General features: G+C 38.2%; 2 protein-coding genes across 2 annotated transcripts; one reads left to right on the top strand and one right to left on the bottom strand.

Moving 5' to 3' along the window:
* Nucleotides 1-15,656: 15,656 nt before the first annotated feature.
* LOC128381303 (AT-rich interactive domain-containing protein 5B-like) lies at nucleotides 15,657-41,271 on the top strand. The gene is made up of 10 exons (XM_053341281.1): nucleotides 15,657-15,695; nucleotides 15,938-16,192; nucleotides 26,952-27,171; nucleotides 32,883-33,113; nucleotides 36,662-36,804; nucleotides 36,996-37,224; nucleotides 37,359-37,411; nucleotides 37,930-38,027; nucleotides 38,840-39,050; nucleotides 39,305-41,271. The coding sequence occupies exons 1-10, from the start codon at nucleotides 15,675-15,677 to the stop codon at nucleotides 41,204-41,206; spliced, it is 3,363 nt and encodes a 1,120-aa protein (XP_053197256.1). The 5' UTR covers nucleotides 15,657-15,674; the 3' UTR covers nucleotides 41,207-41,271.
* A 6,178-nt stretch (nucleotides 41,272-47,449) lies between these two features.
* Nucleotides 47,450-51,741, bottom strand: LOC128381186 (zinc finger protein ZFP2-like). The gene is made up of 4 exons (XM_053341133.1): nucleotides 51,603-51,741; nucleotides 49,855-50,150; nucleotides 48,211-48,840; nucleotides 47,450-48,162 (listed from the first exon to the last, which is right to left on the bottom strand). Exons 2-4 carry the CDS (start codon nucleotides 50,081-50,083, stop codon nucleotides 47,450-47,452), a joined length of 1,572 nt encoding a protein of 523 aa, XP_053197108.1. The 5' UTR covers nucleotides 50,084-50,150; nucleotides 51,603-51,741.
* Nucleotides 51,742-72,089: the final 20,348 nt, after the last annotated feature.

The following is a 72,089-nucleotide window of genomic DNA, read 5'->3' as shown; positions in this document are numbered from 1 at the left end:
TATTGCAAATGGCATCGCCAAAGTGAACAGGCTCAGTTTGTCATTGTAGATCAATCTCCAGTCTTTTCTAATGCCGAACACAAATTTAACAGCAGATGAGTCAACAGAGCACTTTCACTTCTTGTCTATAGTGCTGCTGCTGTGGACTATATGATAAATAAAGAACAGCATTCTGTGTCCCGCTGTGCTTTCAGCCTTCCTTTCTGCACGATATTTTAGTGTGAGATGTGATTTTAGCCCGTCGCAGATTGGCGGTGCTGTTCCAGTGGTATTTGTGGTAATAATAATCACTGCATGTTTTATTTAGAAAGCTTTTATCAGAGCAGACTCTCAAGCTCTGCTGCATGGGGGGAAAAAGTTCAGATATGAAAGGCTCTGCTTTGTCTGAGTGAGGAGGATATTTGTGTTTGCCAAGGTTCTAACTTAGCATGTGGACTCCATCAGGCCTTATAAGGTTGTTGTTCTGCAAATTGAAGAAGAAGGTTTTGGAACAGTGTTCATTTGGAAGTGTATACAGTAGAGACACAGAGAATATAAATGAAACTGTGCTGTCAGGGTGTAGACAGTGTGGAATATATGTGTGGTTATAATTAAGATTATTTAAAAGTGGGTTGAAAGTTCATTCTTGATCTTTTGGGAGTGTGGTTACATTCATCTCAAGTCACATGAATAAATGGAGGCCAGAGCCTGGAAAGAAACATGGAAATATGACACATAATATTTTTAATGTCTTCTCAAGATATTTGAAGAGGCTACACCAAATATAATAAGTATTTTAACAGTTCCAGGGCAGCGATGTGTTTTTAATCGTTTTGGACATGAACAGAAGATACATCAGGCTTTGATGCACACATAATACTCGTTAGTAGATCAGTTCATTCTGGGTTCATGGAATTTATTGAGAACAGTATAGAAAATCAGCAGAGGTATACTTAACCTAACCCTAACCCATAACGCACATTTTATATGTAGGGCGTGTGTGTGTGTGTGTGTGTGTGTGTGTGTGTGTGTGTGTGTGTGTGGGTGTGTGGTGCTGCTAGAATGAGAATAGTAATAAAATGACTCACATGTCCTCTGTCTTACGTGTGTGTGTGTGTGTGTGTGTGTGTGTGTGTGTGTGTGTGTGTGTGTGTGTGTGCGTGTGTGTGTGTGCATGTGTTGTTCTCCTCAATCAGGTATGAAGAGAAAAAGTTCAGACCAGACCAGAGTGCCTGAAAATCAGCTCTGCCAAATATCTACAATACATCACATCTTCAATAATATTACACAGTCCTATTAAAATTCATTTGACCACAACTGTGAAAGTAAATATTCAGTTTTTATTAATAACATAGTTTGTAGAATTTATTACAAGCTGCATATTTAATATGAAATTCTCAGACATTGAGCTGTCTTGGAGGTTTATTCACATTTGGAGTGTATTTCACTGTTCTTCTCTTTAACTTCATTTGTTTGTGATATTGTGGGAAATTGTATATAATAAGAATAAATAATTCAGTAATTTATACAATCTACTGAAGTTTATTCAGCTCATATTTCTGTCTGTTTCTTTCAGAATACTAACTATTTTTAAGGGAACTGGTTAGAAAAAACTGCTGATGACTATATATGGCTTCACATTAATGCTGCCATCAACAGCACAGATTAGAGTTGACATATTTTAGTATTACAAGAAAATCCTGTTGTTGCTCATGTGAGAGGATTTTACAAGGATCAAGTCACACCAACGTCATGTTAAATCCTGACACCAACTTCAGCCTTTACTGCACTGCTTTTACTGTGTGTGTGTGTGTGTAGACTATACAGATATGTTCTATACTACTACACACATATACTATACACACATGCTATATACATATTCCAAAAAAATGAATGAATATTTATTTGAATATGTATGACATTATGACGTGTACACCTCAAAGCTTGATTTTCATGATTTGATGTGATAATTTTACTACGGGTGAATGATAAGTATTGTGAGGCTGTGTGTGTGTGTCTGTTTCACTTTTAAAACACAATAGTTCAAATTTAATGTAATCTCACTTTTGTAATTACTGTTGCAGGAAGGAAAGCAATGGCAAACAATTGTGTGCATGCGTGTGTGTGTGTGTTACCTCATTGAGACCTTTTCCGGTGCAAACACAGACCTTGAAGTCAATGCAATGTCTGTGCATGCGTGTGTCTGTGTTTATTTCAACAGTTGTGAGATACAGGCTGCCCTCTGCTGGCCAACAGTACAGTACACAGTACATATTTTTAAAATCACCCAAAGACTTCAACTATTTTCCTCCCATGAAAGGAATCCCACTGCTGACATGTAGGTTCATAAATCAATGATTTTTTTTTTTTAATCTTAACTCAGAGTCCTACTAACTTTTCCTGAGGCTGTCTACTACGTCTCATGTTCATGATCAGTGAACATCAAACTATCCCTGTGATCATTTTATTATCATTGTGTAAAGATACAATGAAATTCAGCTGTGCAGTTTTAACCGTAATCTTTTCCATCTACTACTTCAATATCTCCTCTCCCTGTTGGCTTAATGACAAATTACAGTTTAATTCCACTTTTATTTTCTTAAGTAATTGCAAAGATCAGAAAAACACAGCAACATCACTAAAAGTAAGAAACACAAGACATCAAACAGGTTGGAAGCAAACTCCCAAACTCAGTAAGTCAAACTTATTTTAAAGAGACAATAAAAGGCGAACTGTCAAATTATTACCCAAACAGCTGTAAACATCTGTAAAAGTTTAATGACAAGTCCAACATTTTTTAATGACTAGAGCTATAAAAAATAAAACCCACGCTTGTAATGAACTGCATTTTTCATTATGACTTCATGTTCATTCTTGACCTTTGGAATTGAGGTGTGACAATATAATCGTATACACATTAATGTTTAAACACTGAACGTGGTCCCAATAAACAAATGACTTGTACTAATACAAGGTTTTAAAGGTTACTCAACTTTTTTTTTCGAAGTTCAAGAATGAATTTATTCAGCCAGAGCCAAACACAGATGAAAAATGGTAAACTGCTCAGCACAGTGGAACAATCTTACTGTTCAGCATCCAGTGTGTCAGACTGTGGGATGTGGTCAAAACCATGTGGTTTCCTCTCTTTCATCGTTTTCAACTGTTTTCACTTTAAAAAGCATTTGATTTAGAGGTTCAAATACATCTTTGTATTTATATGGTCATTTTTAACTTAATGGGTTAACTCAGTGTGTACTCTTGGATGTAAAGAAGTAGAATGTAACAGTTAGACCCATCAAAGATTTAAATACACCATGGTTCTTGACTTCCTCTGGCCAGCTGACGTAACTTTATATTTTTAATGACCTCACCCAGTACTCAGTTTAAAGACAAAGCAAGAACATAGTCACAACAATACGATTAGAGAGCACAAAGCATTGAGGAGGTGTCATTTGATGTCTTGATTCCAATAAAACATATAAAAGAGTATTTGTGCTCTGACAAAGACTTCAGTATCACTCATCAACTTCAGCGGAAACATGACTCCATCCTAACAAAGATTTACTGCTTTTAATCAGCACAAAATGTTACCGCTGAGCTCGTAATCCAGATGTCCAATTACGTATTTCATAAGAACCTGGGTCTGAAGCGGCTGTTGCTCTCAGTTACTCTTACATCACTCTCCTGAGGCTGGTCGGATTTCCGCAGGAAAATCAAAACAACATGGATGAGGCTGGATTTGACTCATTTGTATCAATCGTGAAAGCAGTACAGCTGAAATTAACACTAGCGAGAGGATATATTTTACTTCATGATTATTTTAGGTGGGTCAAAGTGAACTCCTTTCAGTTCTAATTTAAGTGTTGAATGAAACTGAGAGCTAAAGCTGTAACACTTTCTGAAATGTGCTTTAAAAAAAGAATGATGGTGTTGTGTCTCTTAGCAACTGACAAGCTTAGCTGTGGTTTACAGCTGGTTAAACTGGGCTGCTTCTTTGTAATGACACAATAGGTCAGTTATCATTTCCTATCAAAATAATGCACATGAGTGGAAAGTGTTATATGCAGGAACATTTAGTGATGCTTTTCTTTATATGACAGAATCACTTTATGCCACTCATGCACTGAACAAGAACTTAATTACTTAGTTATGAAACTTTACAAGACTTTCTAAAAAGGCTGATTTCACCTGATGGAACTGATACAAACATGATCTCCATTACAAACCTGATTATGGAACAGTGTTACAACCTGAACACTGTGGTGCTTAAGGTAAGTGTAACTGGATGCATGGAGAGAAAATATTATGTAAGGATTTTACAGAATTTTGTGAGAGAATCTTATTTTTCCCATCATTAGTAGTACTTATGGAAGTACTTATGGAAGTACTTATGTGCTAATCTATTGGCATTTATGACTGCTGGCAGCACTGTAGAGCAACTGTAAAGCTACACTGTTTTTATAAGGGAGTGCACATTTTATATGTCATGCATGAGAACGTGTGATACATATTCCTTGTGATGATTTCATATTATTCCACTGATGGACAGTTGGTGGTGATAAATGTAAATGAGTAAAAGTGGATATAAAAAAATGCAGGATTCATATTTAAAATATTGGATTTGACTGAATTGGATATTTTATGAGGTTGGAAATCTATTCAACACATTTATTACACCTGAAGGATTTGTTAAGGCACTTACATTGAATGTATATATGTGTATGTGTGTGTGTGTGTGTGTGTGTGTGTGTGTGTGTGTGTGTGTTTGTGTGTGTGTGTGTGTGTGTGTGTGTGTGTGTGTGTGTGTGTGTGTTTAAAGGGACAGTTCACATAAATTAATAAATTAAATCGGTTTGACTTTGATATACATAATATGGTCTTGGTGTGAGATTTGCTACGCTGACAGTGTGTGTTAAACATATTATACTGGATCTTAGGGGAATAGATCTTTGTTGACATAAATGTGAAGAAGCCTGCGCAGAGTTGTTAGGAAAGTGATGTGAAGCAGATGATTTGATGAATGAGTACAAATAGATTTCATCAGTCCAGTTTGAACAACAAAAAAAACAAGTGTCTCAAAAAAAAATGAATACAAGCAAATTGGCTTAACTCTGGAAAATGCAAACTGAGGCATGATCACACACACACACACAAACACACAGCTACACAGTCATCCTCTAATTCAGCCCTCCTAAACATACATGTCTCTGTTTAAACAAGCCCTTTAATCTACTAAACAGAACCACAGGCACACCAAACACCTCCACAAAATAATCCTCACCACAAGCCAAACTAGGTCTGAATGATAGAGACACTAAACCAAATATTTAACTAAGTAAACCCCATACTTGATCTAACCTTGTGAAATCACTGATGATGTCACTGGCTGTATAAATACAGGAAGTGGTTAGGCCTCCTGTTTTTTTTCTGTGGAACACATGCTGTGTACGGTAAGCAGCAAAGACAGAAAATGATTAACTTGGAATGTGGAATGCAGTACTGAACCAATAAACAATAATTCAAGTGAACAATACTTATCTGTGGTGTTGCTGGTGTGTAAACTAGATATAGATTAATGATGGAACTGTGACTAAAAACAAATAAATGAATGAATGAGTATGGTTGAATTAGGTTGAAATATGGCAATGACCATATACAATTATTTCTAAGTCTCTTTATTAGAGTGCAACCAGAAAAATACAGGAAATGTGTATGAAGTATTAAAAAAACAGCTTCTATATATAGACTAAAGTGGTAAGTATTTAGTATGACTTCCCCTTACACTTGAGCAATAACAGGAACCTGGCTCTCTTCAACCTAAACAGAATGGAACCTTAATTATTATCATTGTTAACATCTGTATTTGTCTTAATGTTTCATGTCAAAATGACTGCTGTGAAAAAGGTCTGTTACACCACGTTTGAGCATTACATACACATGTTGTTTAACTCATTGAATGCTTTTACTTGTAGAAGCCATTTTATTCTGAAAATTGTGTTTGTTTTATTTATTTTGTGTACATATTTCCTGTGTTTTCTGTTTGTATCTTAATAAAGACTGTAACAAACAAATATGGATGGTCATTAATACTTTGCGTAAACAACAAAACCTAGTGTAAACCTAGACTTTCACACAGTACTGTATGTTCTATTCATTTCAATTTAACTCAACTTTGCATTTCAGAACTTATAAATACATATTCAACTCAAGTTCCCAGCATGCATTGTTTGAAAGTTAACACTCTCTTTCACGGTTAAAGGTTCAAGGTGTCTTTATTATTCCTGAGGAGCAATTTGGTTTACAGCCAGCAGTCGTACATAAACAACACACACAACAGATAAATAAATACAACAATAAAGTAAATACAAATGCAAATGTTAAGAGTCATTTAAAAGTCTGATAGCAGCAGGAATGAATGACTTCTTGAGCGTATCCGTTCTGCATCGGGGCAAATTGTGAACTCATCCCTCAGTGGAAGGCTCAGGTCAGCCAAGATCGATGGAGCTTTTTTCAGCAGCTGACCTGAAACAGGTCATGAAGGTTGTTCACTGATGTTCCTGCACACCTTCACAATAATCTACAGGTCCATTGTTTTTGTTAGGATTAGGGTGGGCAGCAGATAAAAGAGAACATAAGAACGGATTCAATAAAACATTTTCATAAAGGTGGTGCAGACACATCCTATGCCTGATATATGCCATAAACACCCAGTATTGTCTAAACTATTAAAAACACATTAGTGAGCTACACTACTGCACTACAATGTTTCTTCACCATCTAGAAAACTGTTACCACTTGAAGTTCATTTTATCAAAAAAAAAGTCTGGTCTCAATACACAGCCTGGCTCTGAGATTCAGCAGATAGATATGTGGTTCGGAGCGAGCCAACACAACAATGCTCCAACCGATCAGAGACAGGGAGCGTTCATGGTCAGACAGATGGGGGAGGTTACGTAGTGTACGCAGTCGGAGCGAGAAACGTCTGGGACAAACATAGTTGAGAAGGAGAGGTGACCAAGAAACATCCAGAGAGGAGAAAGTTAGAAGAACATTTAATATAAAAGAAGGACTGTGACCAGACAAGGACCCACGGACACAGTGTGGTTTTCTAACGGCGGAGGGACAGACGGAGACCCGGCGGAGGAGCGGAGTGAAGGCGGACGCCGATCTGCCGGACAGGTAAGTAACATCAGCACTGCTTCACATAAACTGTAACGTTACCTGCTGACATTCAGTTCACTGTCTAGTTAGTCAGGATATGTTGTTGTTGTGATGTTAGCTGTAAAGTAGAAGAGCTGTTACTACAGCTGTTTGACGCTCTGCATGTTAGCTTCGCAGCTAACGTTAGCAGCGTGCTAACATAACCTACAACGTAGCTGCTGTGTAGTTGCTCGTTGTGTATCTGGTGTTTGTTCACTGCTTTCAAAGTGTTTACAGTCACGAAGACATATAAACACAGGTTTGCTATTACAATAATCTCACATGAAATTGAGACGCGGTCTGGTGTTAGCGAGGCTAGCCACCTGTACTATCAGAGCAATAAATGCTGCTATCAAACTGAAGCTAATTCCGCAGTGGTTACTCCGATACCATGACAATGCGCGTACATGAACTTTGGGGATGGAGCATAGGAGCCCCAGAAGGATATAAATGTCCAGCCCTACCCATATCAAGTACGTAATTGTGGTGTGTTCAGGGAATGTCGGGAATTCATATACTCAAAATGTCGGATTCATGTTGTTATTCCCTCTACTACATAAACACTTACTACACGAACGCTTAAAGATAAATAGACATGTTGAATTACTTGAGATGATTATTGATATGAGGACACATTATTCCACCATGGCAACAATGTCAAGTCTACTGTTTGACATGAAAACTGTTTTCAATATTGCAATGTCTTTTTCAGAGACATGTTGCGTTTTTACTAATAATAAATAGGTTTGTTACCGTTTATAACACTAGTAACGGAAACCTGTTAAGAGAATGGTCTAGCAGAATGCTAAGGAGTGGAGAAGTGAGTGACTGTCATTTTATTTATCAGTTACAAACTATCATGTAGGCTACATCAATCAACAGATTGTAAAACAATCAGTAAAAGATCACATTATATAATTTACTTATCTTATCTTCCAATGATGTACATCAGTCTAAAAATACCAGATTGATATAATCTTTTCCAATTCTAATAATATCAGGGGGCAGCACAGAGTCAAAAGTTTATGACCACAACAAACTCAAAAACAAACATAGCAACTGTGGAGGAGATGTTGATAATGTTCCTCTTGCATAAAAGGCAAAAACGATATGTTTAAAGTTTTTACCCAACTCGCACAACCTTTCCTCAAAAAGTTCCGCCAGTTATTTCTTCTTCGTGTCTCACTGTAGCTACAGCTACAATCACAGCCCTTGCGGTCCTCGTTGCTGTGACGCGTAGTTAGGATTTTTTGAAGGTGCACGTCAGGCTACACTCATTCACTCGTAGTACACTTGAATAAACTACTTTTTGCTAAGGGTTACCAGTTCCTAGCAACTGCAAACTTCAGTACAAACTTGTTTTTTAATAGTTTTTGGACAACAACAGAAGTCTACAGCACATATATCAGGCTTCAGTTAGTAAGTAAAGCAGTTCATTGGTTGTGTGACTCTGCACATGGGATTTGTTGACAGTAAAAACAATGTAGAAAATCTTTCAGCTTTATCCTTTAAGATAAGTCATTGTGGTTTTTTAAACAGGCAAAACAATAATATTAACTGCACTTTAATGAGGTGAGAGCAGCCTTGCATGTCGTCTTTTTATTGACTCTGCTACAAAGTGGATCCAGCATTCACACAGCTGTATGCTGTTTGTGACAAATGAAACGCTGACTCTTCAAAGTGGAAGAATACTGTATGAACGGAAAGCACATTTGACTGTGATGTCATGTGTGACTGTTATCTCTGCTTGAGCTGAGCTAATGAGATGACTTGGAAGTAAATGTAAAATGTAAAAACAAAATATCATCATTTGGGTGGTGCAATTACTTAACATACAGGTCTACCACCATTATATTAGTGGATAATAATGACCTCATTGTTCTTCTTAACAAGTGATGTTCCCTTAGCTCATGTTTAATTCATTAACCGTTCCAGCAACACAACAACAACAACAACAACACAAAAAACAGTACGATGTCCTTACTGTAACACATTATAACCATAATGTCTCCCTATGGGTGCTCACACAGGCACACCCATCCTTAGTCTGATGTGTCCAGATGTTGTTGTTGGTGGTGGTGCATGTCTGCCTGCCTCTCCTGACTCCCAGCACATTCCTACATTACCATGTAATCTAAAAAGCCGGTTTTCACTGCAGAATCACCACCACATATCCCAACTTGCACCAGAATCTTACATGTTTTAGCCGTTTTGTCACTAGCATGAGTCACAGGCTCCATTTAAACTGTTTATGTCTTCCATCCAGAGGTACACTTCATTACCCCCCTGTCTTAATTTAGATTTATTCCTCATCCTCTCAGGCATTATTAATGTTGCTTACATAATGAATGAGAGATTGTATGGCTCTCTGTATTAATCATTCATTCCCCAACTACATAACATCACACTGTAGTGACTGCAGTATGTGAGCCTACTGCCTGTCAATGAGTTTTTTGTGTGCTATAATGCTTATGCTGGCTGTGGTGATGTATGAGTGAGGTGTAGAGGAAGAAAAAAACTGTCATAAAAAAAGGTCAAACTTTATTGACTACCAGCTTGTGCTGCCAAAAATCAAAAAGAATATGGGCTCTGTACAGTGAGTGTAGCAGACACACTGATGCCAGGATATGTTTGTCTTTTGAGTCAAGTCAGGTGACCCTTGAGTCATGAGTGTCTGCAATGACTTGGCTGAGAAGTGGTTGACCACACGTGGGATTCTGACCAATCAGAGCCTGCATGTTTCACAACTTGCATGACGCATGATGACCTCACTGCTCCTCCCGTCTGCATCAGGATTCATTTTTATACATGCAGTGTTTTGTGAATGAAAGTGAAGCTGAAATCATCATGAGGTGATGAAGCAACATCACACCCAGAGGTGGGATGCACAGCTCCTGACCTCACTGTAAAAAGTCATTTAGTGGTATTGTCTATATTTCACCAAATAAAATTAATTTCCTATTGTGTGTGTGTGTGTGTGTGTGTTTGTGTGTGTGTGTGTGTGTGTGTGTGTGTGTGTGTTTGTGTGTGCGCGTTTATGTGCGTGTTTGTGTGTGCGTGTGTGTGTGTGTAAGCACCCATGTAAATTTTTAAAGGTGCAGTGTATAGAAATTAGTTGCATCTGGCCGAACAGACTTAGCAGAAATTAAATAGTTTTTACAGTAGCCCAGAAAGGACAAACCAGACATTAACTCTAGTGAGGGCCTATATGTTTTTCAAAAGTTTCTCCTACACGCTTGGAAGGGGAAGGGAGGGGTGGGGGTTGGGGGAAGGGGGGGGGGGGGGGGGTGCATTGCCTCACTTCCTCTATTTGCTTTATATATATCAGTTTTGCTAACTGGGTGCCAAAAAGGCCTAAGTGTCTCAAACAAGTTATTTTTAAGCCAAATGCAGTTTCTACTTTGTGGTTTGTTTATATGTAACAAATGGCATACATCATACATTTACAAAAAAACAGGATGTGTAAAAATATGGTACACAAACATAACTAACACATATACATAATACGTATTAATAATTTATTTATACTTATTTGGCCAAGTGTAAGGTTGTATTGGAAAGCCCATATGTCTTTTATTAAGTCTGATGTACACCATCTCAAATTAGGATTGTTCTAAAATGTTCTCATTTTCAAAATAGTCTCAACAGAAGCTGTCATGAATCATGATCTGAATTAGATCATACAACTTCAGTTTATTTTGTTATGTTTTAATTACAGTGTTCTGATCTTACGTCATACAGGGGGCAGCAGAGAGCAGTGTGCACAAGGACCTTAAAATGCACAGTATGAGGATCTATGATTGTCATTAGCCAGATGCAGCTGTCATCGTCATCGTCATCATCATCATCATCATCATCATCATCATCATCATCAAGGGAATCCCTGAGTTTAACAATCTGGTACATACTGCCCCTCCTCCTTGGGGTGACCTACACCCTGAACCTCAAGTATACATCCAAACTTTCCCAAACTTTTGAAGTCTTTCCAAAGACTTTTTGTGGGCGTTGATACCCTGTGCACAAAACCAACCAAGTATGTTCACCTCAAAAAGAAGCCTCTAGCCTCCAGACAGTAAAACTGGTTACTGATGCATTTTTGTGTGTGTTCAAGAATATTTTACATTTTTCTGAGCCTGATGAGTGTAACTCTTCATTATGTACTTCTAATGTTTTATTACTAGAAGATTTTAAGACTATATACACACTAAAAGACACTTAGGTCAGAAGGTCTTCACTGCATTTTGTAAACTAAGGTCAGAAGTTTAAACATGCAGAAGTTCAGCCAACTCTTAAAAAAAGGTTGGAACATGTTGCATCATTTTTTTGTAAGCTTTAGTAAGGTAACATTTTTTAGAGTGAAGGTGAAGTTAAATTGTTACATGATCACTGAAAAGAGATCATCTTTCACCTGTCCATGTTTACAGCGGTGCACTGAAGAGCGCTCCATGCTCCTATTGGTCCCTGAACACATCTTAGACGTTATCTCTCTAGGCGAGAGAAGAACGTGTTTTTATGTCTTTATTAAACATGACAGGAAATGACAGGAGGGAAGTTCATATCCGACATGAACGTTGCAGTTGATGCTTGCTGTGTTAACCTCTAATTCACACTGCACAGGATTAAATGAGCATGTTTCTCATGTGATGTTTATTTTTATCATTATCACCTGATACCATAATAAGGCATAAGACAGCCATGCAGTAGTGGAATTACAAGTACAATTTTGAGGTACTTGTACTTTACTTTAGCATTTCCCTTTAAACTACTTTATACTTCTAGTTACTAGATACTTTACTGATCAATATTTTCTAAGTAAAACATTACATCATCGACATAATAGAATAATATTGGTATAGCTCTGAGAAGTTAACATTAGCTCTACATTGGCAACTTCAAAATGTTCCTTATGTTTACATATTAATAAATCAGTATTAATACTCCACTACAATAATATGTATGATGAATATAAACAATAAGTTTATGGGGGCAGTTTGTGTAATGAGTACTTGGGATGCATTTAGCTTGATAGTACTTATATACTATTACTTAACCTTTGTGTCGTCCTCCCGGGTCAAATTGACCCCGTCTGGTTCGACTGTTTGTTCTTTCCTCCCTTCCTCCCTCCCTCCCTCCTTTCCTTCCTTCTTCCTTCCTTCCTTCCTTCCTTCTTCCCTCCTTTCCTTCCTTCCTTCCTTCCTTCCTCCCTTCCTTCCTTCCTTCCTTCCTCCCTCCCTTCCTTCTTTCCTTCCTTCTTCCCTCCCTTCCTTCCTTCTTCCTTCTTCCACCCTCCCTTCCTCCCTTCTTTCCTCCCTCCTTTCCTTCCTTTTCCCTCCCTCCCTCCCTCCCTCTCTTCCTGTTCCCCAAGGACAACAGGAGGGTTAAGTAAATGAATGTAATATGAATGCAAGACTTTTACTTATAACGTGTGTGTGTGTGTGTGTGTGTGTGTGTGTGTGTGTGTATCCTGTAGCCTGATATACAATACCAGTCAAAAGTTTGGACACACTTTTTTTTTAAGTGAATGGAAAAGTGTGTCCAAACTTTTGACTGGTACTGTACCTCACTGGTTAACATGTTCTTGTATTACAATGAACACACACACACACTGCAATTTATTTTGAGACACACACACCATCCCGATGCCAGAAATACTCACTAGGGCGCACTATTTCTAACTGTTGGAGTAATCTGTTTTTTAAATTACTCGTTATATTTGTGAGGTCATTTTTACATGTGATTTGTTGACTGTAAGAAAATATACATTATTATCAACATTGACCATTCCATTCTGTACCTAGGACATTGTGTGTGTCTCACTTCTGGGTGCCAGTGAGGAGCTTTGCTGCTGCATTTTAGATGAGCTGCAGGCTGTCTGCCTCATAAAGACATCTAAAGTAATCAACAAGCACATAATATATTCTACTCAACCCTAGAGGATACAAAAGATTTTACTTTTAAATACACCAAACAGGAAAAAGTTCTTTATAATTGTGTCTAATTCTAAGATGATCTTTTTTAAGACAGAGCTTCAGGAACATGATCTTATGCATCCTAAAATTCTGCTTATGTGCAACCTGCTACCAGAGCAGTGATAGCTGGTGAGCCTAAAGGACCATGACACAAAGATTTGTGTAAAAGATGTGTGCAAATTTGGCCCCCCATTTCAAAATAAAAGTCAAATATAAAATTACTGGATGCAAAAACACACACACCTCTTAATGGAATTTCTGCTGATTTAATCTTAAACATTATCAACTATCAATGGCTGACTACCTAAAACTTCACAATAAGAGAAAATGTAGTTTGAAGCTCTTTTGATGAACCTGTGATTTGAGTAATCCTGGTCAGTCCTGGTCTCCTCATGCCTCTAAATCAGTCTTCACTAGATCCTGTATTGCTCAGTTACATTGGACAAGTGCGTCATAAGTGAGTTTTTTCACTTTATTGCAACAGTTTGGTCATTACTTTAGTTATGATAACTACTACTCACACATTACTGGAATATTGCTGCAACATTTCATCCAACAGGGTAAAAATAACTTTATAGTGATAAGAGTTGATCAAGTATATAGATCAGTACACAAACTTACAGTATATTAAACCTATTATCCTGGAGACCCATGTTTCTACATTGAGTGACATTGACGATATAAGTCCTAGGTAGGTGGGACTTAGTCCTAGGTAGGTGGGATTAGTCTCAACCTAAAGGCCACACCTGAAGACTCAGGCCTTTGTCTGCAGCATGCTGGATACCAGATGTATTATTTGAATAAGTTGAGGAGATTTGTTACAGTTATTGCTTCTTTGTTTAATGACCACACCATTACTTTATAAGATTACCTATGTGTACAGATTAGCTTTAAGGTTCATTAGAGTATACTCTTATTTGCTGATTATATGTATTTTTAACTATATTTTATCTCTGTTTCATGGTTTCGACTATTTTTTATGATTTGATCTTAATTGTCTATACTTTTATCAGAACTTGTATCAGTTTTGATCTTTCTATGTTTTACTTTATTTTATGGAAAGCTCTTTGTAACATTGTTTTCAAAAGTACTATATCAATAAAATTATTATAATTTTTTTTATTTTCCTTCTAGCCTTTAAAACATAAGAAAGTTGACTATATAATTAGAAATCCTGTGGACAAGGCAATACAATGTTCAACAGCTCTCATCTATGATTCTTATTCTTTAATAACCCAGCTACTACTGTCAAGTTTCTTCAAATACAGCACAGAATTATTAAAAATACCATGCATGCAGAGGTTTAACTTCTGCAGAAAACTCACACCTTAATCACCAAAGCAGCTACATCTTTAGAGGAGGCCTTGGCTCAGGAGGTAGAGCAGGTGGGCCATTGATTGGAAGATACAGAACCCCAAATTGCTTCCAATGGCGGCTTCAGTGGTGTGTGTTTGTGTGTGAGTGTGAGAGAGAGAGTGTGTGAGTATGTGCATTAGATTAAATCCTGATGAGCAGGTTTTTACCTTGCATGGCAGCCTTCTCTTAGTGTATACATGTGTGAATGTTATCTATTATAAAGGTCAGATTAGAAAGGTTTACTGCTTCAGGTTAAATTAGTAGTAATCCACTTTGTATTTTTTAGTAGCGGACTGAAAGCAGCTGCTCTTTGTTATGTCACATTTCATCTGAAAACTGTAGATTTTGCCTATATGTACTTCTTCAGTTCTGGTGTAGAGCGTGCATAACGATTACTTCTGTATTTCACTTCAAGTTACAGTATACCACAACTTCCCATAACAGCCATATCTCACTCACACACACACACACACACACACACACACACACACAGGCAACGTGCTAACTTTACTGACAGCCACTTTCACACAAAGTCCATCTAATATTTTTCTTTCTCTTTCTGTTTGTTTTGACATAACTTCAAGCAACAAACTATCACTGTTCATTTATTTTTGAAAACTTATTGCGAATTTCCGGTGTTTCTATTACCTGCTACACTGAGCTCACACACACACACACACACACACATCCTTGCTACAGGTCCTAGCAAATCCATAGAGTGTTAATACCATAAAAGGCGAAGTTAAACCCTAACTGGAGAACAATAAAACATTTAACTGTCAGATTATTAATATAAATAAACACTTTACTTCCTGTATGACGGCAGATTGCGTTCATAGCATTCGTTTTATATTTTTAAGGATTGACATTATGTAAGGAGCTGAGGGTGGAGGGGTGCACTGCGACGATTTCTGATTTTAAAATGATTTCACCGGATGAAGATCCTTAAATAAAATGAGTGTGTGTAAAGGGGGCGTCAGGGGGGAATATTGGGTGTGATTTTTGTGCATTTTAGCGGTGGTGTGTGAGAGCTGTTTCCTCTTCATATTAACGACGAGCTGTTTCCTCTCTGCTCTCATTACGCAGCCTTCCAGGACGCCGTGCGAACCCTTCAAAGCCCACAAGTTTTGGAGAAATATGTTGTGAGTTTAATCAGTTTGCGGAGACGAGATGGAGTCCGATTCACTAAAGGTTGGCTCGTTTTTAATCACGACTTCTTCATATTTTATTACGAGCTGTAATTAAGCGGTTTGTAGGCTATGTAATGTGTTGTTAATATGGGGAAATCTGAATCTTTTTTTGATGATGCTCATAAAGTGAAAGCTTATCGGGATTGAACAAACCATATTAGGTAGTCTATACGTTGGTGTTGATTTTGTTCTCGGTCTTAGTCAAAAATAACCATGTGTTAATGTGCTGTTTTTTCCCCGCAGTGGGTAGGTTCACCTTGCGGTTCACACGGTCCGTATATATTCTACAAGGCTTTTCGGTTTAACCTTGACGGTAAACGGAGGCTTGTGTCGCTGGGAGACTTCTTCTTGGTGCGCTGTGAGCCGGGGGAGCCGCTCTGCATCGCCGAGCTGCAGCTGCTCTGGGAGGAGAGGAGCAAACTCCAACTGCTGTCCAGCTCCAAACTTTATTTTCTACCAGAGGACACCCCGCAGGGGCGGAGTGCCAGTCACGGCGAGGTGATTAAACCCACTACTCTCTTTCCTGTATTATGTTATGACTGTCTGCGAACTTGTTTGGCCTATAAAGATTTAAAAAAAAAAAAAAAAAAAAAAAAAAAACCCAAACAAACATTAGTAAACATTTGCTGGACGCTTATTTTTAACCAGGCAAAGCCAATGTTGTACACTGCAATTTAACTTCATTTTTCAGTACATACACAGTGCCACTGGACATTTATGAAATATTAAAGCTTGTATATTTAGCAGACATTAGGTCCACCAACTTTTATATTACCAGAAGATAGGGTGGGTTAGGATAATATGGGACATTGACTAATGTGGGACAACTCCTGTGCATTTATCTCTTTTTCTATTCAATTATTTTAAAGCTAACTAGTATACATACTGTGTAAATTATATTGTTTAAAATGACACGTGCACACATACAGACTACAAGTTTTTTTTAACCTAAAAACTACGGTAGGCACATTTAAGGAAGTTTTGGTAGGTAAGGCTGCTTTCTATCAATCAAAGTATTTCTAAGCCTTAAAACTAGTGTCCCACATTACTAAATCTACAGTAGGAAATATTCATATTATTAATAAGTGTCATGTTCCTTTTTTAGTACAATATCTAAAAATTGTCTTCTGATTTAACAAGGAAACATATCAGGGATTTCATTATGATATTAGGTGTTGATATAATGTATATGATATGATATGTAATCTAAATAAGGACAAGTCAGAATTGCAAAAAGTGTCCCACATTACCCTAATCTACCCTACACCGTGCTGTACAATAGTGAACACAAAAATCCCATATTTACAGAATGGCATTAGGAGTAGTGTATCTGGACTATTTACTGAATATTAGTGTTGTGTATAGCGTAACTTAGTCTTGTGTATAGCCTAGCTTAGTCTTGTGAAAAGCATAGCTTAGTCTTGAAACGTATTTGGTCTGTTTAAAAACTTGATATTACTATTACTAACACATTTTTATATCAGACATTTGAACTCAGGTTTACCTTTTTATAACCTTTATATAAAATATATAGATTACAGGAACACCTGTGTGAGTGTTCAGGTTTATGTTACACTGCGAGCTGTTAGCAACACATGCTAATATTTGAAAGTCAGTAGGTGGGTTTCTTTTTTAGTAACAGTCGCTGATGATATTGAACACATAAAGCCCATATTTACTGAAGTGAATTACATTAGGCTACGTATATAGGAAAAACTGTGGTCATAGAAGTTAAACTTAGGTGAACAAGTGTTTGGCAGGCTCCTATTTAGCTTAACTGGTAAATATATTAACTTACAATGTAAACATTTTTAACTGGTCTGGACTATTTACTGTAGCCTTTTAGACCAACTGTAATGTAAACTTGCCTGTCTTGAAATGTAAGAAGTCTTAACTGCGTTTGGTCTGTTTAGAAACTTGATATTATTACTACTAACACATCTTTTATGTCAGACATTTGAAGTGTTGCCATTTTATGACCCTTATATAAAAAATATGTACTACAGGAACACCTGTGTGAGTATTAAGGTTTATTTTACCCTGCCAGCTGTTAGCGACACATGCTAACGTTGGAAAGTGACATGCTAACATTTGAAAGTGACTACATACCCAATAGGAAAGGCTGTGTTCTTAGCATAGACTGTATAAAAGAAATGGACGTAACATCCGTGACATCACCCATTGGTTTGTGGACTGCTGCTCGGAAGCCAATAGTATCGAATCTAGGCAGCGCCATCTTGAAAATTTCAGGTGCATGCTGGGAAAAAAAGAACACGGATTCTACGGATTATATGGGCATAAGCAGAGTCATGGACGGAAGTATGGGCGGAGCCAACGGCAGAGTGGGGAGGTTGTGATTGGTTGCGAGGGCTGGATCTCTAGGACATTGGTCAATCAACTTGTCAATCACGATGTAGCCACGCCCCAATGCATACCCTGCTTTATTGTCAAATATAAAATCAGGAAGGCCAAAATTTCACAAATGAACATCATACTGCATTGAAGAAGGCTTTAAACTAGCGATTGAGACCATAAACACATTGTGACTACTACTGAGGTTAGAAATCAAGTGAGAAGCTGGCGAATTCTCCATTGACTTGTATTGAGACGGAAGTCCTTTTGAACACAAAACGGTCTCCCCCTGGTGGCCTTTTGATAGAATGCAGCTCTAAGTTACTTCCGCGTTGGCCTCATTTCAGAGGACCGGAACTCCCCGCCTGGTTCATTGAAGTTAAACTTAGGTGAACAAGTGTTCAGCAGGCTCATTATTAGCTTAGCTGGTAAATATATTGCCTTACAATGTGAGAATTCTGGACTGGTCTGGACTATTTTGCCTTTTAGACCAATTGTAACATTAGCTAGCTTGTCTTGAAATGTACAAATTTTTGGTCTGTGAATTTGGTCTGTTTATAAACTTGATATTACTTCCACTAAGGCATCTTTTATGTCAGACATTTGAGCTAAGTTTTGCCTTTTTATAACCCTTATATAAAATATATTGACTAAAGGGACACCTGTATGAGGTTTTCAAGAGATTTAAAGGATTAACAATTAGAAAGATAAATGATTGCAGGACATTTATTTTAACTACTGCTTCTATGAGATAGATGGAGCATAGCCAGGACTCTTCCCAGCAGAACCCCACCCACCTAAAAAATCATAGACTACCCACCAACCAGTGTTAAGTGTTCCAAAAAGGAAATGACATTTCACATTTTGCTTGTTTTTCAGTGAAGCTACATTTTCTGTAAACTGTATTCATTAGAATGTTGTTTCCTGTTAGGATTTTAAAAAAGCCCTGAAGTTAGCTGAAAACAGTTGTTGCTTTGCCAGACTGCTTTTAGGGGAAACTGACTCACATATTAGAGATTTTGTGATTCATATCACATGTAGCAATCTGTTCCGCTTTCTGACTGTTGTGACAAAATGAGCTGATAAAATAAGCCGCATATTTCCATTTTATCTAAACCAATGTGACTACACAACAAATTAACGTGAGGCTGACTTCCTTGAACAGTTCCCTGTGTGATCCCACACAAAAAATGAAAATGATCATTTATGATATTTTATTGTTTTAGTTTTGATATTAGTTGAGGTATATGAAATATGAGCTTTTTTTTTAACACTGATTTAGCTGAATCTGTCTGTTCATGTTTTACAGGCATAGTTCAGTGAGTGATGAAATAACACATAACTATAAATCAGACGCCCTCTTTATTTTTATTGGCTGTACGATATGCATGATGAGTATGTAGGGGAGTATGTTTTTTGTGCTTTGTGTTTGGGGTGAGGGAGTGCAGCATACACAAAGTGACAGGTGAAGTCGGCAGGTTAGTGCTTGAAAATGTGTTTGGAGGTTAAGACGGAATATGAGTCGACATGTTTAGTCATCCGCTTTCAAATGAAATAAACGCTCTGCCAAAGTAAAGTGAGATAATAGCACACCACCAAATTACTTTCTCTTGTGTCTCAGGAGTGCGTTGCATGCAAGTGTCATTGCATTGAACCCATGAAAAAACATGACATGCTTACCAAGAGACTGACACTCACTGTTACAGTAATAACTCAGACTATCATGTTTGAAGATCAGTATTTGACTCTGTTGTTTTTAAAGGGATATGCAGTGTTTTCCTGTGCAGCATGTAAGTCTGCAGCCAATCAGAAATATGATAGTGCTTCACTGCTTTCAATCTTTATGAACTGATTATTAATGGTTGTGCCTTAAAAGGAGCCACTGGCATTTCTGAAGGTTACTGTGTCACAGTGCTGCAGTGGGCAGATTCATTTCACAGCATCAGTGACTGAACAAGGCTCCCTGCACTATTAATATTAATGTAAAAGCAATATTATGGAGTACCCAGCAAAGTAATTTCATATTTGAAATGCATTGGTTATAATGCAAAGCAAGGTGTTTTTTGGCTGCAGCAATGCCTTACAAGGCAAAGGAAAGGTGCAGCTCTAAGCAGTGAAACTGAAACTACTTTAAAGGTCTGGATTCAGTTAGTTATTTGTAGTTACCACGTCTGTGACCTGAAAACCTTTGACTAGCCGCAGCCAGGCTTCAAAGACATGTGTCATTTCCTATTTATGTTAGACCCAGAGTTGAATAATAATCTCATTGTGATTTTTATTTCCAATGTTCAATGTTAAATTGTGTTGCAATAACATTAGTTTTCTTTATCAAGTAATCTGCCAGTTATTTTCCTGGCATGGCCATAAAACACCAGAAAACTGTGAAAATTGTCTTTCACAATTTCCTCAAGCTGATTTTGTTGTCATGAAATTTGTTGTTCTGTCAGACCAACAGTTCAAAACCCAAATATGTTCAGTTTAATATAATGACAAACAAGGAAAAGAAGTAAAGTTTAATTTTTGTCATTCTAGTCTACATACAGGTTGTTGTAAACATAAGCTTGTACAAAAAACAATCACATATTGATCTTGTTTTTTACATAAATCACATGAATCACATGTTTACTCCACTTCCCATTTTTTCAAACATTTAAGTCACACTGAACTGTGTGTCATTTTTGACAAAACCTTCTTGGTTATAAATGTTTATCTTTTTTCCAAATTTGTATACATTTCCAACACTAGAAAGTTTTTTTTTTATTCATACAGCCCAAAACCACAAATTATAAATTTGCATCAGGAGGCTTTACCATTTGTACAGCAATACCACATCCTTTGTCCCTCAACCCTTTATAAGTACAACTGCCCAAAAATATATTATATGAGCAATATATATTATTTGATATACTGCTAATCAGACCCAAATGCCATTTCATTCCACTTGGTCTTCAAGTTAACAGCTTTCTGTTGAGGAGTGATTGGTCTATTCAGACACAATGAATACTACAGCAGTGGTTGCTAGGAGCAGTTTCAATTTCAATCAAAGACATACAACACCTCACAACCTTCTTTGGTTGAGCATAAATAGTACCAACACTGTATTCTGATAAGGTCAGACCTGGCCTGATTGGGGTAGGGTTAAGGTTGAGTTAAAGGAAGGGCTAATACTAATCAGGTCACAGAATGTGTAATATCATTGTAAAAAGAGCATATTAATAACATGTACAGTTACCATTATAACCATTGAAACAATTGACAACAACTAAACCTTTCACTTCCTACGTCACATTATGTAATGTTATTAAAATCAACACTAATCATGGGTATTGTATCTGTACAGTGGATTTTTAGCTAATTTGCCTGTCCAGAACTTTGACCATGCAAATAATGTATTTTCACCACATCTGTAATACCCACTGTGTCTGGATCATCCTCAGAGTAAACAGTTCTTTTTCCGTTCACGTAAGTAGAGTACTTAATGATAAAACGGCAATGAGGAAATTTAAAAAAGCCACAAACAACTATGGCCTCAAACATGAAACCAGTCAGCTGGTCTCTGATACAGCCTCAACAAAAAATGAACTATTAAGTTTCACATCATTAGGATATATTGCAGTGCTGTTCTGTTAGCTTGCATTACATTGTATAAGGGTAAAAACACATTTTCAACAGCATCAGAAAACATAACTTGGATTAAGTTGTTTAAAACTTGAGTGTGGGACTGTTAAATATAAATGAACATCTGTTAAATTCAAGCCCTTGCCAAATGAGTTCTCACAATGCTGATTAAGCCTGTCACCAGCAGGTAAATCTCTCTGTACTTCACAGTATATCTGAGTTCATAAATCTGGTGGTGGTGTTATTTTCATCAACCATTAATGATTGGTTTGTGACTGTCCTCAGTGCACGTCAACTGCATCACGTCACTAGAGGCAGGGACAGGCTCACGTGTAATGCGCCAGGGGTCTGCAAAGATGTTGACAGTGTTTGTGTAATTACTCTCACTGCCAGAGGAGGGAGACAAAAGTGCAGCACTGCAGGTCTGAAATAGATTGTGGACCAAGAGAGTAATGAGGAAGAACTAGTCCTGTGTTTTCAGTTGTGGTGGTTGGGCTACCATTTGACAGACTTCTCTGACAACAGTGATACCTTGGCAAGCAAGACCTAGGAACTTGGCTTGGGCCTTGAGGTGTTGTAGCATTTATTCACCGATAAACAGCCTAAACTGTACACACATTGTACTGCTACATTCACAGCTATAACGTTACAGCTAACTTTACCATCACACATGCTCTCTCTCTCTTGATTGCATACTCACTACATACACAATCCATGCACTGACCTATTCTCTGAAGTAGCTACACTACTTGTATAATACATAATTGTTTATAGTAAAGTGTTGATTAGTGCAGCTTTACCAGACAAATACAGTGTATTTTACTGATTTGATAAAGCCGAGTTATTTGTTTCTCATACTGTGGGAAGTTTGTTGACAAAGCGTAAATATTTCTTGTGGTGTACCACACGGCTTCATACTGGGCCCCTTTTTTTATGTCTACACACATAGTAGTTAATATGACTCACAATATCACACGTGGTTATTGTAAGGGACAGACACTGGCATTCTGTGTGTTGGTAGATCCTCTTTGCAGCTTTGAGAACTAAGACAATGTATCAAGAATAGTAATTGACTCACACAGGCTTCCTGTTTTGCACTTAATCCATCAGTACATTCTATCTTATTGATGCAGAGGGGCAATGATTTGTTCTGTGCCAGAACACTGAGATACTAGGTGCTGACTTGGTATCATGTCATCACTTGCATAACAAAACACTGACATGTTCATCCAGTAACTCTGTGAATTTCTTGGAAACCTTGACTCGGAAACGTATTGTGAAATGAGCTAATCTGTGTCATCTTGGTTACTGTAATTATATGAATCAACCAGTACTGAAAATATAAAACCTCTTCACTGTTTTACATTGTTTATTACTTTTGTTTTCTGGCAGCAGCAAAGGATCACATTTTCTGTTTTATTCAAAGGCATAAAAACTACCATGAAACCAATGTTTGTATGAATCCTGTGATCTTCATTTCTGCCGCTGCATTGACTATGAATGTGCTGTTTCATAGAATTTGTTGTGTTGTGATGGTTTGATTGTTTACTGCCAAGTAAGCTTGTTCTTGTACATCGTGGTCCATCCCCAACATTTACATCTGGGGTTCTGCCTCCGTGTCCACATACATGCTGAAACATGGCCGATTTGCTATTGACTTAGAGATATCTTGTTCAGCCTTTGTGTTGACGAGATTGGTATTATCACAGTCTGCTGCCTCTCTAACTGTAAATCTCAAGCATCTAGAAAAGAGTTTGTTAACTAAAAAAATTCTCATACCAAAATGACATAATAGGTTGTCATTTCCCTAATTTCCTTCCCTAAGTCAGGGAAAGATCATGGTTATGGTTAAAAGTAATTCCTGTAGATTGATGGTAGCAAGGAGACAGGATACTAACTTGAGTTTTGCAGTGCAATAACAACATTAAGTTACAATCACCAATGTTTCTGACAGAGGTCAGGCATTCTTCATATGACCACATCAGGAAGTTGGACATTGTAATCAAATTAAGACTTTGAACAAATGACTGATGCTGTAGATGTTTTGGTCAGGAGTTGATGATATCTTATTATCAAGTGTCCTTGTAGTCGGTTAACAAGACTTGTACTCCCAAGAAAAACAACAGCATTGGTCATTTTTCGAATGTCCAAAAAGAGACACGTTTAACTGACAAAGACCTCTAGAAGCTGTGTGAATTATGACAACAAAGGCAGAGGTATCGTAGCATCATGGTTTTTATTAAGCCACGAAAATGGATGGATGGGTTGTTTCATGGCAATATGTCCATGATCATTCCCTGAAAACTTCACTTTATTACAACTGTGTTTTCATGTTCATTGCTTTCATTGGTTTATCCATTCTGATAATACTGTTCTCAACAAATTCATTATGATTGAGCTCTCTGGACCTGGCGACATGGCCAAAAATAGGTTCAACATGGCAACAATCAGGAGCATTCAAGCAATCAAACGGGTTGTAAATGAGTAAAGTAAGTACAGTAGTTCAAAGTTGAATCAGGATGTCCAGCTGTAAAACTATGGTGGATGTTTATAGCAGACAGTTTGAGTAATCATTTTAAAATTTGCCTTTGTTTTCTCCTCCAAATCCCTTCGGTGTACAGTTGTCTAAATCCTTGTGTTTGTTGCCCCATCTGACCTTTCTGTAGAGATATGTTATGTTCTGAGATCTCAGTAACTTCCCTCAGTAATTTCTTGTTGTATTAAACCATAGTTTTAGTAATTTAGTAGTTCCTCTTTGAAACAAGCCAACAAAGATTACCCATCCTTTACCAAGTAGGGTTTGAAACATATACTGTGATCTTTGTTCAAATATAGCTAAACCTTAACATGAAGGGTGGCAGATCAGAAAAGACTGTTATCTATCATTTTTAGATGTTCCAACTGTATCATAGGCATGTCCAAACCACATATCCAGTTGTTTATTTTGGAGGACCTAGCCACTCTGAGTATCTGTGTGACTGGAAGTGAAACTGAGTCACATGTGATGTCACTATAGCTGGGACATTAATGCACTCAAATTAGATTCTACATGTGCATTTGTGAGCAGCGTGAATAATCCACATGATTGTAAAAGGCAGCTGATGAAGTACAATGATATGCTAATCTTAGTTATTGGGTCATTTTACGAAATAGACATCAGTGTTGTCTCACCTAATATTAGATAAAGAGTTAATTGTCTCTTTCAGTTGCCAGAAGCAGTGTTGGTTTTAATCAATGTAATATTTCAGCTCACAACAACCTACACTGTCACTAACTATGTAGGACAATGATGGTCATGTGACTGGTTAATAGTGTCTGCCAATGGAGGAAACAGCACAACACCAGAGCTCTGAATCACTGAACAATCACTGAAGAATAGAACCAGGCTAGACAATGGACCTGACTAATTAAAATCACCGTAAAAGCTTTTTTTGTGCATAATTGTGATTGATTGTAATTGTACTGCATTAATGAGGTCATGATTGACTCTCTTCACCAAAAAAATGAGATACTTTAACTTTATGTCTATTTAAACTGTCCCGTGGCTACAGTATGAGCCATCTGTCCATGTTCCCAGGAGGCTTCTCAGTTTTAATACCCAGGTGATGTCTGTTCAGGCTTCACTTTAGAGCTGAATAGAGAGAGGAGAGGAGGTGAAGCAGGTGAAATCCCAGTGAGATTCGCTGCTATTTAAAGCAGGCCTGGCCATGACAGCAGCAAAAAGCAGACTTGCACATATGACCACAAACAGCACTGAGTACAGAGATAACAAAGACAAAGAGGAATCAATACATATTTGTGTAGAATTTAATCAAAATTCTATACACTGATGACTTTAGTATTGAATAATTCTACGATAAATGTGTAATCAATCAAACTAACAAGTAATATCCCACAGAATGAACTAAATATAATGAAGTACCTCTATTAGAGACTACTAATGCTGACTGTCTGTGTGTAGAAGTACACAAACCTTACTATCTAAATTCCCTTCTCACTTCATCCTGGTAATGAATCTTTTATGTATTTGGTAAAACAGTCCAGGCACCCAGCAGGGATCAAGGCCTTGAATAATAGTGATGCATCCTAAACCAAACCCAAACAAGGTCACTCGATATCAAGACTGTTCCATTAAAAATTAAAGCTGATTTAGTCATTTGGTCTGTTAGCATCCTTGAAGAGAAACTGATGAGAGAGTAGGAAAAGGCAATTTTTATTTATATATGTGTGTGTGTGTGTGTGTGTGTGTGTGTGTGTGTGTGTGTGTCTGGTTAAAAAGTTAAGGTGCAATAATTAAATGAAAGAGTACAGTCTAGACCTGCTCTATGTGAAAAGTGACAAGTGACAAGATGTATGTTCATGTTTGTGAGTTAGATAGTAAGGAGACTTTAGCAGAAAAGCTAATGTGGGTTGTTCAATCAATAATTTTTTATTTTTATAGCACTTTTAATACACAGCAATGTAACACAAAGTGCTTTACATAGTCAGAACAAACAAAAAAGAAATCATTAAAAACAGGAAATCATTAAAAACAGGAACTCATTAAAAACAGGAACTCAGAAAACACTATTATAATTCTCAAGAACCTGCAATGAGGAAACAACAGAGGTAGGTATGATAAAATGAACAAAAGAAACAAAAGAAAGAGCTAATAAAAGATAAATGAAATATTAAAAATATATAAAAGGAAAGAATAAAATGTTGTTGAGAGGCTGTGGCTCTTGTGTTGTATAGCAGGATGCTATCAGGCTCAGTGTGACCATCTGCTTCACCTATGACAGAACGTCACATTAATGCATTATACAAAGATTTGATATGAATGGAAATAAGTCTTAAGATATGTAGATGGGGAACTAATAATATGGTGATAGTATTAAATTTAATGGGAAACAAGGGGGCACCATCATGACACCAAACCTTTTTAGAATTTTCCTTTTTAATTTTAATTTACCTCAAAGCAGAAAACAGGAAAAGTGGTTTAGAGAAGATATGTATAAAAAAGCTATTTAATTTCAACATTAACATTCAACAGACCACTTTGTTCTGTTTTGAAAACCAAAAAATAAATAAAAAAGAAAGAGTCCATCTGTTTTTCAGTGTCAGCCATTAGCTACCACGAGGAATGTGGTTAGAATTTATTATACATTTATGATCCAGCCATAAAACACTTGAAACAAAGACTCATAATCATAATAATCAGTATTAACAGGTTATACTCAGAAGCTCTATCATAGAAGTGATGCTTATCATTTCCCACCACTGTAAACTGTTTGTATCTGTTTTGCAGGACGAGGTCATTGCAGTGTCTGAGAAGGTGATTGTTCGATTGGAGGACCTGGTCAAATGGACAGTATGGGACCCCGAAGCGTGGAACAGAGGAATGAAGGCTTTACCCCTCAATATCAGCTCAGACAGAAGCGGGCCAGATTCCTCACTCTGTTACCAGGATTCAACTCTCAACTGTGGCCTTAACTTCAAAGATGTGTTAAAAGAGAAAGCAGCACTGGGTAAGAACTAACATGTTGTCTTTCTTTGTAGAGATTTCTGTCATAGAAATTCAATCCAGCATTATTTCCACTGCAGGTGTTATAATTGTGATACCAGACTCCCATTCAGACTTCCCATGTTTTGCATAAGTCTCATCCTCCATCCATAGGCTGACCACTACAAAATATTCAGTTGCCCTTGAACGGTTAAATAGCTTATTGGTATTCTATTCCTGCATAGAGATAAGGTGGGACAGTCAATATTAGAAGCTTTGTTCTGTAAGCTGTTACATCAGGCCGCTGCTGTGAAACTCAATCAATAGTCTCAGTGGGAGTCTGAGGACAGAACATTCTTGGTGATCTGTTTCTATCATCCCTGCAAACTCATTGACTTTCTAGTTTTTCTGATTTCAAAGAGTCTGACCATAACACTAACCCTGACTACAAATGACATCATTCCTGTTGTTATTCAGTTACTGTTTAACTTAGCAACAGTAACGCTTACCTTGTCCTGGTTACCTTGTCCAAAAGCTAACTTTAGCTGTTTCTAGCCCAGTGACAGTGTTGTTTCCTATGAGGCACGAGTCTTTCTTTTCTCAAGGGACTGTAGTTGTTAGCACATCAAAACACCCATGCTTATAGTTTGCAATGTAGATCACACACACACACAACCCACAACTGGTGTGATGACTCATATCGAATCTCAATAAAACACAACTCAAATACTGTACGGATGATGTTAAGTAACCGACTGTAACTGTTAATTTAATGTTATACTGTATATATCTAATGTAAATTCCATATATTATGCTGCTCATCTCATTTTCAGTGTATGAATATTAATTATGCTGCCACTGAAAGCCAACTAAAGGTGATCTTGGTGTTATTTTAACCTTTAGTTACCTCATAAAATACAATAAGGATTCAGACTTGATGACTGAGTAGGCGTGTCACTATAACTACTACAACTTATTGGACAGAAATAATCGCAATGGACCATATTATTTTATACCACTGATATGATAATATAATATAATAATAAATCAAGGGGGTGGGGGGCTTGAGATTGTAGAGTGGGTGCTACACTTGTGTAAAAACACAGACTGTCATTATGGTTGGGGACAGAGTTATTTCCCTTTAATTCTACAGTCTCCACTCAGGATGTACACAGTGAGGAATGGAGGACATTACTTGTTTATGATGATAAGTCCATATATAGACATGATGATGTTGATAATTACGTTATTGAATGATAAGTTGACAATTATTATGACAGGCCTACTGAAGTGTATTTAATACTTGATTAGAATTCTATAGAACCCCATGCTTAAGTGCAGCAGAGGGAAGGAGTCACACACACACACTCACGTATCAAAAATAAATTGTGAAACCACAGTTTTTGCAGGCATGTTAGTGCATATTAAAGCATGTTAAAAAAAACACCAGCCATCTGTCAAGGCAATTCCACATGATGGGTGTGTTATTCTTCACTCTGAATATTTAGTTTCACTTAATAGTACTGCTGCTGGAAATGTGGTTAAAACACATGCTGATTTAAACAGTGCCTTAGTTTAAATGAGGTTGACACTTGACTCAGTAAAAGAATATAGATACCACACTGACTCATGTGCAACGGATGGAAGCCAGTAAGAGTAAAACCAAGAGACAAACTGTATGTCGTGTGTATATAAATAAGAAATGATCAGGGAAAAAACATCATTTAAAAAAAACGTATTGAAACATGCAATCCATCCATCAAGCACATGTCACCCTACGTGTGTGTGTGTGTAAAAGTGTGTAAAAATGTATAGTGTTTGGTTGGCACTGCTCCAGTAGAAGTGCTGTCAGTCAGGATTATAGGAGTCATTTGTTTCAGACAGGCGTTTTGTTTCAGCTTGTAAAAACAATTTTCATCTACAGCAGCTTGACAAAAAAAGCTGTTCTTAATGTGTCTGTATTACGCAATCACCTAGAGCCCTTTAAACATTTCTTGAAATGGTGCCCTTTAGATAAGATAAGATCTGTTTTCTTTGCTATTTTTCTGTCTTTCAGTACAGTTTTAGGTACTACTTATCCTCAGTATTTCCACTCTATGTATCATCTGTTTGACAATGATTGGTTCACTCACAGCCATGTAAATGGTAAATGGAGACTGTACTTACAAAGTGCTTTTCTAGTCTAGACCACTCAAAGCGCTTTTTACACTACGTCTCATTCACCTATTCACACTGATGGCAGGAGCTACCATGCAGGATGCCAACCTGATCATCAGAGGGAAGCTTACCATACATACACATTCATACACCGTTGGCAACGGGAGCAAGTTGGGTTTAAGAGTCACATGGATATATGGACATCCAATCATATTCATGTACAGTGTGGACATCATAACTTTACACTTAACACTCAGCTGATTCACTCATTGCAACAGTTTCCTCCACTTCCCCAATTTCCTGCTAGTGTGGTGAAGTTTTTAGAGCTGTTGCCTTTTTAAAGATCTCATGAATTAGATTCTTTGAAAACTTGAACCTCCTGCATCCTCATGTGGGAACATTACATTCTGGGTTTGCTGGACCTTATACTTCATTCTGCTTAACTTTGACCTGTTGTCCTCATTCGTACACACCTTGTTGTGCCACCTAGTGGCAGTGAAAGCACAATGTATTAAACAGTGTAAAAACAAAATGACAAGTCAATCAACAGCCGATCCCCAGACAAAAGTGGACCAGGTAGAAACCTTATCATATTTTATGGTTGAAACGTATTTATTTAATAACGTTTGTAGTTTGATGCTATACAAAGGTGACTAATTTTAGCAATAGCAACAAGCTATGACACTGCTAATCAGGAAGTACTCGTTTGAGGACGTTGGGATTAATTTCCGTTCGTGCAAAGGGAAGATGTAAATATAAGGAAATAAATAAATACCCATTATCCCCATATGACATTTGTTCAATAACTACTTCCTGTTTAAAGACAATGCTTTGTTCTTGTACTTATCAGGTCCTACTAATCTTAAATATCTAGGCAAAATTAAAAATGCATACCAAACAAAAGCTTGGGTCTCAGGAGGTTAAACAGAAGAGACCTTTTCTGTCAAATCTAACTGTGTCTCCTGTTCATACTGACCATTAGAAGATCCCTTTATAATGCACTTACAATGAATCAGAATCAGGAGGTTCAACACATAACATTAACATTTTTGATAAGGATCCCTCAAACTAAGGAAGGTTTAGAGAAATTTAAAATCAGTATACCTCATGTATGGAACTCAATTTTATGTTGCACTAAAACTACTGGAATAAAAATAAGGACATTGTGCCTGCAGCTGGCTTTGTTGTTTTGAAATGAGCTTCTCTGGTTTTGTAAGATCGAAAATCTAATTTGCCTCCTAATTATATTCAGAATAATAGCATGCAGTTTCTTTTTCTGTTTTTTTAAAAATTGTACGTATATTAACTGTAATTACACTGATGGAAGTTTGATTTAGTGACTCTGCTGGCTATAAAATTGCCCATTTAACACTAAATAAACAATAATGACTGTTTTCCTCTAATGACTGAGACAAAGTTAGAATCTAGCTGGTGAACACAGTGGAACATTTAGCAGGTAAAGAAACAGATGTTTAACCAAAACAGAGCAAAATGTGGGTTGAATATTGGACTTCTATTCATTAGAATGACACAAACACAACTCCAAACCAGTGGTAATACTGCAGCATGTCTAGTGGGTGTAAATAGGCTGTTGTTTCCTAACATGTTCTCCATATCAACAGCTTATTGTGGAGTTCTTCTGCCCCCAAGTGTTAAAAAAGCAATGAATGCAGCTTTAACCAGTCAATCTATAAAGTCAATGTGACACAGTGTGTAGTTGTGTCTCATATTTTCACCTTTTTAAACATTTGCAGTGAAAATGCACTTATGTATGCATTTGTTTCCAAGAGATGGTACAATTTAATGCAACTTGGGCACTGCTGTGGAGGTCTCTCTATGGTACAATGAACCAGTAATTGTTTGACCTTTTGAAATATTACAGTAATAAATAATTGAGTAATTTGAATTTATTATTTTATTACTTATTTTATAAGTGTGTTTCTGTACCAAAAGGTCATAGTTGCTACAGTTCTTCAATCTCAATTTATAAAAAGACGGACTGTATTTAATCTAATGAGGTCTTGTATGTGTACCTCTACTGTCACTTGCTTCATCAAATTTCATAAATAATTTACAAGTCTAACCATAAAGCAGATTCATGTCCCTCATAATCTGACACTGGCACTGACACTACAGCTGGTGTGCTGTAGAGAAGTTAAATATATGCAAGAGTACAATTTTAAATATGACCGTTCTTCAGAGCAAGCACCTTAGAGGTGGTTGTCAATGACAGAAAGTGTGAATACTTTAAGGATTTAGCTGGCAGTATTATGTGTGTATCCAAAACCTGATACATCTTATTCCTCTGTGCCATAGACCTCCGTTGTTAGCGAAAAATTGTTCAATAACACTTAGCATTCTTAGTCTATAGAAAGTAGTTCCTTGTAAGGCAAATGTCTTGACATGTCTTGACTTTGTGCTGAAGTTCTTTGAGTAAGACACAATGAAGTATAAAGTCAAGAGGCTGTAGCACAGCAAACATACAAACATAAAGCCTCTGTAAATGGACCTGCCCACACATACTCAGTGTTGTGGTGTCTACCATACAAGGAATCTTTCTCCAGAGACTGAAAATTGCTGCTTTTAGTCTTTGGAGCTGTTTCTAGACAATGTTCTTGGTTAAAATACATGTCGCCCAACAACTGTAAATTGTGTCAGTTATGGGTGTGTAGCTGTATAAATCCTGTCTTGGGGCAGCTGTGGCTCAAATTGAACAGATGATCCACTTATCAGAAGATTGGTAGTTCAATTGCCGGCTCCTCCAGTCCACATGTCCATGTGTATTTGGGCAAGATACTTAACCCCTAATTGCTCCCAATGACTGTGCCATCAGTGTATAAATGTGTGTGAATGTGACATGTAGTGTAAAAGCACTTTTTGTTGTCAAAAGACAAGAAAAGCATTATAAGTAAAGTCCATTTACTATTTATTATTTAAATAAAAGGTTCAATAAATTGTATATGTTATCATACTTATATTAGCATGTTAGCAGACTGAGAGCTAGCTTGCTATAAGGTTCAATAAATTGTATATGTTATCATACTTATATTAGCATGTTAGCAGACTGAGAGCTAGCTTGCTATAAGGTTCAATAAATTGTATATGTTATCATACTTATATTAGCATGTTAGCAGACTGAGAGCTAGCTTGCTATATGTTAAGTGTGTTAACATGCTAACTATGAAGATGTAAACATGCTGTATTAAGATGCTTTATGTTTCAAACTGAATTAAGCAACATGTGCAAAAAATATTTAGGATGAACATCTTGCTAATAGCATTTAATGTAAAATGTAAAAGCAACATAGCCAGAAACCTGAACAGATGCTAATGGGTCAGCCCTTGCTTTCAAAAGTGTTGGGCCTAACAGTACCAGGCAATGGTAGGGAAACAATGTCATGATAGCAGCAGCATATTAACACACTTGATGTCATATTTTAACCTGTTTAAGTAATGTAACTTTATTATACTTTTAGCTGAATGTAAGCATGCATGTTAAGAGTATTTACATATAAGGATGCTAGCATGGCTTTAGACTGACTCCTTTTTCTACATTGTCCCCTTATTTGCATTTCTTTAGGTGAAAGTTTGACCCAGAAGCAGGTAGTAGTCCTGTCCTACCCCCGCTACTGCAGGTACCGCTCCGTCGTGGCCCGTCTACGCAAGCAACCAAGCTCTCTGCTGAGCAACCAGGTGGTTTTGGCACTGGGGGGCATCGCAGTGTTTTCTGAAAACTTGCACATCCTGTACTGTCGAGACACGTTTGAACACCCGACACTACTGCACAACGACAGTGTGTGTGATGAATTCGGTGAGTGACATATAAGGCAACAGAGGTACTGACACACAAACATGATGTTGCGGATCTACGCACACAGTCAAACATGAAAACAGTAGAGTTTTATCATTGTTCCACTGTGACATATTTGCCAGGAACTACTGTGAAAAGAAATGCAACCAGGTATATAGAAGCATAACAATGGGATGAGATGCTACATAGAATATAAGAATATAGTTTTACAATGTTACAATTAAAACTACTACACTGAGAGGTCATTATTAAATGTACATTAAATGCTATATAGAATGGCCATTGCATTGGGGAGGTATTTAGGGGGAGATAGCAGGTCAACAGTATATGCTACATATAGTTGGTACACATAATCTGAAAACTTGAAGATTAATTTAAGATGCTGAGCATTGTGTCAAGTTTTTCTAGTCGAAAATCTGTAATAAGCATCGTGTTTTGGTTAGTCACTAATCAGATTTTGAAAGTTTAGAGTGTAAAAGGCTTAGAACATTACAATAGAAGTTTATAATGGTCATTCTTAGGCTTAATTATATGTCATAAGATGTTTGGTTTTTTTTTAAGATGATTTGATAATTATTAAAATGGACAAAACCCATGTCAAAATACCACATAAAGGCACTAAGACATTGAGAAACACCACAGAAAAATGAATGTTGTGATCTGCTATCAAGAACCTTTGACATTTGAAGATTTTGGTGAGAACTGATGGTAATCAGATGGTGAATTTACCACAAATCCTCTGAATACCCTATGTCTCTAGTTTGTGTTTTAAAGTTTAATGAGGCAGTGATAATCCTAGAGGTCAATTTATATAATGAGGTCAAGTTTCTTGCTACAATGAAATAGCTACTGTGGGAACTAACATCATCACATATTAATACAATTGGGCTCATTGAATCTAAAAGAATTCCAGCTTTCCAGTCATGCCCAATTTATTGCAACTCCAAGTCTGTTTAGGGACCCCAGTATACAGAAATATTCAAATACACCGTTCTTAGTATAGGCGAAAAATGGCATGGTTTTTGCCTAAAACTGCTTGGGATTATCATAAAGTAGGCATCTCTACAAAGTGGAGGACTTGTGAGTACCAGTAACCATTTACAATCAGATATCTTGAAGTAGGTCAAGGGACTGCTTGGAAAATGGCTTGCAGAACTGAAAGAACACTGTCAAAACTGTGTTGAGATTGTTCATTGGATAAACTGCTATATTACTGTTACTAATTGTTAGTAATTGTACTTACTTCAATGTGCTTTATTGCATGTTGTGCACATGTACCACTTATATCTGAAGACACACATAAGTCATTTTCTAGGTAATGCAGGGTACCTATCATGTGATCTCATACACTTGTCCTACATTTAAGCACTTTAATCCCAAAGAGATCAGGTGACAGATGAAGCTGTGAGATATTAGTCTCAACACAGCGAGTGAAAGCAAAGGGAAACAGTACAATCAAGTAAAAATGATGGCTTGTGACCCAGAATTTGCATCGTCTTGTTTTGGCTACGCCTCTCCTCCTCTGAGATTTATAATCTGGGTTAACAAAGAGACGGTTATGCAAGTTTTAGCAGGACATATGTTACTAGCATTTGTCATATTAAGAATTCAAAGAAACACCCAGATAAGGCATTTGCTATCTGTTTTTCTCTTATGTCTTCATTTATTGTGCCCTTAAACAGAATTAAGTAAGTTGTCAGTGGAAAGCAGCAAAGACTCCACAATAAAGTCATCAATTTCCTTTCATATTTTACCATAGTGCTGATACTACACATTTCAGCCCTGGATACTTACAAATAGCAGTTTAGCAATTTCAGGTGGGGGCAATCTGACCAAAAATCAAAGGTGAAAGATATATAAAGAAGCCAACTGTTTTACTCACTAGTAATATATATTCTAAACACTCAGAGATTGTTTAGTTGCTCCTCTTCAGAGAGGAAAACACCCATCCCCATCTTTTATTTTACATCTTTATATTGGAAAGAATGCCCTTCCTAATTGGAAGAAACCTCTTCAGCTTCTATAAATCATGTTTTTTATGACTTTGCCTCCATCTAACATATTTTCCCCCCTTCTTACAAGGCTTACGGTTGGTTGATGTAATAGTTTTCACATGCTTGCCTTAACTAATTGTTACGGGAGATTAAATTTCAGGATATATCATAGTCCTGAATCTGGGCTAATTTGACTATAACAAGACATGACATTACATGGATTGGTAATGCTGCGTCATGCCATGACCCTGAAGTAATGTGACAACATCATATAACACACCATGGAACAGAAATAGTTGAAGCACATACATGACGGCACATACATGGCTGTCACACTGTGTAAGCTGCTATGGAAACAGGAATGATGTCACTTTGAATATGGTGAACAGAGGTCTGTACTGATCCAGGTAGCCTTGACATTAGCTGTTCCATATTCAATCATCAAGTGAATGTTTTATTCAGTCTGACAGGTTCCCAGGAGAGGGGGGGGATGGGAGGGGCATTGTAGCACATCTGCTAACATTTCAGTTGCTTTCATCTTTGCACTTTTTCTTCAAATGACTCATTAACTGCTTTTAACTATGACTGACACATTACAAATACGTGCACACACCTCAACTTTCTCTAGAAATTCAACCATAATTGCTTCTATGGTTTACAGATTCAGTTGACATCGTTATTTAAATTAATCTGCTTTCACTTTTTAGGTTTCTACTGATGATTCCACTGCTTTCAGTGCTTACACGTAGGCTGCTTTCATGAAATGTCCAATGATTTAAGCTATTCTACTGTCACCTCAGTTCTAGACCTGCCACAATAATTACATGATTGACTTATGGTACAATAATATAATTATCCACATCATCATGTCTATATGTGGATACAATAAGTATGATATATAGACATGACCTTTGACCTCAGTATTGCCACACTTCAGGCTGACCTTTCAATTATCAAGTCTGAATCCATATTGAATTTTATGAGGTAACTGTCAGTAGCAGCCTAATTAATCTAATTAATATTTATACACTGAAACAAAATTAAACAGAAACACAACTGATAACGCATTGTATTAACAGCTACAGTCTACAGTACTTCACCAGCTACTTTACATCATCCATAGGACCTGATTTACTAAAGTTTTCGTGTGTAAAAATGTGTGTAAACGATTATTATATCAGTCGTATAAAATGAGTGGTAACCAAATGACAATAATATCATTTATCGCAATTATTTCTGAGACAATATATCATCCAACTAAAGTAGTAAGTAGTAAGCTCCTTTCATTTCTTACACTCCAGTTGGCAATTCCTGTGTTTGCTTCTACTAAACTCCCACACATGGCACCATCAATGTCAATCCAGCCATTTGAATTGATATATCGGAACCTTTGACCTCAATTAATAACGAATAAGAGTCAATGTAAGAACAGCTGTGTGGTTTTGTTGGATTTGTGCTAATGCAAGAGCAAAAGAATAAAGAAGAAAAAACAGTTCCTTCATTTTTCTAGCAGACATCTACAACACACTGCTGTCTTTTTTATCTGCTTCTTAGCTCCTAACCTGAAGGGTCGTCCCAGGAAAAAGAAAGTACCCAGCCCTCAGCATTGTGGTCACGGGTCAGAGGCTAATGGAAGACGTCAAACACCACCTACTTCCAAGGAGACTGAACAAAAGGGAAGAGGAACCAATGTCAAGGTGCAAATGAGTGTATTATAATAGTAACAGCATTCTTCATTCTGTGATTAAATAATGATTATGATAATGTCAATAAGCTGCATATGTAATGTAAAAGGGTCACTCACAGAGCTGAATCCATTGAGAGTTAACAGCCAGCTCTGCAGCAACTCTCTTTCATTTCTCTAATCTGTGTCCATTGTTTCTTACAGATAACAGCACACAAAGTAGGCTTATCTAAACCCAGAGGAAACAGCAGCAACGGTTATGTGAGTGACAGCAGCAAGATCACAACACTTCCACTGTCAGAGGAGAAACGAGGAAGAGGACGGGGGGTGGAGTACAGAGAGGAGGAGCAGGCCTTCCTCGTGTCTCTGTATAAATACATGAAGGAGAGGAAGACGCCGATTGACAGGATCCCCTACCTGGGCTTCAAACAGAGTATGATAACACTCTACTCAACTACTTAATCACTAATTGAAACTGGTTAATGTGAAAAGTCATTTAGATTTTAATCCTATATGGCTTGTTTATGTCTTGTCATATTGATGTGTGTTTGTGTCTCTGTGTGACAGTAAACCTTTGGATCATGTTCCAGTCTGCTCAGAAGCTAGGAGGATATGATGTGGTGAGTTTTACACTGTGCTGATGACAGCTCAGCACTATGTTGTTGCTCAAGCAGTAATAAATTATTCTGTTTGCACCGGACTTTACCACTGAGTTCAGTCTGATGTTCCAGATGTGGTTGAGTTTTAAATATTCAGCAAGTGTGTAAAAGACAGGCTCAAGTTAGTCTTAAATCAACAGTCAGGAGCCCAAATGAACATTGAAACCTGTTTTTCTTGCTGTATCATTCCTCCTGTTCATACTGACCATTAGAAGATCCCTTCATAATAAACTTACAATGACTAAATCCACAGTCCTCCTTCTGTGTAAACATGTATTTAAAAGTTGATCTGAAGCTAATATGAAGCTTCAGTGTCCAAATGAGTCAAATCTTCATCTTCATCTATGTTTTAACGTTGTTTTTAGTGGCAAAGGCCCTCTTTTGTTACTATACTTCCACCACAGCTCAACAGGGAAACACTAAGAGGGAGCACATGGATGTATGCACTGACTGTATTTTGTTTGTTTGTGTGTGTGTAGATCACAACTCGTAGACTGTGGAAACACGTTTATGATGAGCTTGGAGGAAACCCAGGCAGCACCAGCGCAGCAACCTGCACGCGTCGACATTATGAAAAGTGAGTGTGTATATGACACCCTTTTACAAATGGCACATTCACAGTGACACAGGAAATACATGAATTTACATGTCTTTTAGTTTTTGGTACTGTAAAATTGAAGTTATTTGATTTGATCAGTAGCTGGTTGGTCTAGGAGGAAGGAAGGTTGTTTTTTTCCCTCAACATAAATAAAAGCAGCTCAATACATTTTTGCAACTCCAGCTGTGTTATGTTTTCTTATACAGTTGACCCACTTTTTTGTGACAATTGTGTACTTGTATTTCCTGTACAGTGCAATCTGAACATTCCCTTTGCGCACAAGTCATCTGCACATGACAGTTATTGTTAAAATCATTATCACCATTATTGAACCTGAATTCAGTCCATTTCTTACTGTGTTTTCATTGAAAACATCTTAAAAGGTTGTTTTTTTTAAATCATACCTTTAAGTGTTTCAATAGAAACAAAAAAGATTATGAATTAAAACAACTTTCATTGTAAAAATATTACAGCCTTTACCATAAGTAGACATTTCAACTGTTTTCTGTGTGTGTGTTGTTTTTCTTAATGTGATGTCTGATTTCTTAGTATACATTTACATTATTCTGTTCAATAAATGCTGTAAAACTTTGTCAAAAAGTATGATTACCTATAACTAGTCTAGTTCAGAAAGACTTTAAGTACGATGAGAGGTGACACGACCATTAGTTGATTGATGAAGGTTTCAGCTGGCTTATTTGTCTTAAATAAAAATCCAGAAGTAAATGGGCTGTTCATTACACTGCCTGCCTGTCAACATGTGTTCATTCACCTGTCTGTCTCTCCTCCAGGCTCATCCTGCCCTATGAGAAGTTCATGAAAGGAGAAGAGGATAAACCTCTCCAGGCCAAAACCAAGGATCAGGAGGTAGAGTCAAGCACTGAATCTTCTAATAGCACCCTGAAGACCAAGCTGACCGATGAGGGGAAGCAGCAAGCCCAGAAACCTTGCCCTGAAGAGGATAACACCCTGAAAACCAAAGACCACGTCCTGAGCAGACCAGTCAGTCTCACTCTGTTAACCCTCCAGTATCCATTATTACATTGGCTAACATCTGCATGTTTGTGGTCAAAACCTGATTTTGTTCTCCTAGCTTTGTCCTTTACTAATTTTCAGTGAAATTGGAGATACATTTAGTCTACTTTTTCTGTCTACTTTAGTCATTATCTGAATTTAAACCAAAATCTTTTCTTAGCATTTCCAGCACCTTTCTGTTTCTCTCTAATTTGTTTTGTCTCCCTCTTTCCTTCTTGCAGGATTTGATGGAACAAAATCCTCAGCTGAAAATTGAACCCCAAATCTGCCTTAGCCGTGTGGATCCCTTCCAGCCTTCACGTAGTAACAGAAAAAGACAAAGCCTGACACAAAACGACAGGGAGACACAGATGATCACGCAACAAGAGGAGAAAGATGAAGTCATGAGCAAGAGGAGATATAGTGGACATGACCTCACCTACTTGGCAACTTCTCCTCTGGCCACTCCAAAGGTTTTAAACCATGCCCACTCAGTAGTGGATCTCTGGCAGCAGGAGCTAGTACCAGTAAAGGACCAGGACCATACTGGGAAACCAAGAAACTTACAGTCTCCAACAATCCCAGACCCATCGAATGAACAAGCTGAACTACCAAGGACTGACAACACTTCCTTGGATTTCACAACCCTCCTCAAGTCATCTGGAGTCAACAAGATGATAATATCTCCAGCAGCAAAGAAAAAGCTCCTGTCGCAGGTCAACAAAACTGGGTTACTCAATAATGCCCACTCTCTTCCCAACTTTGGTCAGCCCCGTCTGCTCCCTAGCTCCAATTTAAGCAACTGTAACTTTGAAGAGGCAGCGGAGCGACCAGTTGTAGCTGCTGATCCATCATTTGTGGTACTGAGTCGGCCTTCTGTGATACAGCAAGCACAGAGCTCCGAGGCACAAGTCCAGAGAGGTAGAGCGAGAAAGATTCGAGAAAGCACACGTCCTCCTTTATATTCACGTGATCATTTACATTATAGGCTGCCTTCTCACTCCCATCCAGAAGAACCACAGTGTTCCTCAATACCTTTGCTGATGCCAAAGATTCCCCATTCCAGCCAGATACTTCCTGGCTTCCCTCATGGATCTAAAGAACCCCAGACACAAGGACTTACCCCTTTAAGAGACTTGAATAGCTCTGCAAGATTCCTTCAGTCCGCTGCTCCTCGTGATTTAAACTACCCCGCCTTTACAGATCAGGGAAAATCTTCCAATCCAACAACAATGTCTGATGATCAACCCACAGATCTAAGTCTCCCAAAGTCTTCATTTAAACCACATCCACAACCCTACATCTCCTGTCCAAACACATGTTCCATAATGCATCAGGAAAGTACACCTTTCAGTGTCCAGTACTCCAGAGCTTACCAGGTGCCTCCACTTACTGGGTTGCTTCCAAACATACACAGTCCTAGACAAGATGTAGCAGTCGAACACTATTCTAGGGCCACTAACGTAGCAGTAAATGGTACGGTCTCCAATAGAGCAGTAGGAGACATCGGAAAGCGACAACAATCAGAGACTGATCTTTACAACAAAATGATTGAACCGACCCACGCTGGCAGAATTGACTCAGGATCTCAGCTTTCAGCAAACAATATCTGTCTTGTACGCCCTCTCAACCAGGGAAGGAACAAGAGAAGGACACAAGCGGTTTCTCGCAAGAATGTACCTTCCCCAACTCCTTCAAGAAGGATCAAGACACCAGAAAATTCAGTTGACAGATTTGTGGAAGGTGTACAAGGGGCAAAGGGAAGAGGACCTGCTTCCCACTCTCTCCTCTTCAACCTTGCTACTCCTCAAATCTACCCCATCACCCTTTATCCCACAGGGGCCCTCGCATTCTGTCAGGTTCAGGACATGTGCAGGGATACCTTAGCCATAGACTACCCCCATTCTTCCCCCATACTTTCCAGCCACCAAAATCAATCATTGGACGTCCTTTCCCCATTGGTCTCCCCCTTTGCCATCCATCCTTTGATGATGCAAAGGCAGCTGTTGTCTCACCCAGCTCTCTACCAACTACCAACTTCATTTGAGGACCTGGTACGTCAGAGTCTGTATTCAGTCAACCCACAGCCCACCTTCAGCAAGCCACAGATAAACTCAGTTCACCCAAGCACCAACCTCTCTTGATGTACTGGCTGTGACAATTGACATTACTCTCTCTTGGGACTCAGGTCTGATGGTTTCTAAGTACTGTGAACAGCAATACGTGTACGGAATATGATTTTTACAATTCTCATATAGATCACATAACTATATGTATCATACGGACTTGGATCCTGATTCATGTGATCACCAGACTTGTAAACTGGAATTCATTTTACCATCAATCTGCTTTTTTTTCACTTGGACAGTAGAAAAAGCACAGGTATAAATCATGAAATCGTACAGTACATAGATGGAATAAGAAGAGAGGAAATTAACTGTGATGTATGGTGATGTACATTATCAAAATATGGACACATTTTCACCTGATACTAAAGTAAACAGCAGTAATATTTTTATGGATATCCTTGTCCAATCACATCCCATTGTGACTCATTTGAAATGTCACATAAATATAAACTTGACAGACGCTGGAAACAAACACATTTATTATTAATTTTACTTCAGCATGTTGTACAATAATGTATATTTACTGCAGCAGTTGTGATTAAGAGTGTCATCATAGATAATAAATAAATGACACAGGCTTCTCAGACTTTGCATACATGTGAAAGTGAAAGTATTAAATCAGGGAGGTGTTGCAGTGCTTTGACCTCAGATTTGGAGGGGAAGTCCTGCATACTATCACATATCACTGTGCTCGCTCAGTTCAGTACCCCCCGAGCATAAACAGACAGAAAGCACCTTTGTAAGGTTTCATCAGCCTATCATTAGCTGGCTGAGACACTTGAATAGAACAGAGTCATTGTTAATGTTACTACGACAAGTCATGAATGTCTACTACTATTTTTAAAAAGGCCTTTCACCTGAGACTATAGAGGGATGTTGTTTTTTCTTATGCATCATTATCATAGAATAAACACAGATGTCATGCTTGTCCACATTAACAACTATTTCACACTCACACAAACCAGGCAGCTCAGTAATTAATCAGAAACAGTCATTAGCTGGTCTTATTCATTCTGATGATAACACATCAGACTTCAACCCAGTTCATTTCAATAGATAAAGACCTGATAACATATCTCTATTTTATTGTATGTTAACAACCTGCACACTCTGCTGTTTTGTTGTTTTAATCAAGCCATAATCAATAATATAACTGCCATGCATTTCTGCAAGTATGTTGTTGGCACGGTGAGTTTGCAAGTGCCTCCTGTAATATGTCATCTGTGTTTTATCATTGTTCAAAAATTTAAACAGGCATATTAATAAACTGTTAAAACTGCTCTGAGTTAATGTGATAAAAGTGTTATGTTTGCCTTCTGGTGGAGGAAATGGAATATTTTGTATTTGCAGATTCTGCCTTCAATAATGGTGTAAAAACTCATAAAATATAATGTAAGTGTGAGTTTTCAGCAGAGGAAGGAAACTGAATAAATGCTATGAGACACATGAGCTTGGTTTTACACTGGAACTTTTTATATATTTCATATAAAAGCACATATTTCAAACACACTTTTGCAAAATAAAATATTACTAATTACAAATCAGAATTGTGTAACCTCATAATAAATAAACATACATTGACTACAATAAGGATTCTGTGGGATTTGTAAATATTAAAACACAGGCCTTAAAAAAATACATTTCTATTCTCAACAAGTGCTGAACAGAATGGAACACTTTTATTTTTTTTGGAAACCATATTCTGTCAGCTGCTACTTATTTCACTGGGTTTGAAAGATAAAGTGACATAAGGAGAAAACAACCATGAAGGGCCCCATCTTGCAGTTGGTGGATGGCAGCGTGGCGCATGTGTCTTTGTTAGTTTCCCCTGACGCAGTTGTTATTTTCTCTTCCTGCTCCCACATTGTCTAAATAACAAATACACTTACACCAGTCTTGTGTTGGTCTCAAAATGAGGTGTGATCAGGTTCATTGGTGGCGCGTTGCTATTTTGAGGCAGAGGAAAGCGATTGCACTACTGCACTACTACTAAAGTCACTGGCACATATTTTACTGTTATTTAAGGGGCGAATTATCAAGAGTCCAATATGCTCCTATATAGGGGAGTATATAGGGGGGTATATAGAGGGTATATAGGGGGGTATATAGGGGGTATATAGGGGGTACATAGGGGGGTGTATAGGGGGGTATATAGGAGCAGACACTGTGCCTGTTACCACACGGACGCGCAGCAGCACACAAACATGCAAAACATTACAAATAAAAGGACCACAATGTGAATTCATATTATGATATACATCAACATATTAAAAATGCATGTCATATTAGTTAGTCATAATATTTATCAGATTTAATTAATTGTAAAAAATGGAGAGTGCCGCTGTGGACAGTCCTAACAACCTATGAAAGTCTGTAGCCTCTGATGCTGCACAGAGCGCAGTGCCATTACGCACAGCCACCCACTGTTTATTAAATCAGCTGATGACACCAGGCTGCTGCAGTATAACTACACACACCTCTACACTCATCATACTGGTTGGTTATAACCACACACACCTCTACACTCATCATACTGGTTGGTTATAACTACACACACCTCTACACTCATCATACTGGTTGGTTATAACTACACACACCTCTACACTCATCACACTGGTTGGTTATAACTACACACACCTCTACACTCATCATACTGGTTGGTTATAACCACACACACCTCTACACTCATCATACTGGTTGGTTATAACTACACACACCTCTACACTCATCATACTGGTTGGTTATAACTACACACACCTCTACACTCATCAGACTGGTTGGTTATAACCACACACACCTCTACACTCATCATACTGGTTGGTTATAACTACACACACCTCTAGACTCATCAGACTGGTTGGTTATAACTACACACACCTCTACACTCATCAGACTGGTTGGTTATAACTACACACACCTCTACACTCATCATACTGGTTGGTTATAACTACACACACCTCTACACTCATCAGACTGGTTGGTTATAACCACACACACCTCTACACTCATCATACTGGTTGGTTATAACTACACACACCTCTACACTCATCAGACTGGTTGGTTATAACCACACACACCTCTACACTCATCATACTGGTTGGTTATAACTACACACACCTCTACACTCATCATACTGGTTGGTTATAACTACACACACCTCTACACTCATCACACTGGTTGGTTATAACTACACACACCTCTACACTCATCAGACTGGTTGGTTATAACCACACACACCTCTACACTCATCATACTGGTTGGTTATAACTACACACACCTCTACACTCATCAGACTGGTTGGTTATAACCACACACACCTCTACACTCATCATACTGGTTGGTTATAACTACACACACCTCTACACTCATCACACTGGTTGGTTATAACTACACACACCTCTACACTCATCATACTGGTTGGTTATAACCACACACACCTCTACACTCATCATACTGGTTGGTTATAACTACACACACCTCTACACTCATCATACTGGTTGGTTATAACTACACACACCTCTACACTCATCAGACTGGTTGGTTATAACCACACACACCTCTACACTCATCATACTGGTTGGTTATAACTACACACACCTCTACACTCATCATACTGGTTGGTTATAACTACACACACCTCTACACTCATCAGACTGGTTGGTTATAACCACACACACCTCTACACTCATCATACTGGTTGGTTATAACTACACACACCTCTACACTCATCATACTGGTTGGTTATAACCACACACACCTCTACACTCATCATACTGGTTGGTTATAACTACACACACCTCTACACTCATCATACTGGTTGGTTATAACTACACACACCTCTACACTCATCACACTGGTTGGTTATAACTACACACACCTCTACACTCATCACACTGGTTGGTTATAACTACACACACCTCTACACTCATCAGACTGGTTGGTTATAACCACACACACCTCTACACTCATCATACTGGTTGGTTATAACTACACACACCTCTACACTCATCACACTGGTTGGTTATAACTACACACACCTCTACACTCATCATACTGGTTGGTTATAACTACACACACCTCTACACTCATCACACTGGTTGGTTATAACTACACACACCTCTACACTCATCACACTGGTTGGTTATAACTACACACACCTCTACACTCATCACACTGGTTGGTTATAACTACACACACCTCTACACTCATCACACTGGTTGGTTATAACTACACACACCTCTACACTCATCATACTGGTTGGTTATAACTACACACACCTCTACACTCATCACACTGGTTGGTTATAACTACACACACCTCTACACTCATCACACTGGTTGGTTATAACTACACACACCTCTACACTCATCAGACTGGTTGGTTATAACCACACACACCTCTACACTCATCACACTGGCTGGTTATAACTACACACACCTCTACACTCATCACACTGGTTGGTTATAACTACACACACCTCTACACTCATCACACTGGTTGGTTATAACTACACACACCTCTACACTCATCAGACTGGTTGGTTATAACTACACACACCTCTACACTCATCAGACTGGTTGGTTATAACCACACACACCTCTACACTCATCATACTGGTTGGTTATAACCACACACACCTCTACACTCATCATACTGGTTGGTTATAACCACACACACCTCTACACTCATCACACTGGCTGGTTATAACTACACACACCTCTACACTCATCACACTGGTTGGTTATAACTACACACACCTCTACACTCATCACACTGGTTGGTTATAACTACACACACCTCTACACTCATCAGACTGGTTGGTTATAACTACACACACCTCTACACTCATCAGACTGGTTGGTTATAACCACACACACCTCTACACTCATCATACTGGTTGGTTATAACCACACACACCTCTACACTCATCAGACTGGTTGGTTATAACTACACACACCTCTACACTCATCACACTGGTTGGTTATATCTCCATATTCTTCCTTTATATGAATTAAATGTGAGGTTAGCAGCTCATCAGCCAACTTTCCTTTCAGCATAAGTAAGTCATGTTATATTATTGAAACACATTGCTGGGTAAATGCACCGTTATAATAGCAATCCACCAATGTGACAGCGCTCCTTGATATTAAAGGGAATGGGAGATGACACTCTGATTGGTTTACCACGTGTTACACCCAAAACACACCTATGATTAATGAGCATGCGCCTTTAAAATAGCAAAAGTGGATTTGGATACACCCAAAAGGCACTTGCGTCACGCACTTCACGCCATGCGCTATAGAAAATGTGTTGTATATTGTACCCATAATGACAACAAAGCAGAGTGTTGTAGAACACCCACGTTGTATTACTTTTTGTACTTTTGTACTTTTAATTTGATATTATACTTTGAGAAATATGAACTCGTTTTTCTATAAAAACCTTTTTATTCATATCACAAAGAAGCCAAAGTTTTAAAATGTTGAATGTTGCCTAAACACAGGCAGCCTTACAAGAGCTTTGCTGCAATAACATGTCAAATTTAAACAAATACAAAAAAATAAAAACAATCCAAAATAAAACAATCTCAGCAGAATTTAGCACAATTCATTCATTTCAATTCATCAAGTTCACATTGGTGGATTTCTTGTTGGGAGGGGAAGTTACTTTGATTAGACCTGTCACAATAGATATCGACTTATTGTACAATAACATAATTATTGACATCATCATGTCTATATATGGACTTATCATATGATACATGGACATGACTTGATCATTTGTTTGACCTCAGTATTTCCACACTTCACATTAGCAGCTAAGAGGCTATTCATGTCTCATTGGTTAAACAAGTAGTGTAAATAACTCTGTCCCCAACCATAATGGAAGTCTGGATTTTTACAGAAGCGTAGTGCCCACTCTCCACTCTCTTATCATTATATCAGTGGTATAAAATAATTGTACCACCTGACAAAAATATTGCTTATTACGATTATTTCTCGATTTCGATGACGTCTCGTATACTTTGTAAATTCATTCTTCAGACATTTCAACGAGAAGTCCTTGAAATGTTCAGAAAATCCACATTTGAATATGAGCTGGTCAAACTCCATCTCCTGGTGAAGATCATGTGACTGGATCAAAAGCTCCAGAGCAGCTACTCATTATTAATCTTGTGGTGAGATGGTTTTTGCCAGCTGTTGATTTAAATAATAACATGATGAAAAAACAATATTGTGAATGTGAAAGGAGCATTTCTTAGAGTCTGTGGCTCAGCATGTGACATTCCAGAGAAGCCTTCCGACTGAAGAAGGTGCTGCACTCTTGGCACTGATAGGGTTTCTCCCCTGTGTGTTTCCTCATGTGAACCACCAGGTTTCCTTTCTGCACGAAGGTCATGTGACACTGTTTGCACTGGTAGGGTCTCTCTCCTGTATGAATCCTTGTGTGGTTGACCAGGTCCGACTTCTGACAGAAGTTGCGCCCGCAGAGCTGGCACCGATACGCTTTGTCCTCGGTGTGGATCTTGACGTGTCGTATCAGGGTTTTAGTGAGGGAGAAACTCTTGCTGCAGCACGGACACTTGTAGGGTTTCTGACCTCCCGCTTCGAACTGAACCACAAGCTCTGGAGGTTTTCTCGAAGCTCTACTCTGCAGGACGCAATTAGCTTCTTCGTCCTGAATCGTGGCTCCGCACAGGAGCAGCTGATGGTCAGTGGAGGTGGAGGTGGTGTCTGATGCTCCGCTGTCTGCTATGGCCGGCTCAGTTTTAATGTGAGGAGCTGGAACTGTTGCTGAGGAGTGTTTATCTATATCTGCAATAGTCTGGATCTGATAGACACACAGTGGCTGCAGTGACTCCTGCTCAAACTCACTTTTATCATAAGGAGCGATGGTGAGAGGAAACATCTGAACACCACCTGCCTCCTCTAGATCTTCTTCGATCTTCTTTGGAAACATCTTAACACCACCTGCCTCCTCTAGATCTTCTTCGATCTTCGGAAACATCTTAACACCACCTGCCTCCTCTAGATCTTCTTCGATCTTTCTGTCAGGTGCTGCAGAACTGTGCTGAGTTTCTGGATGAACGTTGAGCTCGGAAGTTCTAGTGAAACACTGCTGGGTTTGGTGCTCTGTGTGTTTTTGACTGTGAATAATCGGACTGTCTCTCTGGTCAAAACTTTGGTCAGGGTCTTCAGAGCTTTTGTGAATCCTGGTGTGTATGATGAAGTCAGACTTTTGGTAAAAGTAGCGCTCACAGAACTGACACTGGTAAGACAGAGAAGTATCCTCCGGGTGTCGTTTCACGTGTCGCACCATTGTCTTTTTGGAGGCGAACACACTCAAGCAGACGGGACATTTAAACGGCTTGTTGGCTTTCGGGATTTTTAAAGGCAGCTCACACTCTTGTTTAACATCATGGCCATCGTCGTCATGGCCATAGTCGTCAACGTCCATCAGCATCTCGTGATCGCTGCCAGGAGAGTGCGGGTGAGCGTGGTCGCCGTTGAAGATCTCTTCTGTCGGCTCTGTCGTTGCCGTGGACTTTCCTGCTTCCTGCCGGCACACGCTCACGTTGACGCTTTCACGTTGACGCAGCTGCTGATTTTGTGGCAACTTCACATCTGTGTCCGACATCTGTAGAGAGTCTGAGGCGAAGAGAGACACTTCATTTTACTGATGCTGATGAGTTTTTAGGGTTAAGTCAACTTAAAGGCAATATATACTGGAGGAATACCAGATGCATCATAACACCTACACACTTATATTCTATGTTAGTTCACAGACTGAAGGCATCACTGCAGGAAAACAGCTTTAAATCAATAACTACATTTAAGGCTTCTTATTATTATAATTATGTGTTAGTGACAGGACTGGTTGTATTGTGCATCAGTTTACACTTACACTTGTTTCTTCACTACTAGTGTTCTCCATGATAATTATATTGCAGTACCTTTTCTTATAAATAAACCCATCACAACATTTTATTCATTATTTCTTCTTTTTCAGACGCCTATTAAAAAAGGATACAGAGAGCACCTGCACACTGTATTCACTCGCTCAATAAAGATACTTTATAATCAATACAACAAGTTATGGTCAATGACTTTCTTCAGGTTTATGCTGACTAATGGAAATATTTTGGATATTGCCCTTTGTCTGTTGTTCCCTCCACTCTCAGACATTTTCCTATATTCTCCCCTCCTGACCTATTTATAATATTTATGAATTGATCTTTGTGACTTATGTAGATTTTTTCTATATATTTGAAGGTTTTCACATGTTCTAGTGTTTATTTATGTTGTTATTTATTATGACTGACAGATGATTATTGAGCTGATAAATGCGATTTTAATATTTTCAGTACATTTTCTGCTTATTATACTCATGTATATTTGAGTCCAACTGAGGAAGAGGAAGATGCAGCCTGTTATCACTAAATACTGCCTTTTGTATTTCAGATGTATATTTCCATTAGTCAGCATAAACCTGAGAAATAACGAAGAAATAATGAATAAAATGTTGTGATGGGTTTATTTTTAAGAAAAGCACTAGTAGTGAAGAAACAAGACATTTTTTGATGAGCACTAGCCTAAGTGCCATAGAAAACTGGCAGTTGTGTGTTTCTTCTGTGTTTCTGAGCAGACTTGTGCTGATCTGACCTTCACTGTGTGAGTTGGCAGCGTCCAGCAGTCTGCGGTGGCTGTCCACCACCCACTTGGAGCAGCACATCTCCTCCTCGTACTCTACCATCGTCCTCTCCGTGATCTTGAGGATCTCCTCAGCGGCGGCCGACAAACACTCGCTGACGAGAGCTCTCAGCAGATCCATCTTGGCCGACTTCACCATGGCAAAGTGGTCTCCACGGCGACAGGGGTGGGATGCAGACATGAGCGAGCTGGTCACTACTGACGGCTGCACAGCTCCACCGCGGCTCTCCACCTGACTGCAGCCATGACTGCAAATACAGCACAGTGATGTTATGGTTTATTAAAGTGATGAATAGAAGTATGTATAAATGAATGTTTAAAGCTTCCAGAGGTGCTTTTTGATTTAGTGTCAGTTTCTCAATTGTTTGCTGGCTCTCTTTATCTTCTGAGCTCATATATTGAACATGTTGGGCCATGTAACTCAGCCAAAAAAAAATGAAAACATACATTTTGGTTCTGTATAATTATAGATATATTTATTTGCTGCTTTTTAAAAAAATGATTTTATGTTTTTAAAAAGTGTCGTGTTTTCATGAGCCTGTTTTTAAATGCGAACACACTGCATTTCCCTTCTATGTACACTGAATGTGTATTATGGAAGTGAAAAAGCTACTCAAAGGGACAGGTTCAAAATCTTCTTGTTTCAATTAAAGAAAGTTAAGTTTAGTTTAGTTTAGTTCAGTTAACTTAATTTGTGCAGAGGTTATGATAAAATATTACATAGTAAACAAAGTTTCATTATGCAGAAGAAAACCTATAGTTCTTATTAAAAACATACCAATGCATAAAAACACAACAGCAAATAGACAAAAAAAAAAAGTAGAAAAAACAACAGTAAAGAGGTTTTCCTCTCTGTAATCATTCCTCCTGTTCATACTGACTATTAAAAGATCTCCTTCTAATGTGCTTTCAATGGAAGTGATGGAGGACTAAATCCACAGTGTGTCCACACACTCATGTCAAAGTAGATGATCAGCTTCTATTGAGCTTCAGCAGTCTGAGTTAGTCATATCAAGTGATATCTGACACATTTACTGTGTTTTTAGCATCTAATTCCCTCTTAGTGTTTCCCTGTTGAGCTGTGGTGGAAGTAGAGTAATAAGAATACTTTGGCACTAAAACACAGAAGACTTGATTTGACTCATTTGGATCCTGAAGCTTCTGATCAACTTTTAAATACATTTTTACACAGAAGGAGGACTGTGGATTTAGTCATTGTAAGTACATTATGAAGAGATCTTCTAATGGTCAGTATGAACAGGAGGAATGATAACAGCAAGAAAAACAGGTTTCAATGTTAATTTTGGCTCCTGACTGTTGATCCTTGAACATTTTCTATTGAACTTTTTGAACGTTTTATACATATTTGATTGTGTGTCTTTGAGTAGCTACCTTGAGAAGTGCTGGTATGACTCCAGCATGAATGTGTAATACTAATGAACAAGAGGCACAAACGGCTAAGCTACTGCTTGTTATTGCTAATGTAATTAGCTGTTGTATATCTGCTTTAACAGCATTATATTCATCATGTAACGTTTCTTTTAGTACAATAACTTTTAGAGAAGTTTGAGGTTATCTGCCGTTCTCTTCATCTTTATAGGTGTTCCCCCAAATAGACAAACAAATAAACATATGCTAAATCAATATTATACTGTTTTCATTTTGTGTAAAGCAGAATAACAAGTGAATGTGACGCTTACCCTGCTGACAGTAACTGTTGAGTTAGTAGAGTTAGCAGTTAGCTGTGGGTGGCTGAGCTCTCACTTCATACAAACCATACAAACAAGAACTGTTACTAACAAGCTGCTGACTGAAAACACAAACCCTAACCACTGCTACACAGGTCTGCTATATTTATATATATCATTCAAACGCACATATGGCTTGTCGTGTACTAAAAGCTACACGTCTGACCAGCTTCATGATACACAGGGCAAGGGTCACAATGCTAAAAACAGAGCTAACGCTAGTAACAGTGGAGCCAGCTTCTTCTTCTTCTTTTCGTCAGTTGTCTTGTACTTTACCAATGACATCATCGCATTACCGCCACCTACTGTTCAACTCCTGTGCCCTCAACAACAGTTAACGCTATATTTAAATTATTCATAAATAATTTAGAAAAATTCATAATTCACTAAAAAGAGTTTCAGATTAGAATAATTAACTGAGCAGCAGATTTTGTTCCTTTCTGGTGGCAGTGTTGAAAACTTACAAAAAATGCTCCCCAAATTAATCCTGAGCTCATCCATCTATCTATCTATCTATCTATCTATCTATCTATCTATCTATCTATCTATCTATCTATCATCTAATTGATTTCAAAGTGATTAATGGCGTGACATAATTTTATCAAACCCATTTTATATTGCAATGTCATCGAACAATATGACAAAAACATGAGTGCAAAAAAACAGTGAACGATGGTTGATTACAGCAGGTACACTGGGATACAGACTAGAGTCCATAATACATAACTAATCATCTCATACATGATCTCTCACATAATCTCATACATAATTAGTTTTCCATCACATCTCCTATGAATGATGATAAAATGCATGATTTATGTGGCCCATAATGTGAGAAGTCTGTTCCATGTTCATTTTTGCTGAGTAATGCGGGATTTTGTACACCAGATGGCGCCATTCACCTTCCACAGTTTTTATCCTATACAGCATGTTTCACACCTGACCACAATCATCTGAGATTACTGTGCCTTTCACTGAACCAGTTCGTTGAAGAACCCACAGGTGATTTAAGTAGCCTACATCCCAATTAAGTTAATTAATTAGTTTTCCAGCTCAAAGGTTTATAATGTGTTCAAGGATGTCCAGTAGCAGTAATTCAGAATACAAGCTGTAAATTCAGTCAGGATGGTCCATGTGCCTGTGAACATTAAACTACTGTGCAAACAGGAGTAATAAGAGTGATTTGTGAGGTGGGGAACAGTGGGCCGCTGTGGCTGGCCAGCCTGCCCGTTCCTGTTGTTGTCGGGTGGGAGTTTCCAGCTATACAGCCCAGGGGAAGCACCACAGGATGTCCTTTTCCTCATTCCTCAAGGATAGAATGACTGTATGTGCGGCTGTGTTTCTGTTAAATAGCAGAATGGGTAACATGTTTCCAATGTGTTACTATTATTCTCTGATTTCAGTCAGTTGCTCCTCTTAATGATGCATCAAATTGGCCTGCATTCAGAAATGTGACTATATCCTAAACTGATAGTTCACACTTGGTGGTGTTTATAGTAGTGGTATCCTTGTTTTTATAGACTTATTGTCTTCCATGGTTTTAATGCTACAAAGCTCCACCATGACCAGGTAAAATGTCTGCTGGTATTTAGAACATGTAACAGTCCACATTAACTTTGCCTAAACCCAATACAGAACTATTGTCTTTAAAAATATATAGTATTCATGTTTACAATTTGTGTCATACAGAATAAACTATAAAAATATAACCCAAATTATTCTTTAAGATAAGTTTTTTGATTGAGTTTTGAACCAGTTAAAACACCTTTCTTTTTTATGGCCGCTTAGAACAAGCTAACATGTTTACATGATCACTTAATGACATTGTTGTGGCTAATGTTAGCAAACAATTTAGTTAGCTAAAATTGCGTTTGTACACTTTTGGCAGACAGAGAGCAACATTAGCATTTGTTTGTTTTGTCGTGTTTCAACCTTGTGGAGTCTCTGGTTGTTTTACCTCTGTTTTATTCACCAGTAACTAACTTATAAATATCTGCTACAGTAGTTAGCTGCTAAATGCTCCACTATGTTCACCAGCTAGTCGCTACCGGCTAACTGTTAATAATTGCTAAAAGCTATTTTGTGGTGGACAGGTAACGCAGAGTGGCTTTAAAGCACTTTGAATTGCCTTATTGTTGAAATGTGTTATACAAATAAAATTGCCTTGTGTTGCCTCGCCTTACTTGCAATCTTTTGCCCAAAACATAAAGTCGCAAACAGTAAAAAAAACAAACAAAAAAAAACAGTGAGCTAAAAGACGCTAAAAAGCTCCATAGAGCTGCTGAGTTGGTGTTCATTTTCTGTGGGTTGCTAATTGCCTGTCATTTAACCCATTGTTAAAATTAAATATTGACTAGTGCAGCTAATTTTGACTGTTCTGTCATGTAATATTCACAGTATTGTTACCTCGTCAGGGTGGTTTAAATATTTTAAACAGCACTTTACTTTGAAAGAATATAACTGTTAAACCTCTTTCTTTACATAGCAGGAGGGACTCAGCTGATTGTCAGTGTCCCTGCACCATTGACAGTTTACCAACACTGGTCATCAATGGATGTCTATGAAGCTCATAGTGAAGCACTATGAAGGAATGAGTGCGACAGCTGCTGGGGGAATCCTACTACACTATCAGGTCACATGGTACACAGACACACACACACACACACACACTATATCCTTCTGATCCTCCCCCTCCTCCCCTTCACTAATGCTGTGTACAGTGAGGGAGAGAAAGAGCGGGAGGAGGGGGAGCAGCTGAGGGAGAGAGAGAGAGAGAGAGAGAGAGCAAGTGAGAGGAGGAAAAGCAGTGAGGCGGTGTGAGCCCAGATTACAACCAACCACACGCTGAAGCAGTGAAGACAGGAGTGTGGAGGGGAGAAATAAAAAGGGATACAAGCTTTCCCTGACTTATTCTCTCCTTCTGTGTCAGTTGAGAAAAGAAAAAAAAATACACACAGGTTGTGGTCAGAGAGAGGAGAGGAGGGTGAGAAGAAAAAAAAGAAAAGAAGAGGAGGAATAGGAGTACTATAAGAACAAGCGTTTCAGAGGACGGTGCTGTCAAAGAGGAGGAGGAGAAGGTGATGTGTGCGTGAGCGTGCGGGGTTGGTGACACATCAGCAATACGACAACTGAGGTGTGTGTGTGTGAAGTGAACCTCCACCCCTTCCCCACCTCCCTCCACTGGCTCACCATCAAAACCATCAACATCATCCTACACAAGAACACAAGACTGAGGTTTCCACAAGCCATGCTACGGACCAGGAGCCAGACCAAGTCCTGCTGAACACCATGTCCCAGGTGAGGAGATGCACACACACATGCACGAATGCACACACCCATCCAAAGCATGCATAGAAAGACTGTATATGAGATGCATCAGCACACACACTCAGAGTTCTGCTGAAGTTTACATCAGCTGGAACACGCCTCTTTGTCTGTCTCCTGCTGTCTTTCACTGTATTTAAAGCTGTGTATTATTTCACAGGTATTGCATTGTGTTGATGTGTTTTTAATGCAGGAGTGAACTCTGAAGAAAAAGTCAGTCACTATATTGACATATATTTGACGTATTAGGAATTTGAAGCAGCTACAACTCAGTGAGAGGAACAAGAGAGGAAGCCAAAACTACTAGGTCAGCTGATGGTGAGGAGGTCAAACTTGAGGATTGTAGTTGGCTTAATGTCTGTAGAACTATACCATGATCGCACTCTGGCAATCTCTGATAGAAGACAAACATTTGAATTTGTAACAGTTAAAAATGTGTCAATACTCAGAAATGATGTAACAATTGTTGCATGGATGACCAACTGGCTGGGGAAAGCAGGCTGGTGTCCTGAGAGTCCCAGAACCCTCAGGGGGGCCCTGATAGCCCCAGGCTGTCTGTGTAGTGTTGACTTTGTGGTAATTGGAGTAATGAAAAATTAGCTTTGACAGTATGCACCAATAAAGCTCAACAGGAAATTAAACAATAAGAGCATTAAAGTTGAACTGAAGCTAGAAATCTTACTTTTAATATAAATCTATATATATATATATATATATATAATATTTATGGACATCTCTGTGGAAACAGTGTGGGTGTTTGTCATGGTGTCTGTTGACTGACATGAGGCTGGTGTTGCTGTGAGATGTGCTTCCACCTTCTGATGTGCCCTACTGACCGGTGGATGTCATGCGGTATATAATACAAATGTTGATTCACGAGGTCAAGTGTGAGCATTTTAATCATCTGAACCTTTACAATATTAATCATTTAGGAGTTTAAGTGTGTATTTAGTCAGAATACATGTTCATTTAACACTTGTAGTCCTCATCCTGCAGTTTTAGCAGGGGGTCAAGTCCCATGACTCCAGTGGTCTGTATGCTGTGATAATCATGTAGTATCCTAGATTATCACAGAGTAAGGTGCAGCATTGTGGACTACTAACATGAGGAGTAGTGAAATCCCAGATGAAGCCTAACAATATGTAACACCATAGCGCCCCCTATGTGGTGCCAGTTATGCAGCTGGAATTGCTATAATTTGACCATTTAAGTGTCGCCCATAAATCTAATGCACCAATCAGAATGACAGCTGCTATCAAAACTTCCTACCTATTGAACATTAATGTAAGAAGTTCTGTCATTGTCATTTCTCTCAAAAAGCGTAGACATCAGAATTAACACTACAAATGTAGATTCATACTAGTTTCAGTTAGACAGCAAAGTGGCTCCTACATTTTTGTCTACTGTAGTCTTGAGGTCTTGTTGAGGGTCCAGTGTCAAAGTAATATTTTAATACCTTTTAATATTTCAGTTGATAGTCAATATTCTCCCACATGTTTTAAGACTTAGAAATTACAACATTTGTGTCTGATATGGTTTTTCAATAACATTCCATCTATTCCTTCTCACTCATAAAAACTTTGCCCTAGTTTATACCTTTTAGAGCTGTAAGAACACCCTATACATTTTATTTTACATTTTTATGTATGCAAATGTACAAGTTATAACTGTTTAAAAGAATCAATAATCAGCATTCAAACATGTTGTAATCATCATATTCTATAAAATGTTCTCCAGGATTATAAAATGGTGATTGTAAATGTCTGTTTTTCCATAAGATGAATCAAACATTTATTAATGACTGAGAGGGATGTTATGAATGTGAATTTGTGTAGAGATTATTATGAGTCAGAATATGAACAGTATGTGAGGGTTAAACTGCACATACATGACTCTGCACAGTGAAGCTCAAACATCCAAGTGAAGTAACAATAAACAACACACATTTTTAAGCAGACGTGAACTTTACATACATTTGTGTTTTAGTAAAATGATCACAAACCAAACGCACAGAAAAGCCTGATTGGTTTTCTGGGGCTCTGGGCAGAATTTGGCTGGAGGAAGTGCCTGTGTGCTGTTGGTGGGGTGGGGGGTGGGGGTGGGGTGGTTGGACACTCACTGCATTGTTGGGTCCAACTTTCTTTGGAAAGCAGCACTCCTTCCCTGCAGCGCACTGACACTTTGTGTTGCACTGTACCGTTTTGTAGAGAGGATCCTCTAACAGGCAGCATACCCAACAGTTCAATGAGGCCTGTCAGTGGAATCTATTGTGTCTCACATGAGGTTTTGAGCATTTTTACCCAAAACATTATACTAAACTACACTCAGTTTTTGGGGGAAACTTTAAGGAAAGAGTAAAATTCTTAGTTGGATAGATTAACATTTAACTGAAGGAAGGTGAAGCACAATTTTGGGACTTTTGGGTCGAGGACATGCAGTGCAACAAAACACAGTGAAATGAAGACGGGGTGTATTTTGGGCTTGTCTCTATGAGGGAGAGGACATCTCTCTGAGAGAAAGGAAGGTTGTGTATTTTTAGCCAATCAGCTCAAATGATGCAGTGTATTCTGTCTTCTGTGTTATGCATGTGTATATGAGGAGACTTTGAGAAAGAGTGTATCTTTGTGTCTTTATTCATAAACAGAGACAGACAGTAAGAAAGAGTGAGAAAGCATGGGAGGTCTTAATGATGTGTTGATATAGAGGACAAGTGTATCCTCTTAAAAAAAAAAATAGAGCGCACATTGAGTGTGGAACAAGTCATTCTGTCTGCCAGCATAATGGAGAAACTATGTAGTGAGTCTGAGTGTGAAAGGTGCGTTGTGTTTCTGGAGATTGTGTGTGTGTGTGTGTGTGTGTGTGTGTGTGTGTGTGTGTGTGTGTGTGTAAACGTCAGGATATCCTGCTCTTGCTGTTGTGGACAGACACACATTTTACTGGAACAAATAGTGAGGAGACAAGTTCACACTGAACTTTCCAACAATCTCTCAAACAATCATGGAAACATCTGATACACCAGAACAATATCAAATTTAATTTATAAATCAGATGAGGTCTAATCACTGATATGATTCACATAATGCACTTTTTGTTTCATGAAGCATTTTTTACTGGAAATAATTATCACTGCAATGGGAAGCCTGTAACCCGAACTGAACTTTTAATGACTTTCAATCTAATTACGCTTCACTTTAATCAATTATTAATATGACAAATCCACAACGGTCTCACTTTATTCTCAGCTTAGTAGTTTAGTATGAAAAAATGTATCAGAATTGCATATTGCTCTAAAAAAGACACTTAATCTAAAAACATCAATACCAGCCCTCAAAAAAGCCCATATGTGTGAACTATGGCACAGCTGAAAAGTGCCTGCATTGGTTGAAAATCCCTCCCTAGATAAAGGTTTAAAAATACATATCCTGTATTCAACGTGAAACAACGGAAAAGGGCTTTGTGAGGGTCCAGTCAACATACATGAGCTTTACTGTGTGACTCACTCAAGTGACTCAGACGGAGCTGAAATGTCCAGCACTATACCGCTCATGCTGTCTGAAGCCCGCGGGTCTCTGCTGGGACTTCTCCACATCTCTTTTATATCTATCTCTCAATTACACTGCTCGGCCTGCTTGTGCCCTAATGGGCAGAATGTGCATACATGTGGATTTCACTCAGTACATTGCCACTCACAAAGGCTCTGGGCTCTGGGCTGGCAATGGGATGGGCGCAACGACAAAGGAAACAAAGACGATAAGAGGGAAGCTGGACAGAGCAGCAGTTTTTGTACTTTTATTATTTGCAACCATGAAGAATTTCTAGAAGATTTGTTAGAATTGAGAGTGATGATAAAGATAGTCAAAGGCTTTCTGTTCTAGGCCAACATGGGAACACTGAAGTGTCAAATAAAGAATCAAATTTGATCAAAATGATATCATGAATAAAACATGCAGGTTAAAGGATTCCTATCCAAATGAAAACAGGTGAAGAACCTATTTAAATCTGCTATTAACTTGTACGTATCTGTATCTGGATGAGGAAAAACACATCTGCCCAACATGCTAAAAGGTCACCTGCTATCTAAAGCTGCTGGTCAGAAAGTTACAGATGACATGGGAGACTCTAATAGAGCCGCTGTGACATTCAAGACGAGGGTCACATGAACAACAGGGTTAGCACTAGAGCAAGCAAGCTTCTTCTGGTTAGCTTCCTAAAGTACAAGTACGGTAACCTAGCTATCTAGACTGATAAAAAGTAGCCTACATTACAACTGAGCTCACTCCTTACACACATATAGATAATATGTGTGTAATAGCTCAGGGAAACAGTCACTAATTAGTAGGGGTGAGGGAAAAAATCCATACAGCATAGTATCGCGATATTTTGCATGACAATATTGTCATGCAAAATATCAATACATGGACACCAATTATCGATCTTTTATTATAGGAATTGCAAATGAAAATTTAAGTTTTTTTTCATTTGAGGACATAATTTGCAGGTGAAAAAGGTTTTGTATTACAATATATCACAGCATATCGCAATATATTTAAAATCACAATAATATCGTATTGTGACATAAATATCGTATCGTGGAACCTCTGGTGATCCCCATTCCTACTAATTAGACTGTGACATTTCATCAAGCTACTGTTTCCAAGTCTTTATGTGAGGCTCAAAAAGTACTTTGTTATTTGTAAAGCAACAAGAAATCTTTGATAGGAACACTTAAACTTCTGTTGTTCTAAGTGTTGGAACAAATGATTAATGCTGATGCTTTTCTGGAAAGGAAAGCCTCACAATCAATCAAACAAACTGCAATGTAGCCATTTAATCTGACCAGCAGTTCTGGAGAGGATTAAGGTTTGCCATGTATTGTTTGGAGTTTGTGTTTATACTTCAACACATGTCATTTAAAGATGCTTTTATAAGATTTCGGAACACTCTTATGTAATATACAATACATCACGCAGTTATGCCCATGAATGTTTGTTATTGAGTTTGTTATTGAGTTCAAACCATATAAGCACAAACACACTCCAGAGACATTATGAAGTGAAACACAAAAGCATTGCGGGCTATTCTTACATCCGGGCTCGTAATCGACATCCCAGCGCCGGACCTGACTGTTATCAGCACTCAGCAGAGGAGAGGGAGAGGGAGAGGGGAGGAGGAGAGAGAAACAAGACGAGGGAGGAGGATGAGGAGAGGACAAAGGAGAGACGAGCCTCGGGTCGGAGCAACGCATTATAATGACAATTAACCATTACTCCACGCTTCTCCAATGTTTGCATGTCACAGACTGATCTGTGTGATTACATTTAGTAAAGGGGGTAGATGAGAAGATTTCAGCTGCTGTAGATTGAGTCTTTGTGTAGCTGTCTAACTGTATGACAGGGCGTAACAGCGCAGAGTGAAATGTATGATTGCCAGTTATTCTCATGCATTATTTTATTCAGAGAACTGCCATTGAATTTTAACTGTAGTAAAACTAAATGATTCATATTTTACCCACATACTGCAACCACTCAATTACTGTTATTGAGCAGCTTTTTGTGTACTTGAAGTCTACTTTATATTTGTATCTATACTGAAGGACGGCAGTATTGATCATTCCATAACTTCACAACATTCCACACACTGAAATATCTCAACAAATACTGGATGAATCAATGTGAACTTAGATACAATCATATTTTCTAATGATTTTGTTGGAGCCCCCACATTTTCGTCTACCACCATAAGGTGAACATTTTTTGGTGGTTTAGAGTTGGTATAGCCTTCTTCTTTCAGAATAATGATTTTTGGTGACTTTATATCTAGCACCATCATCAGGTCAAATATTTAACCTGATCAGTACTTACAAAATGAGCAATACGCCCATCAGCCTCAACTCTACTCTGTAATGGTGTGGTCTCCAACCTTGCTCCTGCAGAGCTACTACCCTGCATTTTTTGAGGTATCTCCCTACTCCAACACACCTGATTCTAAGTATTAACTTGTTATGAAGTCCTTGACAAGCTTCAGCTGCTTGATAACAAGCTAATAATTAGAATCAGGTGTGTTAGAATGAGGAGATACCTGAAACATGCAGGACAGTAGCTCTCCAGGAGCAGGGTTGGTGACCACTGCTGTACTGAAAAGTAGATATTAGCATGCTAACATGCTAAATGACAGGGTTTCCGCAGTGGTTATCGCAGCAGACATAATTTTGTCCATCGTTGTGACAATACATGGTTCAAGTTGCCAAGTAATCTACCAGGAATGTGGGCTCGCTCATCTATTTTATTGGCAACACAGACACTTGGCAGATGGCGCTGTACTCATTATTGCAAAGGTTGAGCCAGGTTCAACTTTATAGTCAGACAATGCTGGATTTTTTTCCAGAGCCATGTTTTTTCAGGAGGGCTGATTTCACACTGAACATTGCATTTGTTTCTTTGAAATCACTCAGTTCTTTTAAGGCATCTTTATGTTTGTGAAAGCATGGTTTACATTTGAAACTGCACAAAGTAGCCAGTATACCTACACACTTTTGTCACAGCAAGTTATTTTGAACTTGGGTCAGTTTGTCTAACTTGAATTGATTTAATAATAAAATTCTTTCTGCTATTTACCATATTCACTTCACTGTAAATCTCTTACCTTTAGTAGTTTTCTCTGGGCGTCAGTCTGTCCAACAGTTGTCTCAGTTTTAGCCAGAAACCTGTGATTTCTTCCTGAAATCCCCCCATTGAAGTTCCCTAGATCTAGTAAGATCGTTTCTGTCTCCAGACTCAGTCATGCATTTGCGGCTGAAATGCCATACTGTACATAACACGAGTCACAGTGGTAACTACTGTTCACTTTCATTTTTAATAATAGCACACATGGCTCAGTTGTAAAAAGCTCGGCTGCCTCCTTCTTTCTAATTACCAGTCCCTGTTTTGACCTCTGTCTTTTTGTGTATGGAAGAAGTCTCAGCTGGAACTCTTTTAACTGTTTTTTAATAGACCTTTCACATCAGAGCCTAAAAAGAGTGGCAAATTCATGAATTGTGCAGAAGGAATTTATCAATTTAACGCTATTTTAACACTGGCTATACATATGCAGCTCCTATCTATATATAGGTACTGCAAAACCCACCTAATAGAATTTCAAGATATTTCATTTCACTGCAACTTGGCTATCAACAGCCTAAATCCAAAAATATCAGCATCAGTGCAGCCTGAGAATAGAACTGTAGAAAGAGTGACATCACTCACAGTAAGTTAGAAGTTGGAGGAAGGAGAACAGAAAAAGATCTTTGAGGATTAAGCTTAAAAAATGACATTAAAAAACAGTTTTCAGAGGTGCTGCTGCTTGGGTCGCTCATTAGCTGCTCATTAGCATCAGCAATACATCTATGTCTCCCTTTGTTTGTGTGTGTGTGTGTGTGTGTGTGTGTGTGTGTCACTTTCTGTCACAAATGATATGGGAATTATGTAATGTATGTAACTACAGCTATGTGCACTATCCTCTTCAAGAGTCACTAATAGCAGAAGACAGAATAGCCTGCACACACACACACACACACTGAGAGAGTCCGTGTTTAAGCAGCTGCTCTTCATTGTTTGTATTCATGCGTTTAGACACACTGAACCAAACAATATGGTGAAATTTGCGCTGCTGATTTAATGAGCGAGGAATGTGGCGATGAAATGAAAACAATCCCTGAAACTCTCCTGCTATTGTCTCAAATACAGCCATAATGTATTTTCATCTGCCTCTCCTCGCTCTGTGGGTTTCCTCCAACATTTTCATTTTTAGCAAAACACACACACACACACACACACATACATCTAAATAGGCACACAGGAATAAACACATTATATGTTTATGAATGTATTTATTCAGAGGTGTGAGGATTCATATTTCAACATTATACTTCTTGTCATATATTAAATATAGACAAAAAATAATGTTTAATCTTACTAAACAATTTTAGAAAAACAATTAAATATATGTTTTACTAAATTTGTTAAAACTGGCTGCTAGCTTAAATGGTCTGCTATTACCACTAGCTTAAACCGTATGTTATGACTGCTAGCTTATGGTGGCTAATGGTAGCAAAGTTTAAACAGTTATGGATGTATAACTAGTATTACTGAGTCATTTTGCTGACTTTGTTACTTTTCTGTTGTGTTACTGTATCACTCACTACATTAAACCTGTTACTGATTAGTATTTTAATGGTTTTATCACATAAGTAAAACAGAGAAATGATTTTGTTTCCTGCTTTTAGCCCTCTTTCTGCTAACTCTCAGTCAGGTTGTTGAAAGATTTTTTTCTGTGTTTTGGAAATGGTGCGATAGCGGGAATATACCCCAATTAACTATGATTGTTTATGATGATGGAAACGAGGAAAAAGAGGCTAGTGATAATTCTCATTACATGTAGTGATGTGATCCGTTTTTAATATAAACATATTGATTAGCGCAGCTTTAAAGTTACTGAATCAAGAACATTATCATTTGTTATCCGCTATGTTTCTGATAAATATTTCTGTCCTTGCTGATTCTCTTTTACATTGAATCATTTTTGTAGTGCAGCCCCGGCTCATGTGTGACATCATCAGAGCACTGCAGCCCACACGTCTGACACCTACATCGGCCAATGGTACCATCTGTGCTGCGACACACACACAAACGCACAACTCCATGGGGATGGGATGTGTATGAAGTTGAGTCACGATGTGTGTGTATTTGAGAAAGTCAGAGAGAGAGAGAGCATGTATGTGTGTGTGTGTGTGTTTGTCTGTTTTCTGCTCCGCTCTAGTTCATTCAGCTTTATCTGTGCTTTAAATAGAATGATGAGAGCCTTATTTCTCTGTGTGCGTGTGTGTGCATGCACGTTTTTGTTACCTCTTGGGGACCTGATCCGCTATAAATGGGAGCAGTAGTCCTCATGGGGACCACAGCCCAGTCCTAATGAGGTAAAATGTCATTTCTGAAGTGCTGGTTAGGGTAAGGGGTAAGGTGTGAATTGAGGTTAGGTCAAGGTTTTTTTAGGCTGTGACTCAAAATCATTACTGAATTATATTACCACACTAGACAAATAATACACACCTTTTTATTGAATATTATGCTTTTTATATGAATATTTCCATGGAAAACATGGAAAATCAATCTTTTTTTTAAAGAATAGATTCCATGTCAGTAGCTGGAAGTCAATGCAAGGTCCTAACAAGGATAGCTGTGCAAACGTGTGTGTTTGCTCCTGACCTGATAATAGGTTTCCTCCAGAGAGCATCTCCCTGAGGGTCCTCCAAAGAGGACATATGACGTGTGTGTGTGTGTGTGTGTGTGTGTGTGTGTGTGTGTGTGTGTGTGTGTGTGTGTGTGTGTGTGTGATCACTCTCATGTGTTCTTTGGTTTTGCTCTCTGAAATATAAATGAAGCTTGTTCACCAGTATCCTCTTGGTGTACCATCCTCAATAAAACACATCACTGCACTGAACATTGTTAAGACATTTTTTATCATTCAAGTTCCCTTTTATATGTTATCTTCATCTTGGGTTTTAACCATTCACTGCTGTAGCACTTGCTCTTCTACAGTTGGACATGGGAAACACTTCAGCTTCCAAAATGCTATTTACAAGTTGATGATAACTCTAATATGATATGAATGTGGCGTTTAAACATCCTCACTAGTAACAGTAAGGGTCAAACAATGTTCAGCAGCTAAGCCAGTCAGCTGTCAGGGTGATAAATGGATGGCTGTTTGTTATGTGACTAAAACTAATCTGACACAGATGATTTCTTGTCATGAACTGTAGTGTAGTTGACGTTTTTCAGTTTATGAATCTATTTAGCAATTCCTCATGTCTCATTTGACATCATGCGGTAAACTAGAATTTTACAATTCATACCAAACTAGGAACTCAGACACTTTCAAGGAATAGTTCAACCCTTTTTTGGGAAATATTTGGGATTTATTTCCAAGATGTTGCATTCTGTAACTATTTCTCAATGAACCGCAGACTAGTTGTTACTGGTACTTGGCGTCACATGAGGTTGCCAGATTCGTTAACATAAACTGTTAAGGAATAGTTTTAATTCACAATTCCCCTTAAAACCACAATATTCTGACTCCCAGAAAAAGAATAAATGTATTCCCCAAAACGCTGAACCAATGCTGATCCTCTAAAGGGTGGTTTGATTTAAGGAATGTAGATTAAGTTTAAGATTAATCTCTAAGTCTACATTTACCGTTGATCAAATATTCTATTAAACTCAAGCTTTTAATCATATCCCACAGCCAGTCTAAGAAAAACAGATTTGGTTTTATTGTATTAACTATAACTATCAATTGCACAGAAAGAACAGTAAGAATAAAGATAGAAAATATAAATCCTGTTATGAGTTTATCAAAATATTACTGTATATACAAGATGTATCTAGAATAAATATATCAAGTGAGAGTAGCAAAGCAGCCATACATTTACATGCAAACACTGTGATTATCATTTTAATTAGTGTGGTTTGATCATAGCAGATGGTGCTGTGGCATATGTTCACTGCTTTTGTTTCAATTGACATCTACATTAAAGCAATCTTATGTAGTTCACAATTAGACCACTAACATAACCTCTTTATTCAGTCATTTGTCAAGTTCTGTTTGAGCCTACATATTGATAAATGTCTGAACTTGACTGATCCAGAATAAACTTGGATGAAAATATTACTCCAGCTTCCAGCTTCTATTTTGGTTAGATGGTTGGATGCCAATATTCAGATGTGTTTGAAAATGGTCTTCATTGTAATGTAATGGTACAGTCAGCCTGCTAATGATACTATCAGACTCTTGCTGCATATCTCTCATAGACTCCTTATAGTTTGTGACTGCGCTACTCAATTTTTCATTATTATTCACATCGGAACAATGACATCACATCCTTTTTTAGGGCTGAGAGAAGGATCATTTCTTTTAAAGGAAAATTCATCTGATGGCACATTAAAGGGCCACTCTGCTGATTTACACATGAAGTTTGGTTTGCTTGTCATGGTTAGAACAACGTGTTTGATGTATTCTGTGGCTCAGGAGGAGCTTTGTCTCTAAAGAAGCCAGTAATCTCATCTTGGACCTTTTTTTAAAAAACTGGAGGTCTGGTGCTTAAAAGGTACCACAAGGAATTAAACTTTTGGATATCTCTGCCTCTGCTGCTTCAATGTTGACCTTTTTTTTTTCTTTTCCTCACAAATCCCCCAACTTCTTAGAAGTGCAATATTGCTCAAGTACTCCTTTAAGACTCTGATCTGTGATCAGGTCAATGGCACTGAATACCGTTTAATCCACAGCTTCTTATTAATGTTGCCCAAACATAGTTGTTGCAGCCAACTTCCTCATGATGGCAATGAAAACAGGTTATTTCAGTTGCCTGGCTCAAAATTATTGCCAGAAAAGTTGATATTGGACAATTCTGAAAAATCCTGGATTACATTCAACTATAACTTCTTTTAAGATCTAGTACTATTGCTTAGCATACTGGTTTGTATGACTGGATTATACTGTAGCTCTCTGGTGCACCTGCCATTAATGTGCATTCAAAGTGACTAGATTCTAAGGGAAACAATTAGATGTAAATATGGCCAATGCATTGAATGCCCTATCTGCAAAATAACTTAAGTAGCTAGATCAAATTCAATCAAACATCAATCATATCAATATAAAATCTAGGTGGAGGCAAATATCTTGGACAGCTATTGTTAATACATTTAAAAGGTGGAGGCTGCATGTGTTTAATTAACTGTGACAAGATATATTGGCACCAACCAGAGCAGCAGAGTGTTTCCACATTAGCAGCAGGTTTACTTCAGGTGACTAAGCTGAGCTTGGCAGCAAACAGTCCAAGCAGGAGGCCTAGAAAGTAAATGAATCCTCATAGCGTGCACCGTCCTGGCACCAACGAAGAAGCCTTAAGTGTTTAATTGGTAGTGCAAGTGATGCGTGTGTACCAATGCACCGATGTCCGTGGGAATACATTAAGAGGTGTAAATGCAACACTCTGGATTATTGCTCTCCTGTGCTGTTTTGAATTAAGATGCAATCACTCACTTTGTTTTTGCCCCACTGTAACATTGAAGTGGTGTATGAGAGAAACTGGATGTGTGACAGGATGCAGCGCAGGCGAGATAAGACTTATGTATGTGTGTGTTTGCTTTGCGTGAGTATGCGATGTGAAGGCGTGCCCATGTGAGTGTGAGCTGAGTATGGTGACTGGTGAGTGGCGAGTGGTGGTGGTGGTGGGGTTTAAATCCAGCAGATTAAGGCTGTTGTGTAATGGTGTATAGGCCCGTGCTTTGTGAGATTGACATGTGCTCTCTGTGGGGATTAAATATATTCTTTCTATGGATGAAATGGAACAGAGAGGACATCACTGCTCCTCTGACAGGCAGGTGTCTGTGCCCCAGGATCAGGTTTGATCGTTACAGTACTTCAACACTTTAATTCCTATTTAATACTTTGAAATTAACCCAAAAAGACAGATTGCCCGGAGCAATGCCTTTTAATGTATTCAGGAGCAAGTTTCATGGCTGGAATTTGCATAATTGCTGTTCACAAAGGTCACGCTTGTTTCAGAATATTTTTTTAAGTGCTTTTTATTACTGCTCAGGTAAATCATTTTGGGGGATTGCAGCTATTTTTGAGGAATATAACTTGCTTGCAGCATACTAAACATACAAGTAATGTCAGTAATGCAGGAACACAAGACTGAATGTACGGTAATTGTAAAAAAAGCCATTTGAAAGGTATGCCAAAACCATGTATCACCAGTAGGGTGCACTGAAACACCGATGCTAAGCTCAGCAAAATGGACAATTATGCTAACACTCACTATACAAAGTCAGCTTTACAGATGGTGAAAAATGAGCTGAATTTGTCCCAAAACATCACCCAGCAGCATGGGTTAAAAACACAGAACATCTCACCAGGCACGAAATGGTAGCATGATAACAAAAAAGTAACGTTAGCATATATTATTACAGCTGTAGTAGACAAATGTTTGTAACATTTGTAGCATTAGTGCTCTGAAATACTGAAAATCCACATGCCTGTGCATCTCACTGATGACACTGCTTGGAAACCCATTTGTTTATAGGCTACTAATACAAATGAGTATGTCTGTGTCCCTGAATCAACCAATTAGAGAGCAGCCTCAGGTCATCTGCTTGCTGAAAGTTATAAGACTTACATACACAGTCATTTGGCCTGCATCCCCCACAAAGGAAGTATGTGTATTCACACCATGGATGTATTTTAAGAGCTGATGTATTATACTGCTGCTCAGCCTTGCAGCTACTTTGTCCTAGTGGTCTCTTGTGGTATTACAGCAAAAAAACCTTCTGGAGCCCAAAAAGCATTTACCCCATAGACCACCATTGTATAAGTGACGTCTGTAAGCTCTTGACAGGAAAGCTCAAACTGTAAACTATGTTGATTATGACTCTTTCTTGACTTGATGGTGATATTATTTTTGATCCAAACTTTCCTTGAGCTGAGAAAAGCAATTTAAAAATCTGTGATGTCACCACAATGTAAAGTACGTGGGCTGAGCGGGAAGTCTAATAGTGAAGTGAAAGTTTAATGGCACATATACCATTCACCTGGCACAAATAGCATGTGTATTAGACTGAACATACCAATACCGGCACAGTATCCAGCTTCTATAATATATCCATGATTCACACAAACCAAATACAACTTTTATTAAATGCTCACATTACTATGAAACACAGAGTAAGAATAAATATGTTGATTCATGATTCATATTCAGTTCAATTAATTCATAATTACTTTGTAATACATCATTAATTTATGTTGAACATGATAGCCTTTCTTCTATGGATAATTGGAACAGGGACGGTGCCTCACATAAACCAGCCATCACTGCTGGCTCATTAATAAACATACGCTGTCTTGATTAATTGTTTAAAGCACACGATCATAATTTTTTGAATCTGTATTAACTTTTAAAAAGGTGTCCACGTGAACAGTTAAAGAGGTTTTCCTCTCTAATCATTCCTCCTGTACATACTGACTATTAAAAGATGTGAAGCTTCTATTGAGCTTCAGCAGTCTGAGTTAGTCATATCAAGTGATATCTGACACTTACATTTACAGTCTCTTTGTGTTTCCTTGCACAGTGTTTCCCAAATATGAGTCCATTGTTCATTTGGCAGAATGCTTACTCACTGCTGTTTTAGAGACATTTCTTCTTTCTTTCTTCTGATATTGTATGTCATTTCCCAGCAGTGTCTGATGTAGTGAATGGGACTCTTATTTGGTTCACCCCAATTGCGATTTATAATATTTTGACAAAAAAAAAAACAGTCACAGAGGGTAACTTTATATAACTTTGCTAAAACGTGACATTTTGTTTCCAACCTCACTGAGTACATGAAGTCCGGAGATATAAGTGTGTGCTCCTGCTGTGCTTTGCAGGCGAGTGACACTGATGTGAGGTGATTGTTCTGTAAAGTAGAGCCTGTCTCCGAAGCCACAAAGCTCTAATTCAATCAGCAATTTACATGTGATCTGGCCAGGACAGCCCATCCCTGAAGAGAAGTTCAGACACCACCGGACCATAAATGCAGAAGTCACACAGTATCTGGGTGGAGATGATCACACATTCACATGTAGAGATTGTCTGCACACATGTGAAATCTGTGTTATTGTTGCTCTTCAGCTACTGCATTAACATTTCCTTGCATGTTTCAACCCACTTCCACCCTCTTTGTGAGTCAGAAGGAGTTTCTCCCGTTTATCAGCAGCTAACAGTCAGCTTGCCCTCTAGTGGCAGGCTTGCACCAATGCATGCTCTATCCATAGCTTCTCTGGTGAGGATTACATGGATTAGATATTTAGGGAAATCTCCCCATGCTGCTGTAAATAGACAGATGGGTGTGCCCCACCCTCCCCCAATATGTGCGTACGCATGCACGTACACACGCACGCACACACAAACATACACACACACATACACACACACACACACCAGCCTCTCTGTTGCCATGCCAGATTTAAACATAACAGAACATTACAGAATAGAGACAGATGTTTTATCTGATGGTCTGTTGAAGACTTTAATTCCAAAATGAAAAATCAACAGATTGTGAGATTAGTCATATCTTTTTTCCCCCCATCACTCATTTTGTTTTTATTTTATTCATAGAAAATAGTGGTATTTGTTGACATAAAACTGAATGGGTTTCACATCTTGAATCTTCAGTCAATCCCAACATAACTGATGAAAACATTTTTACCAAAAGTGTATTGCTCATTTCAATAGGAATCATATTAATTAACATATTCCTACATAATCTGTTGTCTGGCTGTACATTATTATTATTCTAGAACTGTGATTGCACTGGTATTTTGTGTCTTTTGATTATCAAATAAAAATCAGTTCTAATGGTCATTCATATCGGGGTCAGTAGGACTGTTGCCATTCACTGGTCTCTTTATTCAAGTAGTGAGGGTGGCATACAAGGCATTGTCATTACTGTATTTTTGTATGTATTTCTAATTACCTTTTGGTACAGTAGTTTTAAGTGTTAGTGATGGAGCCTGTCATTTCCACTGTGGATTCATGTAGATACACTAGCTGATCTTCTGTTATATTTCTGACCAAATAGTTGCTGTTACCACCAAGTGATCACAAGTGCCTCTAATCAGCCAGGACTGAAAATCTCTAAGGATATGTCTGGCCATTTTTATATATTTTTTTTATTTAACAAATCTTATGCACAAAGTCAAAGCAACAGTTAATTGTTCTGCTTAAAAGTATTGTATGCATATCCAAATACATCTTTTTACTCCTGTGCTATAGACATCCGTTGTTGTTCAAAATCTGTTAAAACCTCAATGATTACAGTCATTGTAGTTTGTTTAGATCAGGTTTGCAGTCTCCAGAGAGTAGTTTTGTTTAAGCCAGAGGCAAGTGAGCAATGGGAATGTGGTTCCATCTAGCTTGATGTGCTACATATCACAACCTCTTGATTTTACTTTACTATACTGCAGATTTCTAACTTCTACTACCAAATTTAGGGTACATTTCCATTTATTTGATGTGACTACATTGCAATGGGGGTAATCATTTTGTAATAATGCATGTCACAGAAACCAACCAAATCAGACTTCACTTTATTCTTAAATAATGAATCATGACTGTTTTGTTTTCACACATCCAGTTCTCCATAAGACTCCATGACGACACTAAACGTGGTTGCAGAGAGATTTATGACTGCAAAGCCTCTGTAGCAGGAGGTGGAGTGAAGATGGGGGTTAAGTGAGGGGGAGGGGGCTGGGGTAGGTCACAGGGTACATGAGGAGACCCACTGGGGGATGACGGTATAGGACGGGGATGTTGGGTCTCCACAGACCCCCTGCAGTGGGGATGAAACTCTTTTGAGAACAAGGACAGATTAGTGCCTCCAAAGCACCCACCATATGTACATATGCAATACACACACTCACACACACACACACACACACACACACACACACAAACACACACAGGTCACCCTCCTCCTTCTACATCCTGACAATCACCACTTTCCAACACAATGTCTAGATTAAATCCTCGGCAGCCTTGTTTTTATTGGAGCACAGGGGTGTTAGGATAAAGATCTAAGGGCCACTGTGTCCTGCACACTGATTTTTATTTGGACAGCAGTGTAAAAAAATGAGGAATCCTTTGTTCAAGGATGTTTTGGCATCAACCACTGCGGGCTAATCTCTTCTGATGGAAGATCAGATACTGTAATTCTACAGCTAACACAACACAGACATTCACAATCCACTGGAATAGAATACAGCTGGTGAGGCTTATCATTGAACCCATAGCATCTCTGTCTGAGATCTCCAGCATCAAATCAGAGCTGCTATCCACTGAACATAATAAACAACCTTCTCCAGCAACAAATGCAGCTCATCTGACTAGCCGCTGTGGAGGTTCCATGGTACAACATACTGTGCTCTGTGAAGCCTGCTTGGATGAACCTCTAAACAACTCCTGGGTTGATGTTGTGAAGGGTAAGAATAGGATCTCTCTCCTTCTCCAAGCAGCAACATTTGGCGCTTTTCCACTACACAGTT

Source organism: Scomber japonicus, chromosome 20 (genome assembly GCF_027409825.1).
Source record: "Scomber japonicus isolate fScoJap1 chromosome 20, fScoJap1.pri, whole genome shotgun sequence".
In the NCBI taxonomy this organism is placed as follows: Eukaryota; Metazoa; Chordata; class Actinopteri; order Scombriformes; family Scombridae; genus Scomber; species Scomber japonicus.
This window is presented reverse-complemented; position numbering and strand designations above follow the sequence as displayed.

Excerpts from the sequence above, each read along its gene's own strand:
- LOC128381303 (XM_053341281.1), top strand. The coding sequence starts at position 15,675 with ATGGAGTCCGATTCACTAAAG. Across the intron at positions 27,172-32,882 it reads AAAAGAGAAAGCAGCACTGG|GTGAAAGTTTGACCCAGAAG; the intron begins GTAAGAACTAAC and ends GCATTTCTTTAG. Across the intron at positions 39,051-39,304 it reads ACCACGTCCTGAGCAGACCA|GATTTGATGGAACAAAATCC; the intron begins GTCAGTCTCACT and ends TCCTTCTTGCAG.
- LOC128381186 (XM_053341133.1), bottom strand. The coding sequence starts at position 50,083 with ATGTCTGCATCCCACCCCTGTCGCCGTGGAGACCACTTTGCCATGGTG. Across the intron at positions 48,841-49,854 it reads TGCCAACTCACACAGTGAAG|ACTCTCTACAGATGTCGGAC; the intron begins GTCAGATCAGCA and ends TCTTCGCCTCAG. Across the intron at positions 48,163-48,210 it reads AGAAGATCTAGAGGAGGCAG|GTGGTGTTAAGATGTTTCCA; the intron begins GTGGTGTTAAGA and ends TAGAGGAGGCAG.